This window comes from Lepidothrix coronata, unplaced genomic scaffold (genome assembly GCF_001604755.1).
Source record: "Lepidothrix coronata isolate B3197 unplaced genomic scaffold, Lepidothrix_coronata-1.0 Scaffold24, whole genome shotgun sequence".
Classification (NCBI taxonomy): domain Eukaryota; kingdom Metazoa; phylum Chordata; class Aves; order Passeriformes; family Pipridae; genus Lepidothrix; species Lepidothrix coronata.
Window position 1 is genome coordinate 433,329 of NW_016690204.1, and position 69,163 is coordinate 502,491.

At 52.9% G+C, this 69,163-nt stretch overlaps 4 protein-coding genes across 10 annotated transcripts in view; 1 reads left to right on the plus strand and 3 right to left on the minus strand.

Annotated features, from left to right (window-relative positions):
- The window catches only part of LOC108494391, an 11,671-nt gene extending 11,267 nt beyond the window's left edge, over positions 1-404 (plus strand). For all 3 annotated transcript variants that reach the window (XM_017808835.1, XM_017808832.1, XM_017808836.1), the window contains one exon: positions 1-404. This exon is cut by the window's left edge and continues 368 nt beyond it. In XM_017808835.1, the coding sequence (XP_017664324.1) occupies positions 1-10 (10 nt within the window). In that variant the 3' untranslated portion in view covers positions 11-404.
- Positions 405-26,282: 25,878 nt separating this feature from the next.
- CUNH8orf33 (chromosome unknown C8orf33 homolog) lies at positions 26,283-34,033 on the minus strand. Of its 4 annotated transcripts, none has more exons than XM_017809095.1 (7): positions 33,376-34,033; positions 32,685-32,802; positions 30,114-30,251; positions 29,283-29,935; positions 27,761-27,848; positions 27,504-27,650; positions 26,283-27,362 (listed from the first exon to the last, which is right to left on the minus strand). In XM_017809095.1, exons 1-7 carry the CDS (start codon positions 33,382-33,384, stop codon positions 27,166-27,168), a joined length of 1,350 nt encoding a protein of 449 aa, XP_017664584.1. In that variant the 5' UTR covers positions 33,385-34,033; the 3' UTR covers positions 26,283-27,165. The 4 variants fall into 4 exon arrangements, with proteins under 4 accessions (XP_017664584.1, XP_017664585.1, XP_017664586.1 ...); XM_017809096.1 differs by having other exon boundaries at positions 32,685-32,772; positions 33,376-34,032; XM_017809097.1 differs by having other exon boundaries at positions 32,685-32,772; positions 33,908-34,029.
- A 470-nt stretch (positions 34,034-34,503) lies between these two features.
- On the minus strand, positions 34,504-43,188 carry AMDHD2 (amidohydrolase domain containing 2). 2 transcript variants are annotated; one of them, XM_017809093.1, is made up of 11 exons: positions 43,059-43,188; positions 42,320-42,456; positions 41,507-41,646; positions 41,145-41,199; positions 40,538-40,707; positions 39,388-39,528; positions 38,214-38,358; positions 37,869-37,976; positions 37,095-37,163; positions 36,570-36,671; positions 34,504-36,118 (listed from the first exon to the last, which is right to left on the minus strand). In XM_017809093.1, the coding sequence occupies exons 1-11, from the start codon at positions 43,139-43,141 to the stop codon at positions 36,030-36,032; spliced, it is 1,239 nt and encodes a 412-aa protein (XP_017664582.1). In that variant the 5' UTR covers positions 43,142-43,188; the 3' UTR covers positions 34,504-36,029. The 2 variants fall into 2 exon arrangements, with proteins under 2 accessions (XP_017664582.1, XP_017664583.1); XM_017809094.1 differs by having other exon boundaries at positions 39,388-39,476; positions 40,495-40,707.
- A 6,081-nt stretch (positions 43,189-49,269) lies between these two features.
- Positions 49,270-60,393, minus strand: ATP6V0C (ATPase H+ transporting V0 subunit c). Its single transcript, XM_017809025.1, has 3 exons — positions 60,011-60,393; positions 51,196-51,379; positions 49,270-50,122 (listed from the first exon to the last, which is right to left on the minus strand). The coding sequence occupies exons 1-3, from the start codon at positions 60,084-60,086 to the stop codon at positions 49,918-49,920; spliced, it is 465 nt and encodes a 154-aa protein (XP_017664514.1). The 5' UTR covers positions 60,087-60,393; the 3' UTR covers positions 49,270-49,917.
- Positions 60,394-69,163: the final 8,770 nt, after the last annotated feature.

A 69,163-nucleotide genomic window follows, 5' to 3' on the forward strand; every position in this document is an offset into this window, starting at 1 on the left:
GCTGATGTGAGCTCCCGCAGTGCCGGTGCGCTCCAGTGCTGTGCTGATGGAGCCGGGAGGAAGAACCACCTCTCAGAGGCTGCCCGAGGATTACGTGCAGCACCCAGCAGAGAAGGTCCCTGGTGCCTCGTGTTCTCAGCCCTACTGACTGGAAGGGGCTGCCTGGCACAAGGGGCTGGGCAGTGGAAGGCTGAGGCTTCACTCCTGTGCTGCTCATCCTGGCTGGTGCTGGAGCTGGCTGGCGGCCCCCTAAGAGGGACACAGCAGGGAGGTGGGACTCAAAGGAAACATGAGGCTTCCTGCTCATGAGGGTCAATCACAAGTGCTGTGATGGTCAATCACAGGAACACCTCCTGTCCTCCCTCTGCAGAACGTTGTTCAGTAAAAACCTATTTACACCATGATTCAGATCCAGTGGTGGGATCTCTGCATTTTCCCTCGCTCCAGCAGTGAGTAGGCTGGGTCTGTCTGGGTCACTAGCACCATGGGTGGAACTGCACAGGGTGCTCAAACCCACGAGGTGAGACCAGCACTCCACACATGAAGGGTGTTACTGGAACCTGGCATCAGCTGCTGCACCATTAGGGATGTGGAGGAAGCAATCTTTTACTGAGCAGGTTCCACCCTCCTCACCCCACATTCTCAGCAGATCCAGAGTCTGGCACTGCTGCTGCCTATTGTCTGGCAGGACTACACCTGGGCAGGAGCTGATGAACTGGGTGTTCATCTCTCCTCCAACCCCTTTTTCTGGGCAGGACTGTGATCCACAGCAGCAAGGGCTGTCCCTGGAGCAGGCTGCTGGTGCTGCAGAGCTGCTCAAGCAGAGCAGAGCACGATGCTGAGAACTCCTTGCCTGGACCAGAAAGGCTCAGGGAGGCTGATGTACCCTAGCTGCAGCAGTTAAGTCCAGAGAGACCAGATCTGTGGAAAGGTCTGATGGGGGTGGCCTTGGCTCATCACCCGGCAGCGAATCCTGAGAGGAGACAGGGCATGTCCTTCCTCCACATCAGCCAAGCAGCCTTCCGTGTCCAGGCACCACACTTAGCACAACCTGTGCCTAGAAGTCCCCAGCCTGTTTCTTTGGTCTCCTGGAGTCTGAGGTTAAAATTAAGAAGGGTAAGAAACAATTCGGGTATTTCTATGCACACACAGACCAATGTAGGTGTATGTGTACACCTGGGCATTTTGCAGGTCTGTGCAGCAGCCCCACTGGGTGGGGGAGCTGAACAGCCCCTCTGCCCCCCTGAGACACATCCCTGGCCCCAGGGCTGTCAGAGCCAGCTGTGCCCAGGAGCATTAGAAGTCTGCTGCGATCTCCCCGCACTCATTCATTTCGATGTTGGTGTAATTTTGGGGACGTCTGAAAAACAACAGATGGAGAAAAACACAAGGTCAGTTGCTCTGCTCTTTTGCACAAGGCAGCTAATCTGCACCTCAGCTTTGCACTGGAAAAGGAGAGGCTGGATGGGCAGCCCTCAGCAGCCCTCAGCGTTTACTAAGATCTCTGTCAATGTTTCGGAGAAAAACAGGAGCAGAACAGCTGTTTCCCCAAACCTGCTGAGTTTGGATGACCTCCCTGCAGCCCTTGGCCAGTTGAGGTCAGACATGGGAAGGTTTCCAGCCCATGCAACAGTACCAGCATAGACACCAGGAACCTGCTGCCTTCCTGTGCTGTGGGGCCACATCCATGTGAGGTGGACAGATCAAGAATGCACCCAACCCTCCAGCTGCTTAAAATCAGGGCTGCTGATCACAGCAGCCCCAAGGGGGGGGACATCTGTGATCTTTTCTAGTTGAGTGCCAGCTGCAGCACATCATATCCTTCAGCTATGGCTGCAAACACCCAGGCTGGTGAGTGAGCCTGTGGTCCCGTTGTCATGGCCACCTGGGCTGATACCAGGGCACAAGTGCCTCCTCACAAACATTAGGAGGCAGCTGTAACTCCAGAGAATGACGCTAACAGTGATTCCATGAAAGAACAGGCCCTGATGGAGAGGTGCCCCTGAGTCACCCTGCCTTGAAACGCCACCCCATCTGCCCTGCCCCACAGCCCTTCCTGTGCTGTTCTTGGGTCACAGAGGACAGACAAGCCCCCCATGCCTCCTGCCTCCCCACCCGGACCTGGCCCAGTGCTGCTCTCCCTTCTCATCGATGGTCACTATCAAAAAGGTCCCCATTCCCTTTCGGGCACAGTTCATGCCCAAAATTGCTCTCAACATAGAGCTAGCAGGCTCTCACTCCTGCCCAGCCTGCAAAGGACAAGGAACGCTTCTCTCCCCAGAGCCACCCCCACGAGGTGCCCAATTTCCACCATCTCTCCCTATTTCAGTTAAAGGCGGGAGGAAAGAGAAGGAACACTCAGGTTGTGCCTCTGTCCAGGGGCGGGCGTGAGACGGAAGGAAACCCACCAGGAATGGAAGAAACAGCGGGAAAAAGAATTGACAAATCCCCCCAAAGCCGGGCAGGAGCCCGGCAGGCTGGGAGGGCAGGGGCGGGACTCCCGAGGGGAAGGGGCAGCGGCCGGAGGGGGGTGAGAGGGGATGGGGATGGGGATGGGGATGGGGACGGGAGAAGCCCCGTCCCTCGGGGGCTCCGCTCGCCCCTCACACTCACCGCTCGCCGCCCGGGGCTGGTCAGGGGAAGGCGGGGCGGGGGGAGGAGAGGGAGAAGGAGCAGGAGGAGGAGCAGGAGAAGGAGGAGGAGGGGGAACCGTTCACGGGCTCCATCCCCACGGTGAATTCACTCGTTCGCCTGTCCCAGAAGATCCCGCAGCGGCTTCTCCCAGCTCTTCTCCCGAGCTGGGGTAGATGGATGGATGGATGGACGGATGGACGGATGCACTCGCATCCCAGAAAGCCCACTGTAACCTGGCTACGTCCCCATGGCTGGCAGGGCAAGGGAGAGGATTCTGCCCCTCTGCTCCACTCTGATGAATCCTCACCTGCAGAGCTGCCTCCAGCTCGGGGGTCCCTGCACAGGAAGGACATGGAACTGCTGGAGCGAGTCCAGAGGAGGCCACGGAGATGCTCCAAGGGCTGGAGCCCCTCTGCTCTGGAGCCAGGCTGGGACAGCTGGGGGTGTTCACCTGGAGAAGAGAAGGCTCCCGGGAGACTTGAGAGCTCCTTCCAGGGCCTAAAGGGGTTCCAAAAGAGCTGGAGAGGGACTTGGGACAAGGGCCTGGAGTGACAGGACAAGGGGGAATGGCTTTAAACTGAAAAGGGGGAGATTTGCATTAGGTATTGGGAAGAAATTGTTGGCTGTGAGGGTGGTGAGGCCCTGGCACAGTTGCCCAGAGAAGCGGTGGCTGCCCCATCCCTGAAAGTGTCCAAGGCCAGGTTGGACGGGGCTTGGAGCAGCCTGGGATAGTGGAAGGTGTTCCTGCCCATGGCAAGAGAGTGGAATGAGTGTTAAGGTCTCTTCCAACCCAAACTATCCTGTGATTCTACGGATGGGTGGACAAAGGGATGTTCAATGGTTTCATATCCATTCCCTCACCCTCCTGGACTCCCCAGCCAGGACTAACACAGCTGTGCTGTAGGACACTGTGTCTGTCCTTGCACCAGCCTCAGAGACTGAACCAGGAGCTGGAGGGTGGTCCCTGCATGGTGATGCCATGGCTGTGCCCAGCCTGCCCAGAGCTTTCCCATGGACAGATCCCTGCAGTCTCCATGAGCTACTGTTCTGTTTCTGCTGTGCAGGATCCATGCCCAGCCCGTCCGGGTGCAGAGGGAGGAGCAAACACCTCTGCACATCTCCCAGCATGGGAGTCTGGGAGAGGGGGTCTTTAAGCCCCCTCAGGTTGCGCTGGGATCTCATTCCCTGGAAGATGGGGAGGAGGCAGCCCTGGCCTTTCTCTTCTTCCCCCTCCCCATCAACTCCCAGGTCCTGCTTCCCCAGATCTGCTCATGGGGCTGCCCAGCCCCTTTCCCTGGATCTCCACATGGGAAGATGTGTGTGGCTCCTGCCTCGCTCCGCTGGACATAAGGACTGTGGCAGGAGGAGGTCCCGCAGATCTCACTCGGGGCTGGACTTGGTGCCAAACACCCATTTGACTCTGCAGCTACTCCTGCAGCTATCCTAGATCTGACTCCTGCTCGTGACTCAGCAGCCTACTGTCTTTCTCTTCCTTCTCACTGGAAACCAGAGCAAGGGGGGAGCTCTGCCAGAGGGGTCACGTTTTCCCCAGGTTTTGCCAGCTGGGCTGAGGGGACCTGTGCCCCCACAGCCTCAGTGTCTTCATGGGATCCACAGCTATTCCTGGAGGAGAGGCTGTGTCACAAGACACAGCCCCTACAGTGCTCCTTGGAGTGTAAAACAGTACAAGGGCATCTGCCCCCAGGGAGGGAGGAGCAGGATGAGCTTTCCCAGTGCCCCCAGTGCAGCCCCAGGCAGTGTGAGTGACTGCAGAGTGGTGCTGGGGCAGTTCCCACCCAGACTTGAGCAAAATGAACTCCTGGAGCACACGGAGCTGAGTGCCGGCTCTGAGTGCTCTGTGGGACTTCTCCATGACAGAGCAGTCAAGCCAATAATCCTTCTGAGATTGTTTATTCAGTTGAACGATCACATTTTGGGGTCGTGATTTTGCAATCATGAGGCTCTGGAATTACAAAGGGTGAAGGAAAGAAAACACCCTTACTCCTTACTCATCCCTTGCTGGATCCATGTGGTGCAGTCAGGACTCAGTAACTCCCTGTCATGCTTGTAATGGGTCCCAGACCTGCTCAGGTCCCTGGGGGCTCCCACTCACTTCACCCTCTGCTCACAGACTCATATCCTGGTGTGAGCTTCTGGAGCCCCAGGAAGCTCCTTCCTCCCATTTGTGCCTTTTCCATGCACATCATGGCTCAGCAGCCTGTGGGGAAGCATAGCCAGGTGGGATTTGGAGACGGACCAAACATCCTGCCACGAGGTGAAAGGAGCCTCTTTGGAGCCTGAGGGGCTGCTGCTCATGGAACGAGCAGGGACTGGTGGGGGAGATCTGGGCCCCCAGAGGGAAGAAGTTCAGGGGTGATGGGCACGACCTCCTGTCCATGGCCACTGTGCTCAGGCATGTGGCTGATGCCGTGATTCCCTTTGTGTCCTGTGTGGCTGGGAGGTGTGCCTGTGGTGCCAGGCAGCTCTGGGCCATGGAGGCACCAGGAGGAAAGCTGCAGGTCTCACTGCTTTGGGGGTCCATGTCTGCTGGGTGGGCTGGGCACAATCATGGCTGTGCTCTCCAACCTCCAGTGAGCTCAGAGTCAAGCTTGTACAGCTTGTACAGCCCTGCCAAACCTTCACTAGGGCAACACATCTCACTGCTGGAATGTGCATCCTACCTGAACCAGCTCTGCTGGTCAGGCTATTAAAGGCAGGAAACCCCAGGAAAATGCTGTATAGGGGTGGAGTTTTCTCATGGCAGAAATACCCCCTTAGCAGAAAAGCTGCTTTGTTCAGGTGCTGGACTGTGGCCAGCCCATACCTGGGTCAGAAGGTCTTATTGTGGGGAGGTCAGAGATGGACGATCCGACTGCACGGGGGACAAGCAGGAGCACCTGATGGAGCTCCGAGGCTGGGGGTCATTGGGGGCACTGAGGGGACCCATGCAGGACCAGCTGGGGCAGAACCACCTCAGCTGTGACCATGGGTGACCTGTCCTGCCGGTGTGTCCAGAGGAGGGCAATGCAGATAAGGAAGGGCCCTGAGGGGAAGCCGTGTGAGGAGCAGCTGAGGGCACTTGGTGTGTTCATCTGGAGGAGAATGAGGGGAGACTTCACTGTAGTTCCAGCTTCCTGAGGAGGGACAGAGGAGGGGCAGGCCCTGAGCTCTGCTCTGTGGGGACCAGGGACAGGAGCCAGGGAATCGCCTGGACCTGTGTCAGGGCAGGGTTAGGTTGGATCTCAGGAAAAGGTTCTTCCCCCAGAGGGTGGTTGGGCACTGACCAGGCTCCCCAGGGCAGTGGGCACAGCCCCAAGGCTGCCAGAGCTCCAGGAGGGTTTGGATGATCCTCTGGGGCACATGGTGTGACTGTTGGGGATGGTCCTGTGCAGGCTGAGGGTTGGACTCGATTATCCTTGTGGGTCCCATCCAATGGCAGGTTCTGTGATCCTGTGATCCTGTGAGCTGCTGGGCACATGGTCCAGGACAGGGTGTGGGGACACTCAGCTCAGTGACAAACGCAGGCACAGAGCTCAGTGTTTATTGGTTTTGATCCAGATAGTTTGTACAAGCAATAAGTCCACTCGGCTGCACAGGCAGTGCACATACGATACATCCCCGTGGCTGCCTCGGCTGCCGTTGCCGGACCCAGCCTTGCAGAGTGGGGCTGCACCAAACCGCGCAGCCACGGCGGTGTCCGTGCGCTCCCGGGAGCCCGGGCTGTGCCCCCACACCCGCAGCCCCTTCCAGCCCGTGTCTGTGCGGGCACCGCGTCCCTCGGCCGGCCGGAGCCTGCGAGGGGAGCAGCGCTCCCCAGGCTGACCCCGCTGTCACGACAGAGCCGTCCCTGAGCTCCCTACAGTTCCAGGACAATTCCGTTCTGTGCTACTCTACACTGCACAACGTCTCTTAGCCAGCGAGCGCTGCCACTGCGGCTGCTCTGCAAAGCGAGTCCAACGCGTGCTGCCCTCCCGCACCCCGAGACCCCCTCCCTGCCAACAACGAAGCGTTTTGGGGGCTGCTGACCTGTCCCTTGCGGGCTGAAAAAGCCCGGGCACTTACAGCTGGGGCAGAGGGGTGCAGTCATGAGGGGGCTGAGATGTGAGGTCCCAGGTGGGGTTTTACAGCACCCACCAGGAGATGTTCCCACCCCTAGGATCAGCTGTCAGGGCCCTGGCAGCCCGAAGGGATAGAGTCAGATGAGCCTCCCCTGTCCCCTTCCCCTTCTGTGAGGGGCTGGCAGATGAGCCCCACGGCATCCTGCCCATAGGGACAGCTCCCAGCATGGGCTGGCTCTGCCTGGCACTGGCACTGGGATGAGAGAATGCAACCAAAGAAAACATGGGACTGATCCTGTCTCATGGAACACAGGTGGTGCTCCCAAACTGATCAGCCAGGTACTGGGGGATACTGTCCCTCCAGCAGGATCTGCTGCCTCAGATCTGCTGCGTGGCCCTTACCTGTCCTTCCTGCTGAACCCACACCTCCTGCTCCAAGAGCTCTGTCCTGGCACCTCTTCAGGCTGAGCTGTTTATTGTCCGCCTGGAGATGCTATTTTCAGCATCTTTGTGCTGCTCACCTGTATCCACTCTAGATGAAATCCTGAGGAAATCCTTACTATTTATCCACTTCAACCTTCTTCCTTCCCTGGCCATGAACTGAACTCTGATGGGAGTTGTTTTCTTTCCTAAGCACTGCACTCATTGGTGCTGTGCTTCCCATGGGCTCTCTCTGGCACCCGTTTCACTGAAAGGATGCTCCTTGGTGCACCTTTCTGCCAGCCCAGCAGCAGGGATGTTTAACTGGCCCAGCATCCCAGCCCAGACGAGGGGTTCTCACCTCCCACCCACCTGTGCCAAGGGTAAGACTCTCACAGGACTCAGCCCAGAAAAGCCGAGGAGATTTGGGGGCCAAAGCAGAGACTCAGTGTTCATCCTGGGGGAGCATCACCGTGGCACCTTGCAGAAGGGCTCTGCTCCCTCCTCTGTGAGCTCATGGCAGAAAGGCTGAGGACATCAAATAGATGGATCCCTCATGACATGAAAGACCTCAAGGGGCTGAAGGTTTTCTGGGTGCCAGAGAAGGGCAGCAGAGTTGGGGAAGGGTCTGGAGCACAATTCTGATGAGGAGCTGCTGAGGGAGCTGGGGGGGCTCTGTGATGGGAACAGTTCCAGGCATGGAGAAAAACATACAGCAATTGACAGGATTTTATTATATGGACCTTACAGTTATTATATGGACTTTACTGTTATTATGTGGTTTCATTGTATTCATACTACACAGTGCACAGTCTGGACAAGCCCAGGCTTGCCATGAGTTTGCCTGCTCCCTGCTTCCCGCGCTCCTCCCCCTTTTGCCCGTGTCCCTATCCTGGTTTGTCCCCCCGCCTGTCTGTCTCATGCTCCGCCCTATGTTCTGGCCCTTTCCCCTCCCGAGCTGATAAAACACTGCGTGCACACGTGAATAAAGGATTCTGCTTGCACCCTATCTTGTGTCCTGGAGCCGTGCTGTGCCACAGTCCGATCCCCCCTTCGGACTGCGGCAGGGCTCAGCCTGGAGAAAAGGAGGCTCAGGGGGACGTCTCAGGGACCTGCAACTCCCTGACAGGAGGGGGGAGCCGGGGGGAGGTCGGGCTCTGCTTCCAGGGAACGAGGGACAGGTCGAGAGGAAACGGCCTCAAGTTGCACTGGGCAAGGTTTAGATTGGATATTGGGGGAAATTTCTGCACTGAAAAGGTTGTAAAGCATTGGCACGGGCTGCCCAAGGCAGTGGTGGAGTCTCCATCCCTGGAAGTGTTCAAAAACCATGTAGATGTGGCACTTGGGGTTCAGCAGGTGTGAACAGCAGCCCAGAACACTTCTACCATCTGCATTGGCTCTTCTCCCCCACTCAGCCTCTGCCCCTGCCTCCCAGTCTACAGCCAGCTCCCCTGACTTCCAAGTGCTGCCATGTGGGAGGAGGCTTTGGAAAGCCACTGAACCAGAAAAAAAGCTCTAAAGAAGAACATGCACCAGTGCTCAGCCCCAGCACACTCTGGCCGCACTCTCTCATGTTCATAGACATGAACCAAAGTGCAGCTGACAGCTTTGGGTTTCCATAGGTGCCATTTCTCCCTTTCCTGTCACTTAGGTCACTTTGGAGCTGGCTGAGCCTGCTGTGACACGGCTGTTCAGCTCTGGTCCATCAGCATGGCTCGTTCTGAGTCTCTGAGCCTGCTGTGAAGTGGGTCAGCAACAGAAATAAAACCTTTCCCCCTCACCCCAGGTGTAGCCCCCCGCATCCCCGCACAGTGAGTGAGGACAGCTCAGACAGCTGCTGTACTGCCCCCAGGTCCTGCCTGGCATGGCCACCGCAGCCCATCAGGATGCTGGACAAATCCTGGGCTCCACTGCCACCCAGGGACCACACACTGGCAATGGGCTCTCCATCTCCATGGAGGTTCCCAAGACAAGCCACTGTGCCATCCCTCAGGCACACAGGCACCACGTGAGTGAGGGAAGCTGCTTTGCCTACGCATCAGCCAATTCAGATCACTCATGAGACACCTCCTTCACACAGGGAGGAAATGCTGTCACCTCTTCCTCAGCTCTTCTCCACATGGACAGAGCTGCTGCCCCACACTAACACAGAAAATATCCCAGAACCACCTTGTGTTCCTTCACATCCCTGTCTCCATAGCTCCCTCCATCCCCAGCCCACTCCTGCCCCCCAGCACACCTCCCACGGGGAGCCACAGCACCACGAGGAGCTACCAGCAGTTGTCCTCTCACCCCAGCCCATAAAGAACATGGCTGAGCTTAGCAGAAAGAGTCCAGAGGTGCAAGGAAAGACAGGGAAAAGAAGGCAAGGAGAGCGACAGCCAAGACAAGATGCCCATGGAAAGTGGTGTTTACGTGGAACCCTCGCGGTTCCTCTGGGATACAGACTGGCGCTGTTGTCTTCTCTCATGCAGGTCTGTATCTGCTGTCTCCTGAACTGCTTGCTCTGGAAGCAGGACAGAGAGAGCTGTACCTCAGGGACAAGCTCCTTGCAGATGTCAGCAAGCCCTGAGGAGACTGCTGGGCAATAGCTGCTGGTGAGGCTGAGCACTGTGGGCTCTCAGGAGCGGCATTCCCGAGCGCTGGAGCTGGTGCAATGCTCCAGAACACCAATGCTGCAGCCCATGTCCCTTCCTCAGCTGAAAATGCTTGATAAAACTGCTTAAGTTTGGTGCCTTTTTTAGGGTGGAGTGTATGGAAATCCAGCACAGCAACCTCCTGAAGATCACAACTGCTGCACAGCGCCAGAGACCATCACTCCTGTGCTCTCCCAGAGTTCAGGAGAGACCTCTCAGCCCGGGCTCACACCCAGCCCCCCACAACCAGTACAAGGCAGTCACTGGTTTCCAGCACAAACCTTGAAACAATGGTTCCCAGTGATTTCAGGGACATCCTTCTGGCCTCCCTCTCCTCCAGACTGGCCAGCAGGGCTGCCCTTACACCACACGAAGCCAGTGCATCCTCTTTCAAGACCTTTCACAGAAAGCACATCACCTGCTGCCTTTCCCATGCAGGTTCAGACAGCTCAGAAGAGCATAGAACCAAATGGCCAACCCCCAAATCCTTCCCCATTTGGAGAATTGGCTTCATCCCGTCACTGTTCAGTCCCTTCCGTGCAGCTGGTGCAGCTGGAAGCCTGGCCCTGTGCTCTCTGTGTCACAGGGCCCATTGTGAACACACTGATTATGCTAAATATGTGTGCATTTAGCAGCATAAGGAGATATACAAATAAGGTGTGGTATATAAATAAGCTGTGGTTTCCAAACTTAAATCTGCAGGATGAGGAAGTTGGTAAAGCAGCTTTACCTGGGTGTGATATTAACAGAGGAAACTAAAATTAGGAAGGCTTCCTTCCCTTCAGCACACAATACTACGTGCTTGTAGAGCTGGTCAAACCAATTTTTGGCAATATATTTGTGGTAAAACAAAGCATGGATTTAATTATTTGGGTTTCTTTTCTTTTGTCAAAAATGCCTGTTATGATTGTGGATAGAAGCAATAAAAACTTCCAAAAGCCTCCACCGGGAGTAATTGCCAGTAACGTTTTGTGGACGGCAGTTTTGTAACTGAAATTCTGGGCCCACTGGCTTCCCATGAAGGAAGGGCAGTTTGTAACAGGAGACTGTTAAATTTGATTTGGAAGTCCTTGACATATTTGCAAACCTAGCTGAGCAGCAAAAGCTTAGGGAAGGGATCCAGTGCCTGTAGAGTGGACTGGCCTGGGGGAGACTGACAGGAGGAAAGGGAAGGCAAGACCAAGAGTATCCGTATCCTTGCTCCAGTCTGCTGCCTCAGGAGCCCCTGGTGGTGGTGGGTAAGCATGTGCACCACCACCTCTTTTCCTTTTGTCTGTGACTCCAGACACAGCCAGAGAGCACCCCACAGAGCACACCTGGTGCCACGTGCGGAGCGTGCCAGCCACACATCCCCAGGATTATCTGCCAGGCCAGTGGGACCATCTTCTGCTTATTGACCCTGTTTCAGGGCTGTGCAGTCACAGTGTTCAGGAGAACGATCCCTGGGCACTGACCCTCATGAAACCAATGCCCAAAGACAGGTCTTGGCTTGATTTCCCTGTAGGCTTGCTTCCTACAAAAAACAGCTTCAGGGAAATGCCCACTTGACTGACAGATCATCCTGAGAACTCAGAGCTGGACTCTGGGTGCTAAGAAGGACCCTGAATATTTGGTTGGGATATTCATGCATGAGATGGCAAAGCCAGGAACACTGTTCCTGTCACTCTTGGTTGAAATGGCAAAAGAAAATGCCTGCATGGGAGAAGGAGATTTCTGCAGCCATAATCTCCCAGTTTGACTCAACTCACCAATCTCTTCCGCAATATTCTCAGTGCTTCCAGAAGGAGTGGTTTTTTCCTATTCAGAAACAAAGTAAGAAAAGAATAAACACCTCAGGTAGGTGACCTGCCCTGGGGCTCTGAGAGAGGAAGAAGAAAAGAGAGACATTGAGGGGCTGGAGCATGTACAGGGAAGGGAATGGAGCTGGGGAAGGGGCTGGAGCACCAGGAGCAGCTGAGGGAGCTGGGGGGGCTCAGCCTGGAGAAAAGGAGGCTCAGGGGGGACCTTCTCACTCTCTGCAACTCCCTGACAGGAGGGGGGAGCCAGGGGAGGTCCAAGAGCTCTGTCTTGGCTCTGCTTCCAGGGAACAAGTGACAGGATGAGAAGAAAGAGCCTCAAGTTGTGCCAGGGAAGGTTTAGATTGGATATTGTGAAAACTTCACTGAAAGGGTGGTCAGCTGGCACAGCTGCCCAGGGCAGTGGTGATGTCACCCTCCCCGAAGGGACTTAAAAGACCTGTGGATGTGGCATGTGGGGACATGGTTTAATGGTGGCCTTGGCAGTGCTGGGTTAATGGTTGGACTTGGTGATCTTAATGGTCTTTTCCAACCTTAATGATTCTATGTTCTATGAATCTGTGATTCTGGGGCTTTCCTGGTCATGACTGGGGTTAACACCAGCACCACAGGGACAGAACTGCCACCCCCCTGCTCTCAGCACCATCACAGCTGTCCTCAGCCACTCCACCCAGCACTGTGGTGTCCATCCCACCCAGCCCAAGTCCTTCAGTTATGCTGCTGTGAAACCACCTCTAGAGCTAAGTCCTTCTCCTCAGGGTGTTTTTCCCCCTTAGTTAAAACAGCTAACTTTCCTTAAAAGATAAGTGTGCAAATTGGCACTGTTTGCTCCAGAGTTTGGGAAGAAGAGCAAGAACAGCACTGTCCATCCTTCTGATAAACACCACTGATGTGCACACAGAGAAACGACAAAGAACAATGCTGCCCCCAAACTGTAAACATAATGTTACAAGTGATATGTTTAGAATAAGCAAATATTAGAGATTCGCGTAGAAAAATGGAGTAAACTCTTAACAACATACAACCATTGGCACTCAAACCCAATTAAACACACACCATCCCCCTGCACCTCCATCAGAGCTGCCTGAAGACACATCCAGGTCTTCAGGAGCTGGATCTCACCCTCCTGCACTGAAAGAACAGATCCAGAAACCTGCTCACTTGGACTGGTGATGCCTGATGAGGCATTTTCTAACTATTTTCTAGGCATTTCCTAACTCCAGCTGAATGATGAATGCAAATACCTCAAAATGCAGATGGCATTTTCTAATCTGTTCAACTCAGCAGTCACAATGTATCCAGAAAAGAGTGAATTCAAAAGGAGATGGGGTGAAATGATGTCCTTAAGGATTCAGAGTTTATCAATGGAAACACTGACTACATTGATCCAAGGGTGCTGGAGTATTTGGTGCTTTGTTATTTGGGATAACAAAGGAAATCACACCACAGAGTCCATGAAGTGGCATTGGATTTTAAATATTAAGAAAACTATTAAAGTTAGAGAAAAAAAAGCTTTAAAAATCATAATTAAGAACTCTTTTTATGGTCATAAGGGGAAATTAAAAAACCTCTGACTTGATTTAATATAGATAAAAGATATCACTTGTATAGTGATATACACCTGTGTCAAGCCCCTGCTGCCGCTGTCTTTTGTGCCCTCTGCTGTCAGCAGCTCCTTGCTGGGCCTCTTCTCCCACCAGGTTGGAATTCCCCACCCTTTTCCTGCTCACCACAGGATCCAGCTCAGAAAGACTCATGCCTTGGGTAGGAAGAAGCTTAATGCAGTGCACAAATCCTATTTTCATCAATCATAAGATCCCTACTGGGCTTTCCCCCATGTCTCCCATCTCCTTGCTCACCCTCCTCGTACCATAAGCTGGCAAGTGAGGATGAGTCAGGGAGGAGAACCATGCTGGAGTGAGGGGCAAGCAGTGGGAGTCAGTTTGCAGGTCTGATGGCTGAAGTTTGCTTTGCTCCCTCTCAGTGACTGCAGGAAACAATGGTGTCCTGCAGCCTGTCACCAGAGCCACACACCTGAACTACACACTAGGGACTGGGGACACGAGTGACTCCTGAGCTCCCACACTGGTATTGAATGTTATCGTTGGTTTAGACTGTTTTCCAAACCTATGGATTATGCTGTATGGGCTGAGTCCAGATGGCAGGATGAAGGTAAGGGGATTCTCCCCCTCTACTCTGCCCTAGTGAGACCCCACCTGCAGAGCTGCCTCCAGCTCTGGAGTCCTCAGCACAAGAAGGATGTGGACCTATTAGAGCAGGTCCAGAGGAGGCCATGGAGATGCTCCGTGGGCTGGAGCACCTCTGGTATGGAGACAGGCTGGGAGAGCTGGCTGTGTTCAGTCTGGAGAGGAGAAGGTTCTGGGGAGACCTGAGAGTCCCTTCCAGGGCGTAAAGGGGGCTTATAAAAGAGAGACAACTTTTTTACATGGACATACAGTGCTTTTAAACTAAAAGAGGAGAGATTTAGATTGGGTATTAGGATGAAATTCTTGGCTGTGAGGGTGGTGAGGCCCTGGCACAGGTTGCCCAGAGAAGCTGTGGCTGCCCCATCCCTGGGAATGTCCAAGGCCAGGTTGGACGGGGCTTGGAGCAACGTGGGCTGGTGGAAGGTGTCCCTGCCCATGGGACAAGACACAATTGGGTTGCAGAAGGAGACGAGCTTTCAGGTCCCTTCCAACCCAAAGTTTTGAGTGATTCTCTGATTCTGTGCCTGGGCACTGGTGCTGCCAACAGCTGGTTTACATTTCGGGTCACCTCACAGGCAAGGCTTTCCTGTGAGCAGGTACCCTTGGGTATGTGAAATGATCCCCTCTGAACTCAGAGGAGCTCCTGTGGCTTATGTGAGCTGGTGCAAGGATTTGTGTTTCTTACTGGAGTGGCCATTCTGAGCAGTTGAACAGGACCTGACCTTTCAGCTGGGAAAACTCCTGAGACCTCTCTGAAGGCAAGACTTGCTGGAGACCTGCTATGTGGGCTCTTTGCTGAGCGCTGCCTGCCCTCCAGAGGTGTTTTTGAACTTTGTCACCCATCCAAGGGCTTTAAATCACCCAAAGATATCATCTGAGCCACCCTTGCCTCATCTAGGCTTCACCATCATCCTCTGGCATCCAAACCATGATGTCCTTCCAGCAGGTTAGGCCTGATCAGTGAGAGGAAACAAACAAAGGAATGGAAAAATACAGAACAGATGGGGAAATCACATCCAGTTAGCTCCCAGAATGCACTTTCACAAGCCTTCCTTCTGGCAGAGGTGTGCTGTGACATTAATTTGACCTCTCTGCTTGAAAGACTGCCAGGGGCTCCTGCTCTCAGCTGGGATATTTGAACTGGTCATACTGGCACGGTCCTGCATTTTTGTGGGGGGCTGGCTGTAACTCAACATTGCCCCGGTCAGGCAGTCCATATCCTGCAGCAATCCACCTTCAGGAGCAGGATCCAAGCCCCGTGGCTCCTGCTGGGAGCTGGGTGCCCCATGAACAGCCCTTGCAAGAGGGCAGGTGGCAGCAGCGTGGGGGCAATGCTTGGACAGAGACAGGTTTCAAACAACAGACAGCTTTTCCAAGACTTTTCCAGATAAGAGCTGTGGGTTTCCTGTGAACACCATTCAGCAGGGATGCCCACAGCTTGAGGCCAGAAGCTGAACAAGAGCAGCCAGGAAGGAGGCCACAGAGATGGTCCCAGGAGTGGAGCCCCTCTGCTCTGGAGGGTGTCCAGCCTGGAGAAGAGAAGGCTCCAGGGAGACCTGAGAGCCCCTTCCAGCACCTAAAGGGGCTCCAAAAGAGCTGGAGAGAGACTGAGGACAAGGGCCTGGAGTGACAGGACAAGGGGGAATGGCTTTAAGCTGAAAAAGGGTAGGTAGAGATTAGGTATTACGAAGAAATTCTTGGCTGTGACATTGCTCAGGCCCTGGCACAGGTTGCCAAGAGAAGCTGTGGCTGCTCTATCCCTGGAAGCGTCCAAGGCCAGGTTGGACGGGGCCCTGAGCAATCAAGGGTAAGTGGTGATTCGCTCCATCCTTCCTCAGACTTAGTCCAAGAGATGAACTCACTGCACCTAAACGCTCCACCAGCCATGTGAGCCATGGCAAAAGTGTCCTGGAGGACTTCGGGCCCAGCATTGATGCCTGGGAAAACGTGGGGATTGTCCTGCTCTGCTCTGCCCTGGGGCGGCCTCACCTCGAGTCCTGGGGGCAGTCTGGGGCACTGCAATATAAAAAAGACATTAAGGTATTAGAGTGTCCAAAAGAGGACCACGAGGATGGTGGAGGGAAAGCTGTATAAGGAGTGGCTGAGGGCACTTGGTTTGTTCAGCTGGAGGAGAGTGAGGTCAGACCTCACTGGAGTCTTCAACATCCTCCCAAGGGGCAGCAGAGGGGCAGGTACCAATTTCTTCACTCTCGTGACCAGTGACAGGACCCAGGGAACAGCTGGAGCTGAGTCAGGGGAGGTTTAGTTTGGATCTCAGGAAAAGTTTCTTCCCGGAGAGGGTGGTTGGGCACCGAACAGGCTCCCCAGAGCAGTGGGCACAGCACCAAACCTGGCAGAGCTCAAGGAGTGTTTGGACAACACTCTCAGGCACAGGGTGGGATTGTTGGGGTGTCCTGGGAAGGGCCAGGAGTTGGACTGAGGTTGGTCCCTTCCAACTCTGCATATTCTGTGATTCTATGAAGTGACTCAGAACACCCTGAGAGTGATTTAAGCCAACATCAGCTCTCCACACTTGCAGTGGGTTAAAAGCATCCCCATGACAGCTCCTGCAACTCTGTCGGGGAGCTTTATCAAAACCTACTTTTTTTGTGATTCTCTTCACTGAGTTTCTTCCTAGTCACTTCTCACTGTTCCCCGGTCACCACTCCAGGCTTGCCCTGCTCTCTCCACCTGGCAAATTCTCTGGAATTAACAACCCTGTCCAGGTTGTCCTTTACAGAGATGGCCTTTGACCCTCTTTGTTCAGCCTGGGGAAGTTCAGTTAGCTACTCCTGACTTCCTCCTTCCACCCCCAAAATAACATCAACTCTTCCTACTGGATTCCCCAAAGAACCAACCATCTCCTTGAGTCGATGTGCCCTCTTTCTCTTCCTTCATCTTGACTTACCCAGTTTTATGAGCAAGTGCCACATGATTAAAAATGCCTCATCACAAAGCCCCACAGTGATACCAAATGGGCAACACGTGTAGTACAGTCAGCTTATGAATAACCTGGAGGTTGAAACTTGTTTGCACAATGTCCTTGAACAAATAAAATCCAGGGGCAGTGCTCTTGGAACCTTTTGAGAGCAAAGATCCATGGAAGGCCATAAATATCCATCCCTTGTCATTCTAATATTCCTACTAACATTCCTACTAACTTGTGACCTTACACCCTTCCTTTTATCTCTTTTAACCTGAATCTGACATCCACCACTGAAATGGGAAATCAATTCAACAAACCTAAAAATGGAAATGTGTATAGGATGACAATGTTGACTCACTTTTTCTCTGAATATTCTTTTGTCAGCTCCTGGAAGCAAGTCCACAAAAGCCTCCCACATGCTGCCTAACAAAGCAGAAATGATTAAATGCATGTTCTTCTTTGGTCCTCTTCAGTCTGTATGGATCCTTCTCTCTGAATGCACAGGGTGGATCCACACACACATCTCCACTGCTGAGTGCTGGCTCACATTACAGACTGCTGGGACAAGCTGGATTCTTACAGAGCTTGTAGGTCACATGCAGACCGTGACACAATTAACTGTCCAGCCAACTGGAAGTTAAATCCCGCAAGAAAAAAACCCCATCCTAATCTTCTAGACTACAAATATAGCTGTCACTTAACTGTCACCAGCTGCTGAGGTAAGAAAGAGATTCAAGGAGAAAGAAAATCTCTACCTGTAAACAAATACTTGTTACTGATGATGGACTCCAAACCTATTGAACCTCTATCATCTTGCTGGAACACCCTGAGCTTTCTCACCAGCAAGGCAAAGAGGGCAGAACCGTCTCCTCATGTTAAAAGAGTAAATTAGAAGTTCACCCTGCTTGGAATATACCTGATTAAAAGTCAGGGCTGAGGCACAAACATGAAATGTCATGTTTCGGATTTATGTCCTGATATCTGCCTAAATTACTTCTCGGGGGCTACTGTGTGCTAGAGGGCTAAGAGATTGGGAACACCTAGAGGCAATACAGAAATAGAGGACCTGGAGAGAAGCAGAGACTTCAAAAGAAAGTGTTTTGATTTTCCTGCACAAATGCTCAGACTTTCACATGTTAGAGGACATCCAGGTTTCTAGATAGAAATATTAAAAACCTGACTGGGTGTGTCCCTGGGCAAAAATGCTGCAGCTGACTGTGCACTGAGCATTGACCTCATCCTTCCCACCTCATCCCTTCCGTGGTTTTACAAGAGCCTACGTGGCATGAAGCTGTGTCAGGGCAGGGTTAGGTTGGATTTTAAGGAAAGGTTCTTCCCCCAGAGGGTGGTTGGGCACTGAACAGGCTCTCCAGGGCAGTGGTCACAGCCCCAGGGCTGCCAGAGCTCAAGAAGCATTTGGACAATGCTCTCAGGGACAGGGTGGGATTTCTGGGCTGTCCTGGGCAGGGCCAGGAGTTGGACTGAATGATCCTTGTAAGTCCCTTCCAAATCAGGATATTCTATAATTCTATCTGTAGATCAGGGGCACCCTGAAACACTAATGTGGCAGACAGATAATCTTTCCTGAGAGCAAATGATACCTTTGAGGCAGAGAAGCTGCATAGGTGTAATGACAGAGATCCTCTCTGCCTACAAGCCTCTCTGCCTGCAAAACGACAGCTGCAACACAGGCCTGCAAAGCAGCACGAGGGCAGGGCCTGAGGGGATTACAGAAACACCCTGACAGTAACCTCAGGTAGTGTCATTTAAGGTGTCTATCACTGCAGCATGAGATCCACAGAGGTTTAACCATATGATTGTCTTAGCCATCTATGTAGTTTTCAGGGCCTTTGATGGGCTGAAGAAGCGGACTGAACCAGGTGATGGACTGAAGGTGTAGAGGCTCTTGTAGCACAAATAAAATCAGCCAAAATCCACCAGGAATGCACTACAGAAAGCCTGCTACTCTTGTCAGACCTGGAGAAGTGAGGAGGCCCAGGGCTGCAAGAAGTTAACCTTGTGTGGGTGAATAATCACTATTTTCTCTTGCAGCTCTGCCTATTCTGCTTCAGTCACATGAATCATGGCTGTACTACCATTGACATGTCACCACAAGGATTTTCATGGATATGACTCAAAGAAGCTGTGGCTGCCCCATCCCTGGAAGTGTCCAAGGCCAGGTTGGACGGGGCTTGGAGCAACCTGGTCCGGTGAAAGGTGTCCCTGCCCATGGCAGGGGGTTGGAAAAAGATAAGCTTCAAGGTCCCCTTCAACCCAAACTGTCCTGTGACTCTGTGCCTCTATAGTCAGGTTAAGGACAGCACTGGAGGTTGTTGACTATAGAAAGCACTTCCAGCAGAGGCACTCCTGACCCGTGTCAAACTCTGCATATCCAATTACAGGGCCATCAGAGCCAGGCAAGCCACCATCAATCTCCCCAGCAGGTATTTCCCAGCCCCTGATGACAGACACCCCTGGCACGCTCCCTCTGAACTCCAGTCCTTGCTGGACACACACCCCTTGGAAACGACTCCCGACTCACCCTTGGCTGGGGCATTGCACTGACTTTCCCCCCGTGTGGCTCCAAGCTGGCACTGTGGGTTTTCTAAAACCATGGCTACACTGAGGACTTCCACCCTGTGCTTGTCCCAACAGGCACACGTGCTCTGCCACTCATGGCATGTCCCACAGACTGGCTGGCAATCTATTTTTCCAATGTGTGGGAGGCCCACGCCTCCCTGCCATCTGCCACCATTCACTTTTTGTTGCTTCTGGAAAAAACTTGAAAAATAACCCTGCTCTCATTAAATTTAATGAAGCAGGAAGCCCTCTGAGTGCATTTTTCCCAAATAATCTGCTCACTGCTCCGTCACAACATCTTCACCCATCTTACTCCTCCCACACTTCTGAATCCATTCATTTGCTCCCGTTTTGGCTGTAATGAGTGGACTGCCCAGTTTCCATGAGAACAGGGAATAAGTGGGAAATGGGGGAAATCTAGAAATCATTTTTAGATCATAATGTGTAGCAACAAATAGGAATTCTTAAGAAAATATGGATTCTACCCTTCTAGGCAAGAGCTTAGATGAGTGACAAAAAAAATTCTGACCTCCTTCTAAATATCTGTTTTCATGACAGAACAGCTTCTTCCAGTGGAAAATGGAATAATTGAAGGAATCTAAATTGACAGCTGACCAACTGTGGCCAAAGTCCACTGAGAAAATCCAATGTCCCCTGAGAAGTCTGCAGCTAGTACTGCCTCTTACTAATACTAGTTACAGTACTCTGCCTTTCCAGAGATATTGCTCCAGAATGTCCTTGCTCCAGTGTGGTTGTGGTTTCTCTTTCTCCATCCCTCACAGAGCTCTCTTCCCTACACAGCAGTGCCAGCAGGCTGCTAGAGAACTGGACAGGAAAAGGAAATAGAGATCCTGATGGGGCTGAATGAGAAGACTGGCACACTTACAGAAGAAGCTTTTGCTGCAACCCTTCCTACCTCTGCTAGACAATGATTTCACTTTCCAGAGTTCCTAACTTGGCCCATCCCAACAACTTACATCACTCCAAATAAGAGACAAAGCTCTCAGAAGAAGGAAGAGAATGCTCTCCCCTCCCTGAACAAAAACATCAATGTCCTTGACCTGGGACAGATCCGACGGCCCTTGGACATACCCACACATTCTGCTCCCAGACAGCACGTTCTGACTTGGCTGCATCTCCCTCACGCCATGCACCCAGGGAACCACCCAAACACAGCTCCTGAAACTGTCCCAACTCCTGGCCTTTGCCTGGGCAATAAACACCTGCCCCCCACCCAGCAGTTTTGGCACTAACACTATTCCGAGCAAAGCTCAAGTTCCCCATTTCAGTGTCCTGACCTGATTTTTCAGGTTGTTTATGGGGCGACTTCTTTCTCACTGCTCCCAAAACACAAAATGAAGGACAACAAAAGATTAGTTCTGCTGCTTTACTTCTGCATGGTTACTGTTCATTCCAGATAGCAAAGGAGCTCATATTAAAGTTTTCAGCTTTCACATGAGGATCATCTGCTGCATCAAGTCTCTGAACATAATGGCAAATGCAGGGTCCTGCACCTGGGGAGGAATAACCCCATGCCCCAGCCCGGGCTGGGGGCTGCCCTGCTGGGCAGCAGCTCAGTGGAGAAGGCCTGGGGGTTCCAGTGGACACCAGCTGTCCCTGACCAGCCCTGGGACCGGGGTGGGGGATCCTGGGGTGTGTGAGGAAGGGCATTTCCAGCAGGTCAGGGAGGGGATCCTGCCCCTCTGCTCAGCCCTGGTGAGGCCTCACCTGGAGTGCTGTGTCCAGTTCTGGGCTGAGGGAGTTGGGGCTGTTCAGCCTCCAGAGGAGACACTGAGAGGGGACCTCATCCCTGTCTGTCACTGTCTGCAGGGAGAGGGCAGAGGATGGACCAGGCTCTGCTGGGGGAGCCCAGCAGTGGGACAAGAGGAATGGGCAGAAACTGGAACACAGGAAGTTTCATCTGAACATGAGGAAGAACTTTCCTCTGCACTGGAAGAGATTGCCCAGAGAGGGTGTGGAGTTTCCCCCACTGTGGATATTCCAGAACCCTCTGGATGCAATCTTGTGCCATGTGCTCTGGGATGACCCTGCTGGAACAGGGAGGTGGGACTAGATGATCCACTTTGGTGCCTTCCAACCTGAACCATTCTGTGATTCTGTGTGTGAAAACAGTGTACCCCCTTTTTCTAATCAAGTGAACATTCCCTGAAGGTGCCTAGCATTAGACTGAACTGTGTGAAAACAGTGGATCACAGCACCTTTTCTCCCCAGTGTGTATTTTGTCAACACAATCATCTTTAACCACAACAGAAAAATAAGCTAACACTGTTATTTTGCAACATGATTCATTTCCATAATGAAAAATCATTACTATTCTTTGATCTGTAGCAGATCTAATAAAATAGCACCTTCTTCAGTAAATGAAATTGGCCACTAAATAAATCTGAATTACTAAGTAAACTTGAACTACTCTTCCTGCCCATGTGCTCTGAACAACACTGTGTATCTGCCCCTCTGCCTTGAACAGACTGTACTGATTCCCCCAGATAGCTCAGGCAGCTCCAGAAGACTTTTGAAATTATAATGTCCTGGCTCACTGCAAAGGTTGTTCACAGCAGTGCCTTCCTCACCAAGAAATCTCTCTTGATTCCTGGGCAGGGCACCACTATTGACATCAGGGTCTCCTCTGCACCGAAGGCTTCGTGCTGGAGCTCTCACCTGGACCCAGGACATGCTCTGGGGGTGGGGATTGGCACTGTGAGATCCATGTCTCAGGAATGAAGAATACTAACAGCTGCTGGCATAAAGTGACACAGCCTTGCAGAGCTGCCATGAAAACTGTCATCTCAAGGGCAAAATCTGATGTGGTTCATGATAAAAATATAAAGCCTTGCATCATTTCAGCCCCTAAAAAAGGACCTTGGCCAAGGCAAAGGAATTTTTGCAGGTTGCCAATAGTGCCTTTTATGTTTACATAGTACACTCTGCATGATCATCATGCACAGAAGAGATATTCCAGAAGTATTTCCCATGGCTCAATACCATGCAATGATCTCTAGACAGGTGTCTGCAAAGCTCCTGTACCCTCCTGGGCCAGACCCTTAGCTGGGCAAACTGGCAAAATGTGGCTGTATGTGGGCAAAGAGGGAGACTTAAGACAGCTGAAGAGCTGCACAGTAATTTCTTGAAGTAAGAAATGATGCCTGTTTCTATTTCTATGGGAAGGAGTAAATTACATCATGGATATACACACATGCATGGGTGCTAATGCCAATGTTTACATCCTTCACGTGTAACATACATACCACACTTGTCACACAGAGCTGTCTCTGGATGAGTGCCTAATGTCGAAATAAACAGTGCAAAAATAGGAACATATTATCTCCAAAACAGCAAGACTTCCCCCAACCTCTTCCCTGTCCAACTTCATGGACTATGCAGTTCCTCAGGGTTCACTACCTCAGCCAGGAGCTCGAAGTCTAGCTGAGTCTGACAGTCTTTCTAAGGCTCATACCTGGACTTCTGTGGAGCCTGACAGGTGCTGAGAGTGCTCCTTAGTTTCTGACACAAAATCAGCACTTCTGTGATGGTGGGACTTCTGCTCATGGTGGCCATCCCTTCTCCTGGCTTCTGTGTCAAACAAGACATTGTTTAGCCTCTCCAGATACTTATCCAGCTCTTCCTGGGTGTGCTCCAGTTGTTTGCTGACATTACTGGGGGAAAAGGAAGAGGATGGTGAGGAGGGTTTGCTTTCCCTGTCCTTCCTGGCCTCTTCCACATGCAGGTTTTGCTTCATTAGAACAAGCACGATGATCATCAAGATCAGGCAGAGATACACAACCCAAAGTTCTTCCATCTTAGTGGGAAGGTATCAGGAGCTGGTCGTGCCTGTTGATGCACTCACAGGGAAGAAGCCAAAAATGGACCAAACCCAGCCAGTGGTCAGCACTCCCCAGCTGACAGTGCCCACAGGAAGACTGGTGCCAGTAATCAAACCACTGTGGGAAGGGATGTCAAAGCTGGATTTTCCGAAGAAGCATCTTACAGACCTTCCGCGGTTCTAAACACGAAAGCAGCACAAACAGTGAGCAACAAAGAAATCTTAGGCAGCAGAAAGATACAAGATCATCTGTCACAGCTTCATATGACCTTAAAATAGCAGTATCTCCTCTTTTTCCTGCTATGGAGCTGCAGGTTCAATGCTCCTCACTCTTCAGCCTTCCGTTACAGTGTTCCAGTTGTTGTCTTGCTTGAAGTACTAAGTTTTTCTTCTTTCTAATTCAAAGAAAAGATAAATTAGGATTGGGGTTTCCCTCCCCAAATGAAGATAATATTTTATCCTTTAGGGGTGATTAGTTGCTGAGTCAGCACTCAGCACTCTCAGCACTCTTAAAAATTTAAGTGAGACATGGTAATACTAGTCACCTCAGTTACAGGATCAGTAGGACCAACTTGTTGGCTTTCTGTCTTTGCTGGTCTTGGGAGAGGGAGTCCCCCCAGAAGTGGCTGCTGAGACTCTGAAGATGATTCCAGCTGGACTTTGTGGGGATCCCTTGGAGATCCTTTGTGGGCTGCTCCTTGGTAACTCTGCCCCCCAGATTACTCAAAGAGGGGCGGCTCAAGGGCCAATAAATGCATTTCCACTGACCCAGCCTAGGAGAAGGGGTGGGACAAATGTACTGATTAGTGTCCAGCATCCAGGATAACAGCCAAAATGCCGGTAGGGATGGGAGCGGGGAGGCTGGCCATTCCAATTGGAGGCAGGGTCTGTCTGGAATGGGATTGCTTTTCCTAACCTTTGCTCAGAGGATCTATTTACAGAGGAGGGTGCCAAGCCCAAAAGGACCAGAGATCACATCCAGGTTTCTGCTGCCTCCATGTGGAAACATTCTTGGCCTCACCCTGCCACAGAAATAACCCTAAAATTCTTCACTTTGCTCCCCAAAGCGAGACATTTCTCCCGCTTAACTGCAGTGAATGGTCTGAGACAGGTCACAGTGCTCCTTTACCCTGTTACTCATTTTAGAAGCTGCTCCTCAGCTTTTAGTTTTTCAAGATTGATGCTATGAAGCAAATTTGGCTCTAGAGGCACTGTGGTACTTCACATTCCCTTTTGCCTTGTCTTTAACTCGCTCCTGAGGTCACAGCCGTGCTGGAAGCTCCCGTAAGCAGTTTGCAGCCTACAAGCCTGGGCCTGGCACTGCTGCCCTACATTTAGGTGGGCAGTCACCAAAGAGATACAGAATACCAAATCCAGTCACCCTTTTGGCACCAAACTCAAATGCCAGGCACACAGCTGAGGAGAGGATGCAGAGACAGACAACTGAGCTCGATTTTCTACCAAAACTGAGCTATATTTCCTTAAAGCAAGAACAGTGGAACAGAGATGTCCAGACAGATGACAATATCTCCCTTCTCTCTCACTGCTGTACATCATTAATGCCTTGGGGCATTAATGTACCTGTACCTCCAGCTACAGGTATTACACTGACTAGCAGAGCAAAGCCCTGACCCAAACCCGACACTGCTGCAACAAGAGACATTGTTGAAATCCTAAAGAAATACTAAAAGGGGAAAACACCACTTTAAAAAAAAAAAGTCATTAAGACTGCACTGTGGCCCCTCTAAAGGGGAAAGGATGGGTGGAGCAGCCCACAGCACTTCCTAACTCCTATTAACATTGCTTGTTTCCTTTCAAACAAATGTAACACAGCAGAGATGCTTCAAGCATTGCAAAGCTTAAAAATGAAGTACAGACTGCTGTAGTTTCAGATGCAAAATACCATAGTGTTGCCTCTTCAACACAAAATCACTAGTGAAGTAACTTGGGCGCATCTGTCAAAAACTCAGGAGGCATCACCTTGGCTATGAAAACAGGGAGTGGACAGAGAGAGGCAAAATGCTTTGTCCAAGATCCCCATGCTGACTTGTGGAACTGACCTGGAATGACACTCAGGGATGTGAGGGATCACACTGATGAACGTTTGCCTTCCCATATACACGTATGTAAGTCCTCCAATAACAGAGCACAGGAGAAGGAACATAGGCTGGCTTTGTAGGTCAGCATTATCCAGATCTCTGGAAAACCACAGAAGTTGTTCTCATATCAGAATGCATTTTTCTCTGACCTCTTTTTATCTGAAGATAAACTGCTGGATCAGGTTACACCAAACACACACCTCACTGGTATCTTTATTCTAATTGTGAACGCCTAAGGAACAGCATAAGCACGAGGCAGTTATATAAGAATGCTTCCCAGAATACTCCTGCAGCCTTCCACAGCAAAGATTTTGTAACATTTTAGCAGCTTTAGCTTTACCTGAGACAGGAGAAGGGAAAAAATAACCGTTTCCCAGACATCTGCTGCACAACCAGCCAGGAAAGCAAACAGCTGTAGTTCCAAGGTCATGTACAAGATGCTCTTTTATCTCACTAAATGGCATGAAAACACTAAAAGTTTGACAAGGACACAGCTTTTGTATGTTTAATAAAAAATCCTGGAAATCAAAACTAAAAAAAAACTGTCTAAGGTTGTTCCACACAGTCAAAGTTGTGCTCCTTGGCAAATAAAATAATATGCCAACCTTGATTTCCAGTTTTTACCCATTGACTTCAAGAAGACATAAAGTCAGCTCTGTATATTTTTCCCTGTCGTACATGTTATCCAGGTTCAGTTTCTCAGACAGGAATTCTTTAAAATATTCTTTTAAAATAATAAAAAAATATTCTTGCAGATGCCACTGCCTGCGTCAGGGCTTAGTAATAAAATTAATTTTTTGGAGCCAACATCAGGTTTTTTAAAGTCTTTGCCAGCCAGTATTTTCCACCATCTCTCAGCTGCTCTCCCTGGAATCTGCCCACACTCCCATTTCTCACTTCTCACACAGGTTGACTGGACCATAAAAGGGAGGAAAGCACTGCTCCCCAGGGACACCTGATACCACATAGCCTTTTGCAGCACTTCTCTTCCTTCAGCTTTTTTAGGCTTGGTGGGAAGATTTTCTGTAGGAACACAGGAGATGGCTTCAGTGACTGAAGTAGTATGGAAACACTGGAGACACACATTCAAAAAGCCAAAATTTAATGCAAATCAAGTGGAAGAGAGTCTTTAGGCTCTGACAGTTCATTTCACCACCACCCAAGGTTGGCACGCAGTTGATTTTACCTCTGAGTCACTGGTGGCTGTAACTGGACTACTTACAAAGTAAACTTTATTTAAGAGCTCATTGTACTCCCTTCCTAGCTGGCCAGAACCTGGCTCCAGCAACAAAAACCTTTCCCTGTCTGGAAACAACTGTCCTTACATCCCTAGGCTGGATTAAACCAGCATTTGCAGTTTTATTCTAAGTCTGTTTCTGCCATTGAAAGAGATGAATCAGCAAAAATAGTTCTCACGCACTCTCTCCCCAGACCCTGAGTTCCACTCCCTCGATGTCATTGATGGCATTGCTGGTGTTTGCTGGATGCCAGAAGCCGCATTCACACAGACTCATGGAGTGGAAGCATCCAAATATCCACTGCTGGATCTTCACAGAAGCTGCATCTTCTTTCCAAACCATTCCCCTCTGTGTGCATGGCTGCCTCAGCTGCTAGGAAAGCTCTGCTCTATTTAAAAACCACGGGAGAATGGGAAAATCTCATGGTATAAAAGAGAGATTTTACAGTTAATGTAAATTCTACAGGAAGAAAACCAGATCCTTTCACTGCTGACCCTTTCAAAGGTGCCTCTCTACAGTGTGAGCACAGAGGAGCACTACGCTGGCTGAGTCTTGGGGTCATACGGTACTAGGCAGATTTGGTTTAGATTTCTAGATAAGGCACTCTGGAACAGAATCAAGAGACTTACTGATGACATTTCCTACTGCACAGCATCTCTCCACCGTTCTGCAGTTTACAGGGGATCTGGCACAGGGATTTTTTACCACAGTTTTAGTCTAAGACACTTTCCTAGAAGAAATTAAAGCGAAATTCTTCTTTGGAAGCTGTGTCATTGAATAAACCTGTGTAAAGCGTCCTGGGTGACTCTGAAGGGAATCCTGCTGAACCCTGGCTTTTCCTGCAAGCTCCCGAGCACTTCCGGATGAATTTGCCATTCTTCTTGCGGATGCTTCCCTTCACCTCTACGATCCTGGCAGTCTTTGCAGCTTAAAGAGGGGAGAAAAGAGCCGTTAGAGATGTTTAGTGATCTCACATAGCGAGGCTCCACTCTGCAAAACAATCTGCAGGGCAGGAGTGAGTCCCTTTCTTCTTCTTCTTCTTCTCCTCACTATGAGAAGTTCTCCTACCTGTTTCCATGAGCTTCAGCTCCCTGCACAGCTCCTCCTGCACCTTCTTCCTGTAGTCTCCAAACATGGCTCTCATGAGCTGCCGCTTCTTTACCAGTGGAGCCTTGTCACTGCGCAGTGTCCTGATGGCCCGGAGAGCCTCTTCAGCTGCAGCAAAGGAGGAACAGCACACAGCTTAAGGCTTCCTGCTGGCTCTGCCCCTGCATTCCTGCCATCCCTTCCCACAAGAGAGAGCTCGCCTTTATTTGAATGCCTACCCTGCTTTGGAGTGGGTTTCTGTGTCTTCAAGCCAAGTTCCAGCTGTTGCACACACCAGTCCAGCTCCTTCTGCAGCTGCTCATCTGACTGCCATCAACGTGGGGCACAGGGAGCAAGAGGAAATAAGTCACCCAAAAATTAAAGCAGCAGTTGCTACACGAGATAAAAGGGAACTGCATAAAGTCAGGACTATTCTCAACATCACGTGCTGGTGATCAGTTTACAGACTCCATGACATTTTCCCTCTAGTGTTTTTCATTGGATAAACTAAAAGCACTGCATAATTGTTTAGTTGCAACTCACTGCCTCTATTTGATGGGTTTAATATGTGGCTGCCATTCAGAGGGTGCTGTTTTCTGGAAAGCTGTTCAGTGCCTTTCCTCTGAAAGAAGCTGTCAGATACACTTACAGATGGGAGAAATAAGCATTAACAACAAAAAAACCCTATCACCAGACCTGCATAAAATCAAAAAAAGTGAACAATGGACAAATAAGTCTTTTTTTCTCAGCTCCTGCATGCTTGCTAAACCAGAAATACATGAGGAGAAGGAAGCTGAAGCCCATGGAGATTGAGGAAACCAAGTCCCATCGAGCAAAGCCAGCTGGCTAACTCAGCAGCGGGACAGGAAAACAGGGCTGCACCCTGGGACCGAAGTAATTTGTAACTGTTATGTATATGTAAACACAAAAGCCCTCACCTACAACAGTCTCCTTCCAAAGGACTGGAAGGGCTTTACCTCACCTTCCAATCTTCCTACCTCTCCTGTACTCAGCAGTGTTTATTGGTAGGATGGAATGTTCCAGAGGCGGGTGAACACTCAGTGCAATTTCCTTGAAGAATATTAAGAAAGGAAGATTTTGTGCAATCTTCCATTTCAATATTGCTCAGCTGGCACTGTTTCTTAATAATACCTACACTGGTGCTGAGAAGTAAAATAAAATGAAGACCCAGACCCTCAGCAGAACAGAAAACCTCAGGGTGTGCCTTAATGGTGTGTTGACACATAACTTGCAACCTCAGTGGATTTCTGGGCCATGCCCTACAGTGGGAGCATTCTGAGAAGCACCTTGAGCTTCACCCCAGACCCCTGGCTACACCAGGTGGCAGCTCTGTGCCTTGGCTTTGCTACTTGCAGTATGTGAGCAATTCATCCTGCCTGGCAACAGGAGCAGGGCCTGGTTCGGCACCCACAGGCACTGACTGAGGGCAGTTACCTCCATTTCTTATTTTCATTTCCTTAAGAAAACATGGCATCCAGCTCCCCAGGATTAGCTGTCACAAGCCTAAACATGAAATGCTCCAGCACAAGTCTGAAGGACCATTAACTCCCTTTCCACTAGTCAGGCTCCTCAGCTGTGTAGCAGAGAAAGCAAACAGCTGCTGGAAGAAGCAAGCAGCAACCCCAGTCTTTCAGCTCTCATCTCAAGGCAGTATGCTAATTGTTCATCTGTGTAAAGCGATAAAGTGCCTCTTTAGGTTAAGGGTTTATAAATTATGGGATCTCATCAATATTTAACTACCTGGGAGGTCTTCTCATCGTGATGGGAAGTATTTGTATTTTGACAGCTCTTAGCTTCTGTCTTTGCTTTCCTGCTGGTCTCAGTTTCTTCTCTCTCCGTTTTACTGACTGGTGGTTTTTGTTTCTTCTTCTTTTTCTTCTTCTGGGCAGCTTCGTCTGTTGATTTCACTGTTGCTGCTTCATCTGCAGGAGCAGTCTCTGGTTGGAGGATCTTTGATGTGACATGGCTTCTGTCCTCTTTGGGTGCACTCCCTGCAGCTTGAGTCACCTCGGGCTCCCACACGGCTGCAGCCCGTGGCAGGGCTGCTGCTTCAGCAGGCAGTGAAGGATCTGTATGTTGGCTTGAGGGAAGTAGCTGGAGCTGAGGACAGTCTTCATCTGGGATGGCAAAGTTGAAAGCAAACTTGGGTTCTTGTCCAGAGGCAGCAAACCTCAAGGCTCCATTCCAGCTCTCCTGCTTGGTGGCTGTGACAGCTCTGCTGTCACCAGGGTCTGCTCCTGGGTTGGTCTCGGAAAGTGTAAAATCAAATTGGAAGCTGCTGCCAGATGATGTGAACAGCTCTGGCTTTGCCTCAGGGCTTGGGTCAGACTGTTTCATACCATCTGCAGCCTGCCCACTGCTTGGCTGTACTTCCAGAGCACCAGGTTTCATGCCTAGAAAAGACAAAGAGTATTGTTTCTATCAATACACCAGTTTCCTACCACAGGGATGCCACTGCAGCTCCCTCTCTAAGGCACTGCCCAGAGAGTTGACTCAATCAAAAGAACAACCTAAGAAATCTACAGAGAAGAATCAAGTCTCACCATCCCCTGAATGACAGCTCAAGCTCACCTGCTTTCTCCATGCTCTCCTGACCCTCAGCCATGCTGAGACAATAATCCCCAAACACATCACTCATCACTTGTTGCTTCTTTGCAAGAGGAGTCTCAGGGGAGCGCAGGACCTTGAGAATGTGCTGGGTCTCCTCTACTGCACTCAGAAAAAATCCAAGAGAGACAAGAAACAGGTTATGCTGGGCCTCAAAATCCCCACTGTGGGATGCTGATGACTGAGTCTTCTCTGAAATGTGCTCTGTGTTCATATCACCTCTGACTAATCCACAACTGGCATTTGGTTGAAAGGGAACTCCAAGCGCTTCTAGAAGATGAAATACTGTGAAATGTTCTTGGGGGGGAGAATCTAACTACTTATTACATACAGTCAGACTCTTACACTGCAGTAAGTGCACTGCTAATGGCATAGAAGTTACATAGGGCTCAGCAACCCTCTCCTCAAGGCAAATACAAATCCCAGGGCCCAGCTCTGTGTGTCTTTTCTGAAAAACTGGAGAAAATCTTAGTAGAGAGCACACCCTGAAAAGTAGGACTCTTGCCTGGCTCTCATAGAAACCAGCCTGACTACAAGAGGGATCCAAATTTTTTGTGTCAGAGCAAATTCTCTAAAAAGCACAGCTGTTCTGTGACAGTAGTCCCCCAAGACCTCAGTTCGGGTGCCCTACGTATAGTCTTGTAGTGTTTGTCTCACTCATTTCCAGCCACAAGACAGCATGATGTACTGCACTAGTACTGTGGAATGGGCACGTCCCACCTCTCCTGGCTGCAATGCCCGACCACCTCTGAGGGAAGAACCTTTTCCTAATATCCAGCCTAACCCTCCCCTGACACAGCTTCAGCTGTCCCCTCGGGTCCTGTCCCTGGTCACAGAGAGCAGAGATCAGAGCTGTCCCTCCTGAGGAAGCTGCAGACCCTGATTAGGTCTCCCCTCAGTCTCCTCTTTTCCAGCTGAACAGACTAAGGGCCCTCAGCAGCTCCTCCTGTGGCATCCCCTCCCGACCCTTCACCATCCTTGTGTCCCTCCTTTGGACACTCTCTAACAGCTTCAGATCTTTTTTATACTGCAGCACCCAAAACTGCCCCAATATTGCAGGTGAGGCTGCCCCAGTGCAGAGCAGAGGGGGACAATCCCCTCCCTCGCCCGGCTGGCAATGCTGGGCCCGATGTCCCCTAGGACACGGTGGGACAGAAGTGGGATGTCTCTTCACAGCACCTGGGTATCAGGGTCCTGAGCACACGTGTACCCCTATTTCAAGGGGTTGGTCTGGTTCCAGTCCAGGATCTCATGCAGACACTGCTGCAGCCAGATAACTCATGGATCCAGACACTGAATTCCTGGCTAGAGCTTGGATCTGCCTCCTCACTGCACACTCCTTCAGTGACTGGGACTCCAGGCAGAGCCTGGGTACCATCAGCAGGACTGCCCTGCTCTCCTGGCTCAGGCTCTGTGCAAAGGGGCTCCTTTCTGGCCAGGCCACTGCTTCTGCTGCCTCATCCCTGGACTCAGCTCCTGCCTCCCCTCCAGGAGCTGCCTTCCCTGCTGCTGAGCACTGGAGATCAGCACAGGACATAGAGGTAACAAAACGGTCTGATCATAGAATAGTTTGGGTTGGTTGGGACAGTAAAGCTCGTCCATCCCCTGACATGGGTAGGGACACCTCCAAGCCCCGTCCAACCTGGCCTTGGACACTCCCAGGGATGGGGCAGCCACAGCTTCTCTGGGCAACCTGTGCCAGGGCCTCACCACCCTCACAGTCAACAATTCCTTCCCAATATCCCATCTAACCCTGCCCTCTTGCAGTGGGAAGACATTCCCCCTTGTCCTGTCCCTCCAGGCCCTTGTCCCAAGTCCTTCTCCAGCTCTCCTGGAGCCCCTTTAGGCCCTGGAAGGAGCTCTCGGGTCTCCCTGGAACCTTCTTTTCTCCAGGCTGAACACTCCCAGCTCTCCCAGCCTTAATTCTTGGAGCTTGATACTCAAGCACCATGTGTGGGCACATATTAGTTACTGCTACATCTCAGGTGAACCAGCAAACACTCACCTGGGCACTTTACAGATGGTTCACACCCCTCCTCTACAGGTTAAGTAGTGGCCAGGAGCAGGACGTGAGTCTGCATTTCTCTACAAGTTGTACTGATAAGATCAATCTGTGACCTTATGAAAAATATTTTATAGGATTTTATCTTCCATGTAATTTCTCCTCGGAACAAGCTTCACAAAAATAAAAACACCTACTGGTGTTTAAGGGCCAGACACACTGGCACAGTTAAGATGGAAAACAAAGGCAGAGCTGTAGCAGAACCAAACAAGCCATTAGATGGGAAAATGAGAACATGAGAAAGGATACAGAACACAGGGAGAATGAACAGTACAGGAATGAAAGGTAAAGCTGCTTCCAGATAGACAGCCCTTAAAATTCAATGCTTTAAGTTGTTTTGTATTTAGAGCAAATCCCAAATGACAAAAGAACAGGGAACAGAAGGGAGAGAAGAAACAGAGAAATGTCCAAATCTGCTAAATCAGACCTGAGGCTGGAATATGGGATGTGTGGGCTGGGAAAGAGGAACATACCTGGTTTTGGGGGTGGGGTGAGGTGGAGATCTGCCTCCAGCTGCGAAATGCACCACTTCAGCTCCTCCTGGAACACACCCTGGGGAGCCTTGGACATGGGATGGGGAAGGAAGAATGTCTAAAAGAAGCACAAATCTCTCGTCTCCAAAACTGATTCCAAACCTGACTTTCTGAAGCCCTCTCCCCTCTCATAGATCAGATCTGGCTTTACACTGGAGGTGCACTGTGCAACTGCTCATTTATACCATCAACCAGCACAGGGACACGTGTCCTGTGCGGAGAGCACCAAATGAGCCCTCTGCATTACAAAAATCACAGCCATAAACTCCTACTAGCAGGAACAACACCCCCCCCCCCGCCCGCTCCTGGCAAGCCAGGACTTCCCACAGATTTTTTTTTCTCCCTCTTTCTCTCCTCCTTCTCCTTTTTAAAGGCCCACCCAAAAAACTTCTCATTTTATCCTGAAGCTTATTACGGCACAATGTCTCCTCGGCAGGAAACTTCCCTTTCACACAGCTCTGCGCCCTGTGCTGTATTTTTACGCCGCCCGCATCCTGCTAAGCAGGTGGAAGTGAAGGCTTTGCAGCCCGCGGGGCGGGTGTGTGTGGAAGGAATGTTCGGGACAAGGAGGTAAGGAGGGGCTGGGGAAGGCATCGGCGCTGCTTTGAGGAGCACCTTTTGGGGTCCTTACCCGCTCCATGCCGCTCCGCGCCGGGGAGGAAGCGGCCCCGCCGCACCGCCCACCTCCGGTCACGGGCAGCGTGTGGGATCCGGGGCCTCCCCGGGGCCTCCCCCGGCTGTCCCCGCCGCCCCTGGGCGGTTCGCTGTGCGAGCCCTCAGCGCTCCGCAGGCCCGTTCCGGCCGTGAGGAACCGGACGGCTCCCGGCACAGCCCAGCGCCCACCTTGGCAGCGCGTTTGTCCCTTCGGGACTGCCCCCGCTCCCCTGAGCCCCACAGGGAGCTGTGGGACACCCGTGTGTGCCCTGCCCGCCCGGGGGTGCCACAGAATCACAGAACGGGCCGAGTTGGAAGGGACCCACAAGGGTCATCGAGCCCAACCGTCAGCCTGCACGGAACCATCCTCAGGATTCACCCCCTGTGCCCCAGAGGATCATCCAAACCCTCCTGGAGCTCTGGCAGCCTTGGGGCTGTGCCCACTGCCCTGGGGAGCCTGGTCAGTGCCCAACCACCCTCTGGAGGAAGAACCTTTTCTAATATCCAACCTAAAGCTCCCATGACACAACTCCAGGCGACTCCCTGGGTCCTGCCCCTGGTCCCCCAGAGCAGAGCTCAGGGCCTGCCCCTCCTCAGGAAGTTGGAACTGCAGTGAAGTCTCCCCTCATTCTCCTCCAGATGAACACACCAAGTGCCCTCAGCTGCTCCTCACACGGCTTCCCCTCAGGACCCTTCCCCATCTTCGTTGCCCTCCTTTGGACACTCTCTAATGGCTCAATATCTTCCCTACATTGTGTCCCCCCAAACTGCCCCAGTATTGCAGGGGAGGCCGCCCCAGGGCAGAGCAGAGCAGGACAATCCCCTCCGTGGCCCGGCCGGCGATACTGGGCCTGATGCCCCCCAGGACATGTCTGGCAGTGCCCCTGTCCCTGGGCCAAATCCTGGCAGGAATGCCCACACCAGCCCCTGGCCCTCACACCCCAGCAGGACATAGGCCATACCACTGCCCACCTCCATGAGCAGGGTAGAGCCTGTTGTCAGCAGGCAAAAAGGGTCAATACACACCCACAGGTGCTGTCTAATCCCGTCTCTATTTTAGATTTCCTTTTGATTATTTAATTTTGTAAATAAAAAGTTAGACACCTTGTTTCATATACATTTTTTTCCCCTCGGATTGTTTTCAACAGCCGCTAGAAGATCCCCACTGAGGCCGGTGCCGCGGCAGCCTGCGCGTGTCACAGCAGAGGGTGTGATGTCTCTCTCAAATGCTTCAAACTGTGGACATTATAATTTCTGCTGACATTGGCAGCTGATGTTAGAAATTCTCCAAGGCTGCCAGTGATTCCAGCAGGGCTCTAAAATGCTGGGAAAGCACTTCCAAATGTTGCTGTTAAAGGTTATAAAACGGTACTGGAAAAATCAGCACACTCCTGCCAATCCTGACCAGACTCCTATCTGCCTTACAACCTCCATCCTTGCAGAGACTTAGCTATTGTCTAAGTCCTCTCCTCACCACAAAAACCATCTCATTGGTTTGAGCCTTGTCAGAGGTTGTCTAAGACTTATCTCAAGGCTTATTCTGTCCGTAGTAGGTTCAAAATCAGCATCAGTCCTCACATGCAAGTGTCCAAGTGTCAGGAAAAGAGCTGACAGTCAAGTATTGGAGAAGATAGTAATGAGCACTGAATAATGAGCTATCACAACTGTCTTGAAAGGCCAGAATCCCACTGCAGTCCTCCTCTCCCTCAGTTCCTGAGCTGGACTGGGGGCTCGTGAGCCCATGACCACCAGTTTGGATGCATCCCCTAAAGCAAAAGCTTCCAGTCCATGGCCTGAGGAATGCACAGACCCATCAGGGGATGCAAAGGCCCTACTTCATATGGGTGGCACAGAGCCTGCAGGACCCATCCAGCCAGAGCCAGGGGTGAAAGGAGCATTGCTTTCTGACGCAGGATACTGTCCATGTCTCCAGCGCTGTGGACTCAATGCCCACACAGGGAAAAGGCACAAAGGACCAGCAATGCCTTGGTTTTCCTGGTTTTGATCTCTGCCCTGAGGATTCAGTCCCACAACAGCACTGAGTCGGTGAGCTGTGACAGCCCTGCTCTGAGGACACACCACAGAAGGGCTGTCGGGAGACCCAAATCCCGACAGCTTCTTCTGACACAACAGGAAGCTTGTCATGGGAAGAGCTGCGAGCTGAGCTGGTGGAAGATGATGTCTAACAAGCCATGGCTGCCCAGGAGCAAGGCAAAGAGCAGGCAGAGGAATGGGAATGGCTTGAGCCTGCCTTGGGCATGGGGCAGGTTAGTGTGTGCTGTATAAACAGTGCAAAGGCTGGAACAGCTCCTCACTGCTGTCAGATGGTGACAGGAGCACCTGTCTAGGGGCAGGACAGCTGTGCAGTCCCTCAGGCCACTCCAGGAGTGGAATTCCCTGCCAGCACAGAGCTGCCTGCTTTCCCCATGCCACCAACTGAGCACCAACAAATTCGTGGCAGGCATGGCTGTAACTGGAAGCTGGAAAACGCAGCTCTTTGGTATGAGGCTCCTTTAAGGGAGTTGCAGGAAGGAATTGGGATTAAAAAAAAAAGAGGGAGGAGTGGGGTGGTTACCAGAGCTGCTAACCACAGTGCCAGGGAGCCTCGGAGGGCACTGGGACAGCCCAGTGTCACATGCCTGACGCGTCCTGTCTCCAGACCTCCTGGCCGGCGATGTACGTGGCTTGCACATACAGGCTGTCGTTCAGCATCAGGAAATCTGCGTTGGACAAGAGGGAAAGGAAGCAGCTGTCAGAGGAATGGAGCTGCTAGAGCTGGCTGGGGAGAGCTGAGCTCAGTAGGGAACAGCCTCTCCCCACCCCAGACACAGCAGTAGGAGGGCAGTGTGGTGCCACCCTGGCTATGGCAGCTCTGCTCCATGCTTGGCTGAGGCATGGGGGGCACTCCAAAGGGTTTCCCAAACCAAGCATACAAGGGGATAACCACTGGAATAAAAGCCCAGAGCAAATCCCAGGAAGAGTGAGTCTCCCTGCAGCTCCCAGCGAAACAGGGGATGAAGATGTGCAGCAGCCTCTGCTTTGCTCCAGCGCTCAGGAGCCCTGACACCATTGTCCCCATACCAACATCTCCTGTCCCCATAACAGTACCTCCTGTCTCCATGCCAATAACTCCTGTCCCCATACCAATACCTCCTATCCCCATACCAGTACCTGCATCGGAGTCATAATTCAGTGTCCCCTTGTTGTGTTCAATCCCCAGGAGCTGGGCAGGATGCAGAGATGCTGCCTCCAACGCCGTCTCTACGGAGCATCCTTGCACAGAGAGTTGGGGAGATGGTTAGGGCAGCCACAGCCCCACTGCCAGAGCAACCCAAATTCCCCTGGCCAAGGCAACTGTCAGCTGGGCACACCCTCACCACAGCCAGATGAAGCTGGGAAGGGAAATATCCCTACAGGAGATAGCAGGAACAGAAGAACTGAACACCAAGGGTATGGGGAGGGGAAAACCATTCCACCTTTGTGAGGAAGGAGCAGGAGAGTTCACCTCTCATTAGTGCTATGGGTTAAAATGAAACCTCCCCTCAAAAAGGCGCTCATCTGAGGGCACTGATCCCAGCCCGTCTCATGTCTCAGGTGAGAGGGAATGTTCCTGGTGGAATGGACACAGCTGGCAAGAGCAAGACCTCCTCCCACATCAACATAGGGAGCAACAGCTTGTGGACAAGGCTGCCTTACCTGTGGCCTCTTGGAAGTGTCGCACACACGTATCCATGGTCGCCACGCTACCGCTCAGGGTCTTTGTGCCTGGGAGAGGAATAGGATGGCTCTGAGCAGCTCCCACAGCTCACAGCAACGAGAAGGGGGGCAGTAGGGAAGCATAACGGGACCAGAAGGGCAGAAATCATGGGTGGCAGGAGGGGCAAGCTGAAGGGCCCACAGCCACTGCTGCCAAGGGACAGACTGAGGCAAGGGAGAGGTGCTGGCAGGGCAGGGAGAGGTACTGGGGTGTCACCCTCCAGCTCCACCACCAGACCAGCTGTACTGGGTGAAACCAGCTCACAACGCAGGTACCTGCTGCCAGAGGTGAATGGATCCTTCTCTGAAATACCAGTCTCTAACTGCTTGGGTACTTGAAACTTAGGGAATTTAGTTAGCAAGAAATGGTAGTGATGTAATAAAGAAAAGGGACAATAAATATCTCTTAAGATTTCTCTGTCCTTTCTGACCCTCTGCATACATGACACTGGGCAGTGAGGCTTTCAAAGGTGTTGCAGACAGCTACAAATGGACAGATTCCTCCCCACTCCACAGAGGTAGGGCACTTCCTCTCCTTACCAGGTACCTTGTTCTCCCCAGGGCCAAGTCACTGCAGATCCACCAGGCACCAAAACCTGAGAGGCTGGCACAAGCACTGCCTCATACTGGCAGGGCCAGCCAGCTGTGCTGAGCTCCCCAGGAATGGGCATCAGTGGCAGTGCTGTCCCCAGCTCTCCAGCAAGAGGCCCTTACCTGCGATGTAGGTGTTCAGCCCATCAATCTCCACCACCTGCTGCCCCAGCGTGTGCCGCCCCGGTGCCAGCCCCATGCCAGCAATCGCATCTGTCACCAGCACCAGGCCTGAGCAACACAAGCAAAGGAGCCCTGTCAGCTTTGCAGCTGATTTTGCTGCAGCTCTAAGCACTGTGCCCCGCTGGCCCTCCCAGAGAGGGGCCATGGTGTCTCCAGCCACATCCCACCAAAGTGCGAGGGTATCAGCACACGTGGCTGTGACCTTCCAGGCAGCGAGGGCAGCACGAGTGTCTTGTGGGAGGTGGCCCAGTGCTTGGAGGGGCTGGTGACACCGGTGTGGCTCACCTTTGGGGTGGGCTCGGTGGGCGATCCGCAGGGCGGCAGGGTTGGTGTGGATGCCATCAGAGATCATCCCGTAGAAGACCCTCCGCCCAGCAGGAATCTTGTCACTGGTCAGCAGCCCCACGATTCCAGGGTCACGGTGGTGGAACTGCCCGAGGGGAGAGACGGGACAAGCTGTGGAGCAACACCAGGACCTACTGGCTGAGACCCTTCCCCTTAGGGGATGCAGCTGCCATCTCTATCACACAGTGCCTGGGAGCTTTACCAGGCAAATCTGGGCATTGCCTTGAGTCACCGATCACAGGGTGGTTTGAGCTGGGAGGGATCCTAAAGCCCATCTTATTCCAATCCCCCTGACATGGGCAGGGACACGTTCCAGTAGACCAAGTTGCTCCAAGCTTCATCCAACCTGGCCTTGGACACTCCCAGGGATGGGGCAGCCACAGCTTCTCTGGGCAACCTGTGCCAGGGCCTCACCACCCTCACAGCCAGGAATTCCTTCCCAATATCCCATCTAACCCTGCCCTCTGGCAGTGGGAAGCCATTCCCCCCTGCCCTGTCCCTCCATCCCTTGTCCCAAGTCCCTCTCCAGCTCTCTTAGAGCCCCTTTAGGCACTGGAAGGGGTTCTCAGGTCTCCCTGGAGCCTTCTCTTCTCCAGGTGAACACCCCCAGCTGTCCCAGCCTGGCTCCAGAGCAGAGGGGCTCCAGCCTTGGAGTATCTCTGTGGCCTCCTCTGGACTCGCTCCAGCAGCTCCACGTCCTTCTGAAGTTGGTGCCCCATATCTGGAGGCAGCTCTGCAGGTGGGGTCTCACCTGAGGGGGCAGAGGGGCAGAATCCCCCCTCCCCTGCTGCCCACGCTGTGGGATCAGTGCAGGACATGGAGGGTTTCTGCATCCCAGCACACACAGACAAGGCATGTCCAGCCTCTCACCCACCAACACCCCCAAGTACTTCTCGGCAGTGACTTTAGGAATCTGCTACAGCCTCTCTTTAAGATCCAGCAGCAGAAATGTGAAGCCAGAGGTTCAGTGCCCAAACCTCAGTGCAAAGCCTGGTATGAAACCAGCTGGGGAGAACACAGATCTCTGGGAGAGAAAACCCAAAAGCAACCCTGGTAGCAGGAGAGAAAATCCAGAAGAAAGCCGGGTGCAGGGCAGGCGCCCTCGGGAGCTCACCGGCAGCATGGCGTTGAAGAGGTGCGTGATGAAGGTCGCGCCGTGCTGCACAGCCTCCTCGGCCTGGGACAGATTGGCCACCGAGTGACCTGGGAACAGACACAGCGTGTGACTCCTCTGCCCATCTCTCCATTCATTCCCCTACAGGAGTGAAGACATTCCATCATTGGACTCTGCTCTGATGCCCATCCTGGGCTGAGGTTCAGCCTCGGCATGGAAGTGTCTGGCCATGACCTGGGAGGACTGTGGGGGTGGGTGTTTCATCTGAACACCTTCACTGCTCACATCACAACTGCCACAAATGCTGCCTTGCTCACAGTGAGTTGCCTTCAGGCTGGGTTCGAGGTCCAAGGACATGCCTTTCTGCTAGCCTCAGATACTTAAAGGTTCAGTAGAGAGGTATCAGGGGAGTAGAGACAGTGGGGATTTTGCCAGGAAAGAATATGGGGATAAAACTATCCAGAAAGAAAATAGTTTCCCCAACGGGACAGCAGCTCCAGTGCTCTGTGGGCAAACCTTGCCTTTCTTTATGTGGCTGTCAGATAAGAGATGCTCTGCTGTATGAATGCCCTTCTCACCTGAGGTTTAATTTCACCCTGAATAACTTCCCCTCCCTTAAAAAAAAAAAAAGGTTTCTTCAATGATCTGGAGCAAAGAGGAGTTTGTGAAGCAAAGGAAAATAAAAATGCAGCCAGAGTTAAGTCAGTGGCCAGCCAGATGTTGGAGGGAGAGGCTACTACAGCACTTCCAGTTGAAAAACAGAGTTATCAAACCAACAGTAACCTTTGGAAAATGATTTCTCCTGTCAAATAAGGTCTTAAGCAGTGGAACTTCAGAGTTTGAACCTTCCACATCATCAACCCTCCAAGGAAGACTTCCTTGTGTTCGAACAGCACCTTATGTTTGCTGTAGGGCTCTGCAATCGATACAAAGTTTGGCCCTTGCCATGAGAGATTCACTGCATCAAGTGAGGTCCCCATTTGTGACAGTTCTGTCACCTCCATACAGGCCAGATCAAAGAAAATCCCACACTGTCCAGGCACCGAGACACTGTTAGAGCCCCCCCAGCCCCGAGAGAGGGGCTGCCAGAGCCCCCCCAGCCCTCACCCAGAGAGACGCAGACGCCTCTCTTGGTGAGCTCCCGGATCACCTCACTGCTCCTCTTCATCTCAGGGGCCAGGGTGACTATCCGGACACAGTCCAGGGAGCCGTAGGTGTTCAGCAGGTCCTGGAAGGCACCTGCCTCGAAGGTGCGCAGGCAGTGCTCCGGGTGGGCCCCTTTCTTCTCCCTGCTGATGAACGGCCCTTCCAGATGGGCCCCTGTCCAAACAGGAGCAAAGAGCTGTAACCCTTCCTCTCCCCGCCAAGGACCAGGAAACCTGCTCTTTCTACTCTGCTCCAGTTGAGCTCCTGCCATTTTTCTGCAGCAAAACACCTGGCTCAGGTAACTCTGAGCTCAGCACAGTGAGAGCTGCAGTGCTGGCCCCTGGCCAAGCCAAGCCACCCCACTGCCATTGCCCCAGAGGGCCCAAAAGGGCTGGAGCAGTGTGTGTTGTGTGTACAGTGACAGGATCACAGCAAAGGCCAGGCACAGGCTGAGGGACAAGGTGGCTCTGTGCCCAGCTGTGCATCCCTCCCATAGAGAGAGCTCCAGCCCCCATTTGTGCTGTCCCTCAGTAACTTCTTTCCCCTCAACAACAAACAAGATAATTGCCTATCTATCTACAGTAGCACCAAAGAGGAACAAATCCACTTACCCAGGATACCTGCTCCGTGGGCTCCACCATTTCTTACGCTGATCTGAGGGAGAACCTAGAGAACAGGGTTTGTCAGACATGGCACCCCAGACACAGCCCCCCAGCCTGCCAAATCAGACCCAAATGTTGGGTCTGGAGGGAGATTTGTAGCTGGACCATGTGGGACCATCACAGCCCACAAAGGAAAAGCCTTCTGCAAGTCCTGCAAGAAATCCAGGGGAGAATCCAGCTCCTCATGCCCATGGCTCTTCCACCACGGCAGCTGTCCCAGACTCGAGAGGCCCAGCCTTGGCCCTCCCACCTCCTGGTACCAACCTCAGCTCCTGATCACCCTGCAGATGGGAGGGGAGAAAGCCCCTTACCTGGTGGTACACAGATGGAGGAGAAGTCACCAGGGTGGGACAGAAGGAGGTCACTCCATGGGAGAGGATTTTCTGACTGACCAGGTCAATCCCTGATTTGAAGTCATCCGTAGCCAGGGAGAAGTCCACCCCGAAGCCTCCTGCACCACCAACAAAATAGAGGTGAAACTGCAGCTTCCCCAGAGGATGTTTCCCGCCCAGAAACATTAAAGAAACATTTTGTGTGACTGGATGGAAACACTCCATTTGTAGGGCACTGATGCAAAGGGCTCCATCAGCATTTGTGTCCTACATTCCAAGGCTCCACAAGTACATATCCCACTATGAAGTGCTCTTCCCCACAGTACCTCAGCATTTTGCAAGCACAACTTTTCTATTTTCATGCAGGGCAAAATGTGAGGATTCCAAGCCCAGAGGGATCTGACTTCCAACTTTAGCTGCCCTAGAATGAGCCCCTCTTTCCCTCGGGAGAGAGCTCTTGCAGGTAACGTTTGTTCCCTTGGGAAGTCCTGCTCTGTTCTCCCACATCCTGGAAAGAGTAGGGTGGGCACACTGTCAGTAAAGGGGTAGGATAAAAAAATTGATTGACATTCAGAGGAAACTTCACTCAACCAAAGCAGATCAGTTACGTGACAGCAGCAACCACGTGCAAAATCGTTCTTTGTCCTTAGTTTGGTGACTCACACATCCCTCGAGCACCTGAAATGCACTAGGCCATGGGCAGGACACCCACAGAAGGGCTTGGAGGTCAGGGATGGAGAGATGGACAGACCCAGGACCCCCCCCCCGTGAGCACACGTGGCTTCCCCATACCATTGATCTGGACGTCGATGAAGCCTGGGGCGATGATGCTGCCCTTGCAGTCCAGCTGCACATCAGCAGAGCCCTTCTCATCAAAGAAGAGTTTCTCCGGGTTGAGGATCTTCCCCTCTCGCACCCACAGGTCCTCCCTGAAGGAACAACCACACACACTGAACTCTGGTGCTGTCCGTGGAGTAGGTGGCCGTGGCCCCAGTGACAGTGGCCCCGGGCAGAGGGAACCCCACTGGCACTTCCCAGTGTCTCCCAGGGCACAGCTGCTCTTCCAGCCGGGACACGGTGGGCAGCCCTCTCTGCCTGGCCTCTGGCTCTACAAAACTCACGGGAATGGGACTTCCATGGGCTGCCCCTCAAAGGTGGTGGCGATGGTGAAAGGGCCACGGGGACGGCAGGGGAGGCAAAAAGAGAGGGGAGTAGAGAGCGGCCGTGCCCCACACACGGCTCATCTCCTTGGAAAGCAGGTGGAGAGGACGTGGGCTGGGGGGAGCGCAGGGGGCGAGGGAGGGCCAACAGCCGATGCGCTGGGGGACTTGGTGACGGGGGACCTGGTGACAGCCCCTCGGGCACTGCAGGTGCCAGGTCAGCCCCGCAGCCCGTCCGGGAGCTCTCGCAGCCCTGGTACCCCTGGACATCCTTGGTACCCCCGGACACCCCGGTACCCCCATACTCTCGGTACCCCCGGACACCCCTGATACCCGCAGCCGCCCCGGCACCGCCGGTACCCCGGGCTCACCTCTGGAGCCAGTGGTCCCTCAGGATGCGGCAGTTGGTGAACTGGACGATGGGCGCATCCGACACTGATTTGTTGGACGGCATCGCGGGGCAGCGGGAGCCGGGAGAAGCCGCGACTCCGGCAGTGTCCGGCGCGCGGGGCGGGCACCGGGCGTGGCGGAGCGGGGCCAGGCCGCGGCCCCGGTGCGAGCGGCTGCCGCGGGACCGGGGAGTCGGTGAGGGGCGAAGGCAGCGGAGCCCCGCCCCGGGGGCAGGCGGCGGGTAAGCCTCCCGCCCCTGCCCGGCGCTCTGGGCCGGCGCTGTGAGGGACGAGCCCGGCGGCTCCCGGCGGGTCCCGGGGCCGGAGCAGCGCCCCCCGCCCGGGGCTGTGGGACACGGGGGGCGGGGCCTGAGCGGGCCGGGCCCCGGTCACGTGATGCGCTCAGCACGAGCCGGGATCCCCCGCCTGCCCCGCCACACGTGACCGGCCCCGCCATCATGGGGAGGGCGCCGCCATCTTGAGGAGGTCGGCGGGGGCGGGGGAGATCCCCTCGTTGTGCCGCGTCGGGGACCCCCGTCCTGAGACATCCGTCCTGAAACACCCATCCTGAGACCCCCGTCCTGAGACATCCATCCTGAAACATCCGTCCTGAGACTCCCGTCTTGAGACCCCTGTCCTGAGACCTCTGTCCTGAGACTCCCACCCTGAGACATCCATCCTGAGACCCCCGTCCTGAGACATCCGTCCTGAAACACTCGTCCTGAGACCCTCATCCTGAAACCCTCACCACAAGACCCCCATCCTGCCACCCCCATCTTGAGATCCGTGTCCTGAGACCTCCATCCTGAGACCCCAGTTCTGTGACCCCCCATCCTGGAGCCCACATCCTGAGACCTCCATCCTGCCACCCCTATCCTGAGACTCCAATTCTGGGAGACCCCCATCCTGAGACTCCTATTCTGGGACCCTCATCCTGGGACTCTCACCCTGCACACCCCAGGCCTCTGGCTTCCTTGTATCTGAGGGCAGCTGGGGAGAGGGGGTTCCACCCAGCTGATGTGGCTCCACGGGTGAATACTCCCAGGAAAGATAAATGATGGGGAATATAATTGTGCAGGAACATAACATCGCCGTCTGGCCAGGAATTGGATTTTAATTAGGTTTTGTGCTGTGCTTAGTGTTCCATGATGTCAGTGCTTGTCCACACTACAAACTGCTCTTACTGTGTCACAGGATGCCAGGAAAGGGCCCTGAAAGGGAGAGATGGGAATGATGCTGGATGAGGACAAGAAAACTATGCGCAGCATTGTTTCGGGGATCTGAGGCTAAAAATGGCATCTCTCAGGCCACGGAGATGCTGGGGGTGTTCAGCCTGGAGAAGAGAAAGCTCTGGGGAGACCTGAGAACCCCTTCCAGTGCCTAAAGGGGCTCCAGGAGAGCTGGAGAGGGACTTGGGACAAGGGATGGAGGGACAGGGCAGGGGGGAATGGCTTCCCACTGCCAGAGGGCAGGATTAGATGGGATATTGGGAAGGAATTTCTGGCTGTGAGGGTGGTGAGGCTCTGGCACAGGTTGCCCAGAGAAGCTGTAGCTGCCCCATCCCTGGAAGTGTCCAAGGCCAGGTTGGACAGGGCTTGGAGCAACTATGGTTGAAGGTGTCCCTACCCATGGCAGGGGGTGGAACGAGATGAGCTTTTAATGTTTTCCTCATGAAATTATGCACATCTGGGACACCCAGCACCATATTGCTGGGAATGATTTGTAGCTTCATACATGTGGAGCTGAGGAGACTCCAAAACTCCAAAGTTTGGAAAATAAATGCTGGAAGCAGCTCTCAGGCTCATTTGTCTGTGAGGAAGGAAGGACCTGTCCAAGCTGCTAAATTGAATTTGGACGTCAAAAGGCACATATGGCACCCAAACTGCCTGTGGCCAAAACAAGGCCCTTCCACAGGAACACACAGAGCTGTGACAGTAACTTTATTTGGCAGTGGAGGAGACACAGAGGTAAAGGCAAATACTGAATGCACAGACAGGGACACCCGCCCTGGGCCCACCCCAGGGACACAGCTCCTGCAGCCACAGATCCAACACTCCTCCAGGCTGCCAGCACCAAGCCAACCCCTGAATCAGAGCGCTGGAAACTGGCCCAGCCCTCCCTCTGCACTGCTGGGAGAACAGAACAGCCTGTGCCAGAAGGGAAGGGATGGAAATCTGCTCATCGAGGCTGCAGGTACGTCACCCAGCCCAGCCTATGTCATGTACCTGTCCTGCTTAACGCTTACCCCTTTGGATGCTCTCCTTTTATTTCTCAGTGTTAAATTAACCCTGTCTTGCATCGCCAATACTGCACATTCCTCTAATAATAATTCCATGCTCTTTGTCTCCACTGCCCCAGTAACAGGCTGAGGGAATCACAGGCTGTAGTTTCACTTGCATTTTCTTTGGCAGATGTGTGGGGTGTTTTTTTTCAGGTTGAGTTATTTTTAACCTGGCTCAATTCCCAAATTAGGTTCACTGCCTGGCAGCAGGAGCAGTTGTACCTGTGCTCTTGGGAGGAGCAGGGGAGCATGTGGAGCAGCTGTGAGAGCAGGACTGGGTGTCCAGAGGGAGCACTGAGGGCTGGTGAAATGCAGCCTTGGCTTCTGATTTTCACAGGCATTGACAAGGAGGTCTAAGAAATTGTCCCAAGGCACATGAGAGCTGGGGAGAGGCTGCTTAGAACACACTGTCAGTCTTGGGAATATATACCATTTCCCAAGATTTGTCCTCAGCTTACCTCATGCAGGCAAAGCCATGAGGTGTAGGTGGCTGAATTCACTCTCTGCCACTTAAGCCACCCCTTTCCCCTCTCCTAAAGGAAAAGGAGGAAAGCACAAGTGCAACAGCATGGACAACACAGTTCAAAGTGCCAAAAAAAGCTCTGGGACTGCAACAGCCCCCAGTATCCCCTTGGTGAATTCAGAAGGGCCAGACTTGACCTTTGGTGAGGGCAGCTCATCCCCTCAGCAAAAGAAAAACAGCAAACATGAGCCACGGGTTCTCCAGGAGCTCCGTCCTGCTCTCTCAGGTCAGTGGGAACTGTCAGGGGGCCGTAGGTGCCTTGTGGGTGCAGTGTGGCCCCTTGGAAAGCCTCGGCCCTTCCACACTGTAAGGTCAGGGCAGGATTTTTCCATGTGCTTTTGTGTTGTGACACAGGAACCAGCTCAGCAGAAACCCAGTGATCTGAGCTGCAAAGCTGAGGCTCTCAAGAGCTCAGTGAAGCGTGGCTTGTAGAGAAAGGAACAGCATTCATTAGCTGTAACAGGAACAAAAATGGAGAAGCTTCTTGGGACACAGTGACACAATCCTCTGACCCTGAAACAGAAAATTCCCACTCCGGGATATGTGTCTTCGGGAAAACTTACTCTGGGTTTGACTTAATTATGCCAGGAGAAAAAGGTGGTCAATAGCTGTAGAACTAAGGGCAGAGGTGGTAAGTCCTGCATGTCAGAGACAAATATGTCTCACCTGAGGACAGCAATGGTTTGGATAGTAAGGCTGGATGGAAACAGTAAAATGCACTAAAATCAGTATCCCCATGGTCAGCCTGGGAAGAAAACAAGGGTTACTGAGAGTTGTAGTCATGAGCTCTGCTGTTACCCTGAAAGAGCAATTTGGTTTCTGGGATCAGTTTCTCATAATGAGGTTTTTATTTCCCCAAAGCTTATTTACTTTTCCAGATTACTGTAGTTCTCTGTAAGCCAGATCTTAGGAAAGCCAGTCCCTGAGGAATCAGAGATAAAATCCTGTTACTTAAAAATGCTTCTCCAACACAGTGGAGAAAAAATAAATAGAAAAAAATCTGCCGCCTTTGAAAAAAAAAAAAAGAAAAAGCATGAAAGAAAACCAACTCCAGAGTGAAAGAGTTAACAAAGAGCAAGGTCAGCAGGCTCTATGGAGGCATTGTCTGTGCTGCCAGTGCTGCTGGCCCTGTCCCTGTGCTGCTGCTGCTGCAGAGCCCTGCTCTCCGCAGGGCTGACTCACTCACTCTGCAGTGCTCCCAGCACAGAGCACCACGGATGTGCCAGCACACACACCCTCCTCAGCAGGGACTCATTCTAGGCTCCGAGGCTGCCCGTTCCCCCTCCCAAACCAAACACTGAGTCCCTCCCTGCTACCCAGGACTGCACTTTGAGCTGCCCTGCTCCTGGCAGTAAAGGAATTCCAGAAACTCAAAAGGTCCCTCATTTTCTTAATGCCTTGAATCACTTGGGAAATTTGCTGATGCAATAGAACCAGTGGAGGACTTGAAATGCGAGTTTTCAGCTTGGAGTCATCACAAAGGATCCAGAGCATCACTATCAGAAAACGCCTGGCCGTGTGCAGACTGTTAATGTGACTCCGGGTGTATCTGCAGGTACTTGGCACAAAGTGATCGTCACCCACCTGTGCTCCCCCCAGCTCAGCTCTCCTTGCACGTGTTTGTATATCAATGACAAAGGCTTCAAGTTCCAAGGCATGAGACAAAATGCCACTGAAGGGATTTTCTCTGCATGTGGCTCCCTAAGTGCCCATCGCCGTGCCGAGCCTATTAACTGCCTCTGCATGGTGTCACCCGCCTAAAACTGGGCCTTTCAATTGCTTATTGCCCTTGGAGACGAGAGCTGTCACCAGCATTTGGCTGCTCTCTTAAATGCAATTTGCTTGTGTCCTTGTCAGTTGGCAAAAAGGCTGGCACAGGGTCCCCAAAGCACGTAAAGCCACAAGATAAGCACATTTGCAGCCCCAGCTGGGACCTCTCCCCAGCTGGGACCCTGCCACACAAGCCAAATGCAATTCCTCTCACCAGGACTGCAAGCTGTACCTGGCACGCTCTCCAGAGCACCTGGATTCAGGATTCACCCCCCAACTGCCCCCACTGCAGTCAGTGTGAGACACAATTATGCTACAGATTCCATAAATGTTTATGACTCCTGGGGAAAGTCTAATTCAGAAGTTCAGAGTCTGTTACTTCTGCTGAAGAACAACCAACATCATGCTGATCACAAACTTCCCCTTACCCCAGGCACTCCTTCAGCAGAGATCCAGAATATTCCTTTGGTCAGCTTGTGCCTCTGTACAGCCTCAGGTGCACCTCTGCTCGCACTGCCATGAGGCAAAGCCCTTCCCTAGCACCACCAGCCCAGCCCACCCCAGAGCCACCCACAGCTGAAAGATCATTTTAGCAAACAGAATAAGCCAATACATTTGTCAGTAATTATTGATAATCAACAACTGTCAAAACTACACCTTCACCAACATGTGAAAATACACCCTAGCAGAATGATTGGCTCATAGCCACAGTCTCCTGAACAGTTCCATTTGGGGAACACCCTTGGCAGGTTAGCAGTTCCAAAGTTTCAGTGAATTCCTTATGCTTGGCCACAGCTCTTCATGGTACTTGCACCAGACTCACTGGACAGGTACATGGATGAAACACATGTACAGCACACCTCCACTCCCAACCAGGGTGACAGATCCCTCCACGTTCAGCAGCTTAGTTTGACCACAAAGGCCCTGCTGGCACTAGGTACCTGTGTAATAACAACATTTTGGCTTGAACAAGGTAGAGCTTGGCCTGTTCTCCAAGCTATACATGTAGGATTTAAGGTGATATATTCGCCCCTGGAAGGGCCCAACATGTTATTTCCCACAGCAGCTTTGCAGTACTCAAATCCTCAGGCCAGAGAACGCTGCTCCAGCACTCCAGTAGCTGCAGCAGCAGAACCTCCCAACTCAAATGCTTCTGATTTACAAGTTAAAAATACAAGTTCTTGACTGAAGCCATTTTGTTGATGAGACTACTGTTGAGATACTTCAGAGGCAATTACTGTGCAGACCACAGCTTCCAACGAGCTCAGCTTCTGCAGGGCCAGCATGAGGACAGGACAAGGCAGCTCCTTTCCTTGTCACAGGTTGGAGCCGGCACCCTCATTCCCTGACCCTCAGCACAGGCTCTTACAGAGCATTACCACGAGCCAGATGTGCTGATCAGGCCAAACACAGCCCTGCATCCCTCCTCACCCTGAGTCCAGCCCACAGCAACAGCTGGTAAAGCAGCTGCCACTGCCCAGGAGAAAGGGAAAGGCGTGGCAGTGCTGGCAGCACCACTCCTGCAGGTGCTCAGTCACTCCAGGAACCTGCCTCCCCCCGGGAACCCCTTCTCTTCCCAAAGGAGCAGCAACCACCTGAAATCAGAGCCAGAGGACCCATTACAGCAATGTAGTGAGGAAGTTTTATTTGGAAACATGGTAGAAGTTTGTAACCCAACACTGGGTGCACGACTCTGATGCCGGAGCATACGCGGTTACTACTGAAACACGGGAGTGTTTCGGACAATTGCTGTAATAAAACACAAAATTCTCATACTCCAATACCAGGACACTACAGCAATCTTTAGAATCAAAGTTACATCCAAGGAATTCTCTGCACTTACAATTGACCCCACAGTGTAATCTACCTATATATAAGATTAATATATATAGCATGGGAAATTGAAAATCCTTGCTCCATAGATGTATGAACATGTCAAGTCTTTTATAAATAAACATCCAGTGAAGAGAAAAAATTACATTTCTAGTTCATATTTATACATAAAATACTAACAGCAATGGGTGGAAAATTGCACACGGGCCACCCCAAGCCATGCAGCAGGCTTGGAGCAGCCCATCCAAGTTAATATTGAAGTACACACAGGACAGACAAGTCACTAACATACATTGCGCATTTACAAGAGATCAACTACCAAATTGGGACAACTGTACACATTGGAGAGACCATTTTCATTCTGGAGCTTTTTTTTGTTTGTTTGTTTTGTTAAACGTGGATTTGTTACATCTCTTTACATCATACCGCAACATTTACTTCGTGGAGAGGATAAGGGCAACGATGAGGCCATAGAGACCCAAGACTTCAGCGAAGATCAAAATGAGGATCATGCCCACAAATAACCTGGGCTGCTGTGCTGTTCCCCGGACACCTGCATCGCCCACGATGCCGATGGCAAAGCCAGCAGCCAGGCCACTGAGGCCCACGCTCAAGCCAGCACCCAGCTGAAGGAAGCTCCTGCGGGACAGAGATGGGTACAGTTTCAGTGGCAAGGAACAGGACACCCAGCCTTTAAGCTCCTGACTCTTTAGACAAGCCCAGTGTACCTCAAAGCAGATGCTTCCTGGCACTCCCAGCTCCGATACATAAGAAATGGGCAGCAGTGAAGGATCTTCACCTGCTCTTCAGGTAGGACTCATAGTTCAAACTAAGCTACTGCACCTGGAGCTCACGTGGCCACCCAGTCTGTCTGTGGCCACTCCAGCCACTGTCAGAGCAGCACTAACAGCAGTGCCTGTCCCACAGTGCAGTGTAGCCTGTTAGTAGCTGCTCATCTGCAACCTTATATACAGCCACAGCACATCAAGTGTCTTGCTCTGCAGGAGCTGGGCAGGACTGGTTTTCCAGGCAGGATACCTGAGGAGCAGTCCCTCTCACTATCTGCCCACCTGCTAATTGCATAGGAGCACTTGCACCTGCTGTTTTAGACCACAGCTTGTTAGGCCAAGCACACTGCTCATCGTGTACAGCTTGAACAGTGACACAGATACCTGTCACACCTCAGCAGCACTGTTTTATTCTGAGAGGTCTCAACCAAGCCAGTTCCAGCTATTCTCTAAAGCCAAGAACAGATTGAGTTTCAGACTGTACCTGCTGTAGAGGCCCAATGTATAGCTTAGGGATTGATTTACCATCACATAAAGCAGAAGCAATATTAATTATTCACTTGCATCTCCCAGGCAACAGCAGAACTTGGACAGCCTCGAAAGACCTGTGCATTCCAGGTCTAGAGTCTAGCACAATGACACAAGCTTTGCCTCCTATCCCTGTACACAGCTTCTCTCAAGCCGCAGCCCACAGCACGAGCTGCAACAGTGGGAGCCCGATTGATCTGTGCCAGCCAACGGAGCCGGGAGCACCGCTGGGGCTGAGGCAGCACAGCTGGAATCCAGCCTGTGCTCCCAAGCCCAGCTCAGGAGCACTTAGCACCGACAGCCCTTCCAGGGCCTTTAGCCAACCCCACCCACACTAAGGGCATCAGAAAAGGGACAGGACAATCTGAAACAGAAGTGCCACATGGAGCAACTTACTTGAATAGCGTGATGGTGGGTGAGAGGGCATTGGCAATGAGCACTGCCACTACGAGGCCATAGATCGCTATAATCCCCGCCATGACCACAGGGATGATGGACTTCATGATCAGCTCAGGCCTCATGACAGACATGGCTGCAATACCCGTGCCACTCTTTGCTGTTCCATATGCAGCTCCCAAGGCTGGAAGAGAACAAAAAAAAAAAATGCATTAGGCACATCCGCAAATACCACTTCCTTCACTAGGCTGCAGTGTGAGAACAGCTGAGCCAGCACAAGGAAGCATTGTGCAAAATCACCAGGGTCACTTGACAGCCAGGAATACTTGCCTAATGGATGAGGAAGTGACCTATCCAGAGTTCTAGATCAAAGCCAGATCACTAAGAAGGTGCTGTTCAAACACCAGTGATAACAGAACACCCTGTCCAAGGCCAGCTTCACAGCAGGGCACACCCCCAGCAGCCATCCATTCTTGCTTAGGGACCAAAACACAAGGTCCAAAGTGGAACTCGTTACTCACTGTGTCCTCTCAGGGTCCACACTGCAAGGCATAACAAAGCCCAGCTGTCTACCCCAGCAGAACACAGCTGAGAGCTGGGCTTTACAGTCACTGATCTCTGAGCCACCTGAGCTGAGCTCAGAGCACAGGTCACCTTTGCGGGGCCTCTTCTCCCAGGAAACCCATTTGCCTACACTTTGGCCCTAGGGTTAAATGTGCCATTGCAGCTTCATCAGACACACTGAGACACCAACAAACTCAACCATTACTGCTGCATGCCATTCCCTGGAGAAAGGCACCCTCTGCCATAATCTCACCTGTAAAGGATTCAGGTCCTAACATTTGTTAATCCAACCACTGGAACCACAAAGTACAGTCTGGCTTGTAGGTTACAGAGGACCACAACCACCTTACCCCTAAGGTTGGCTCATCACTTGTGTCAACACCTGAGCGTGCAGAGACCCACAAAGGATCCAAAGCAGAGCATGGGCTTATCACCTGCACCTGAGACCTGCTGGAAGAGTCCAAAGCACTTCCCCAAAAAACTAACTTCTGCCTCGAAAGCTTTGTATTAGTCTCACAAAAGCTTCCATGAATACCTCATTCTTTAATTCTGCAGCACTTGAAAAGACCCCTTTCCTCCCAGCCCTACTGTGGAGTACTCTGGGAACTCCAGAACTTCAGGCTGCACTCACCATCACCCTGAGATGACAATGCAGCTGCTAGCCAGGAGTAAGTCCCTGGAGCAGCAGTGTAAGGCACATTGGAAGGGAAGGCAGGCTCCTTTTCCAGCACAGGCTGATATTCAGAGGTAACAGTCCTACCTAGCAAAATAATGCTCTTGCCTGCTCTAAAAGGCTACTGGAGAGTATTTAAACGATGGGGATTTAAAGTCTTGGTAATGTTGAGACTTAGTAGTTGGGTTTGTTCCAGCCATGTAAAAACTAAGGTTTCTCCAAGGGAAGACCTGCTTGTTCCACAAAGATCTGTAGCTGCCTTACACTAGCATCCAAGTGTGAGATGGTGCACCTTGTCCCAGAGAGCTGCTGGGAGGTATTTGGAAGGGTTTGGATATATGGGCTTTCCTGCTGCTTGCTTGGCCTTCCCGTAAAGCTTGTCTTTGAGAAGTCATCCTCCTGGCTTGGCACTAAAACTCCAGACCATCCATACAGGTAACACAAGGTTCATTCTCAGAGGGAAGTTCAATTTTAGTTACAGAAACCTGAAGGAAAAGCCTCATTATCAACTACCAATTTGTTCTGTACTAGGAAAGCTCTTGAACCTTGACTGGCACTGAGTGATGTAAAGGGCTGTTCAGGGCAATTCAGAACTAGAACCCACCTTAGGAAGCTTGAGCCAGGAGCAGGTTTTACCTGGAAATGTAAGTTGAGCCTGGAAACTAGCACATGGACTTAACCAGTGATGGCCCTGTTTAAGGGTCTAGTCCTTAATAAAGTCTAGAAAGAAATCACTGTCTTGAGTTAAGAACCCTTTTTGTTGGATAAAGCATTTTTAAGGGCTAGAAGTAAGCCTGAATCCTGGTTCCACTATCTACCACTATCTATAGCATTTAGCAGAAGCTGTCTCCAATGTTTTAAAAACCTCTCCAGCAATGCAGAGGCTCATGAGGGAAGTTCACTATTTAAAGTCAGATAAGTCATTACTTCCTCTAAGCCTGAAGCTACTCGAAGGTTTTGCAATTAATGCAGTGATGGATTACAGGTGATTTTGTAACCCCATTTACAGAAAGTCAGCCTGCTCAAGCCTCTGTGGAAGGGCAGAGCAGCACAAGTTTGTCAGTTCCCAGTTAAAACCCCCAAACAGGCAAGACCTTATGCCTTGAACTTGGTCTAGACACAATTACAGAGAAAGCCTACGTGTACCAGTTTTTACATGACAATTTTAAATGTCACTGAAGCTCTACTGATACTCCCACTGGTGGAGTCACAGGTGCCACACACAAGAGCTTCAGAGGTTGACACATCTGCTCCCAAGGAAGCCTTTATCAGAACCCTGACCAACAGGCACCTCCAGCACCTTATAAGGCAGCTTTAACCGCCCTTCACCAGCCTGACAAGTTCTCCTTGCACCTTTGACAGCATCCCAGTATCACAGTCAATACCTGCTTCCCACCATGACCCAGTCTCTAGTGGCACAGCCCCTCAGTTCTGGGCTGTGGGCACTCAGAACATTCCTGCACAACTTCACTTGTACCTTGTGGCAGCTCTGAATATCTGAAGCACATATGCTTCACATGCCAAATTTAAATATCCCTGATGCATTAGAAGGATGTGTTTTCCAAAATCTGTGAACAGGGTTTGAGATCTCTGTGGCAGACAGTGGAAATGGGACAAGAGCTGTACCATTGAAGACTCCATATTTGTGTCAGATTATCCAGCTCCTAACCTCTAACAACCCCCCCCAATCAAGCTCCAACACTACCTTTAAAGAGGTAGAGCAGTCATAGAGCTGTCAAAACATTTCCCTGGCAGGTGGAGAAACACTCTGCCTATCTTAGTTCACCAGAGAAGGAATCTATGCTGGTCTCTAACCAGAAACCGTGCCATTCAGAAGTTCAGTGGTGTTACAATACGGAGAAGTTGCTTTACACACCATTCAGGACTTACTCCCAGTAAGCATGTTTCAGAGGTTAACTCCGTTTTGAAATACTTCTGAGTTATTCCTTGAACTCATAAGCCAGAGCTGATTTAGAACTGTTCTCGGGGGCAAAGCACCCTCCCTCAGGGCTGGGGAGATGCCACCTGGCATCTCCACCATAGCTGTTGCTTTATGAGTCCAAAGTGGTACCAGAGGTAGTGAGGCTGTGCAGCTCCAGGATCAGGTATGAACTAGAAAGTCACTTGCCATGTAGACTGTACTGTCAAAGGCTGAAGACCAGTTGTAGCCTTGCCACTGCCAGGACTTTCAGTAGAGGCTCTGCCTCTGACACTCAGTCAGCACTTGAGCAGCCTGCTCTTCACATCAAGTGCCAGTCCCAGTGTCAGGACCAGCCTTTTGCAGCTGCAGGGACAGCTCAGTCAGGTCATACAGCGAGAACAGTGACCTTGCAGGTGAGTCAGTGACACCCTCTCGGTACAGGGAGAGGCTACAGAGAGCCTTCCAGTCAGGGAGATCCAATAGCACAGATCCAGTTTCACCAGTTGATACATTCAGAGAGGCTCAGAACCAGCCACACACACTCCAGCAGCATTTGGTCCATTCAGAGCCAGGAATTCCTCCTGTGTCCCACCATGGAGAAGCAGGTTTCCACACTGCACATGTGACAGATTTCCAGAGCACTAACATACAGAATTCCCCTGCATTAGGAAGTGAGCTAGTGACAAAAGTCAGATTTCCAATTAGGATACCACAGGTTACTACCACAGCAAGCCCGAAAGACCACTTGGGATGAGCACTTACATCTGGAGCCTTTTACAACTCATCACTATCAAATGGGCTGCCCTCTGCAGCTTCTCTGGGAGCAGACAGGCACCAATTCCCTGAGCAGGTTGTTCTCAAATGGCTGGAGAACTGTTAGATGTGACATCCAGGTCCAGTACAGTCCTCGCTTTGCCATGCCAGAAACCTGGGCACATCCAAAGAAACAGGGGCTGCTTCCCACTGGTTTTCCCTGGCCCCTCCCCATCCCCCCCATTTGACACAGCTCCACCTCAGGTTACAGTAACAGATAGTCCATAGCTGCCTTGGAAAAACCCTGTTGCTCTTCCCAGGTGCATCTCCACAGGACAGCCAGGGGAAGTGTACCCGGAGCCTATGCAAATTCCCATCCCACTGGCTGAAGCCAGTTTCCCAATGAAAACCTGAGGGGTAAACAGAGAAGCTGCCCTACGAGAAGCTGTAGACTCTGAAGACCTTCAGTGAATCACCTGTTACGGGATTAGCAATGGTTTTTTGCTCTTCCCTAATGTAATGAAAGGGTGTGTGGATATCCACCAAGCCTGCCACTGTCAGCCTACATTATCAAAAACCCTGCAAGGCTGGCAGGCCTTTTACTCTTGTGTCAGTAAATCTGAGAACTTAGAAGTCCACCAGCTCCTTGAGAAGTTGTTGCAATAGCAGCAATCCAAGGCAAAGAGGACTTGCTAGTCAACTGTCCACGAGCTGGGACAGCTGCAATTGGCACTCTGGATTGTCTGACAGCACACAGAATCCTTTGATTTATAAGTATGGGAAGGCCCAGCACTTACACCGCAGAGCAAAGGCTTGCTCTTCTGCCAGCAGCAGAGTCCATCCACCCACTTGTTATTTTATCTTTATCATCATACAAGCTCCCCCCTGCAACCTTAAAGACAACCCATTTCACAGCCTGGGTGACCAGTGTCCTCTAGGTACTGACTGGCAGAGTAGTTTGTTACACCAGTTAGCAGGACCCCTTTCCACCAAGCAGGTCCAAGGGCAGCTCACAGCACTCAGCAGCACCCACAGCCCCATCCCTGCAGTGTGGAAAAGCCTGCATACAGCAGACACTGCTGTGGCCAGACCAGCCTGACCTGAAGCCTCGTGCTCACAGGATTCAGTCTGGAGGAAGCGAGTTCAGCCAGTTATGCCTCCCTGGTGAAAAGCCCACACTGCTGTAAACTACTGCTTGAAGCAGCAACCAACAGCCTGGGACACTGTTCAGCTTGCAACCTCTGCATGTGACTCGTCAGGCTCTGGAGACAAAGAAGAGGCCAGTTTTAGGAAGGAAAAAAAGGAAGCTGACCAAGAGGTCCTGAGGCAGCTGGCATCCATGTCTGCTGTTGCTCCCAATGTTCCCACCAGAGGGAAAGCACCTGCAGGCTCTGCACTGACTCCAGGGTAAAACAGGGATCCATTAGGAAGGCACAGTACAACCTGCAGCATAACTGCTTTGGCCACATTCTGCAGAGCCAGTGGCTTATACTGATGCTCCATCTCATTTTCAGATGTTCCCAAGACTGGCATTTACTGAGAAGAAGTGATGCCCTTGTCGAGATGCCTTCCCTCAATCTCGAGCTGTAGAAACATTGCCTACCTCACTTCTGTTACAGCACGTAGGTCTTAGCAGTCCACTGCTTTACCCGCTGTAAGGACGAAGGCTTAAGCTAATCTCTGGTGCAGACAGTCTGGGAGCTCCCACACCTGCCCACACCACCAGGCCTCTAGGGCAGAGACTACCTAGAGCCGCACAACGCTCTGTCACTTCATTTTACCTGCAAGCTCCTCTTGGGATTAGGTCCACAGCTCCTCCCTGAGAAGCAAGCAGCTCTCCTGTTCCTCCTCCCCACCTCTCGGACAGTATTTCAGGAAGCACAGGTGCCATTTGCCTTCGAGACTGCAAGTTGTTTATAGTCACGATGCCTTCTAGAATCAGACTGTGCTGGGCTGTCAGTTGCATCAAGCGACATGTTCTGAGCCAGCAACTCCACTATGGAGGTCCCTTAAGAGCCAACCAACTGCTATAATATCCGCAGCCCTAGTTTAAAAGAAAAATACTATTTCATTAGCTCCACAGCAACAATGAGGAGACACAGGACTAATCTAACACTGCTGGCTGGAGTTCTCTTTGTGAGGAATCTTTCAGCTGCTTGGCAGTGCAGTGGGTATTGAAGGCACTGAAAGCCCAACTGGAGTGCAAGGACAATTCCCCACACCATGAGGGGCACAGTGGGCACATCTGGGACAGCAGGCTTTACATCACCAGCACACTCAGAACCAGCCAGCTTGGCCCAACACCACACTCGTCTGTTCTGGCAGCTCAAGTCACATGGAAAAGCCACAATAATTTAATCACTCAACAGCACCTGACCCTGAGCCACCACATTTTACACATGGGAAATAAGGAACTGCAGCAATGAAACCAAGCTGTAATCTGCAAATAACCAAACAGGCTTGAAGATGGCCAAGGTCACAGCAGCCTGCTCTTGTCTCTGGCTGACTAGAACAAGTTCTGCTATCTATTTACCATCAGCAGGTACTGATCACAGGTCACACAGGACTGCACAAAGTCACTTGTTTTCACATCAAACCAGCCTGGACAGTACAGAACCTGAATGTGTTTACTACAAACAGGTCTCAGAACTACAAGCTCCCAAGAATGTGATCTTCAGATACAGCATGAGTCAGACATGATCACTGCACTAATTAACACTGATCCGGGACAATTTTAGAGAGTTTTACACTGCTTGTCCAGACATAGCTCCTTTCTTCTAAATCAAGGTGGGTTTTTTAACAATATAAAATTAGCATCAGAACATGGCACAACTCCCTTACAAAAGCTACATGACACTGCAAATTTTAGTTTATCCTATATTGACATCTCTGCCATATTGCCTTAAAAATCCAAACTGCTTCACTACAACTCCACATCTAAGAAACAATTTCTCTTTGCAGTATCTATAACCTGTTGAACCCATCAGAGGCCCTAGCAAGAGCACCTGCATGGCTCAGACCTGCTGGTATTACAGCATCACTGAGGTTAGGAAAGACCTCTAAGCTCATTGAGTCCAGGGCCACCTGACACAGATTCTGCACCAAGGCCCAGTCACATACCAGCAGTGACAGGACAGATACCAAGCCTTCATCAACACAGCTTAAGAACTGACTGTGCATTACCCCACTCAAAGCTCCCCCCTGCAATCTCGCAGCACCATACTGTCACTGCACAGCTTCTAGGAAAGGCTGCACTGCTGGTTCAGACACGCCAGCACCACTCTGAATTCCTGTTAATGCAGTGACTCAAGCCTACATCCCTCCCCAACGTTCTGATGAAGCACACTCCCATGTGTGGCTTTAGCTTGGTGTCTAAAGCCACACAGACATGTTCTTTTGCTTCTGAGGTCGACTCTGCAAGAGGAGTCCAGTGACTCCTTCCCTGGAAAGAAAGCTCAGTATTTAGGACTATTTTACAAAAGGCAGTGTACTGCTGACTGCTCTTTCCCAACAAGTAACTAGGTCTTAGTTTCTTCCTCCATTATGTTCATTAGGTAAGAGGCAGGTAGGTTGGCAGTCCCAACACTGGTTCCTGTGGCATTCCAACCACTGAGTTTTCAGGAAATCCTTACCTGTCAAGTGCGAGTACAATGTCTGAATTCCAAGGTGGCAGGCCACCAACTGACCTCAGCACGGACATCTGCATCCCACCACCAGGCACAGACTGAGCAAGACCAAACACAGCCAGCCAGGCTTTTGTTTTACCAAAAACTAAAACCCTAAATGGGGCTGGTGTGAAACCAGTCCATGGTGCCCACACCAGCATGGCTAGACAGCTTCCTCTCAAACACCCGTTTTAATCCACCACTTGGCTGTCTGCACAATTTAATCTACCACACTAATCAATCAAGAGCAGCTTCCCCAAATCTGTCCTGCACACCCAGCCACCATCTCAGAGGCTGTATTGACACAGTGAGACCCCAAGCACACCAGCTACAGCCAATTCAATACTGAAGGGTTTTGACTGCCCAATTGGGAACCAAGTGAGGTGGCAGATGAAGGCCAGTCCATATCCTCCTGCCCGAGGAGGCACCGCCTAAGACTTCAGAAGAGAAAACCAAACTGGTTCCTAGTTCTTTTATTCCCAATTACTGTAACACTTGCATTTGGGAAAAGAACAGCTGAAGCCTTCCCCACCCTATAACCCAAACGGACCAGCAGGTCTGCACCCCCCAGGAATCAGCAGCCACCTTGTGCAGGGGTTTAGCCAGGCTCTGAGAAAGGGAAAGCACGGCAGGATAGTGCGTCTGCTGTAACCCAGCGCGGATGGTCCCCACACCAGCGCTACCGCAGGATGACCCAGTTTACACCGCACTGAGCTCACCGAGCTCGCCGCCCGGAGCCGCACAGGGACAGGCAGGGAGCGGGACAGGCCTCGCCGCTCGGGCATCGCCCCATGGGCGGCTCGGGAGCCCCCTGGGACGGCGTCACCGGCCGCGAGCGCTCGCACGTTCAGGTTTCACCCCGCTGAAAAACCGGCTTTGCGTTGTACGGGGAATGGTTTAAACGCCCGTCGTGCCCGACGCACAGGGGGCCGGGCCGTGGACGGGGGAACGTGCCCGGTGGGACCCCCGGCCCCGGTGCCCGGGGAGGCGCGGGCGGCGCCGCCGCAGTCACGTGGCCCCGGGGGCTCCGCCGGCGGTGACGTCACCGGCGGACCCTCCGCCGCCCCCGGGAGCCCGGATGGAGCGGGGGGAGGGGAGGGGCGGGGGAGCCACCGCCGGGCCCGCAGGACCCCCCCACCCTGCGGGCCGCGCCCCGCCGGGCGGGGGGAGACAGGGCAGGGGAGACACCCTTCCCCTCCCCCCTTCTCACGACAGCCCCCGGTACCGGCCGGTGCTCACCGCTGAAGACCATGGCGGCCGAGGCGCCCATCACGGCGAAGAAGGAGGCGTACTCGGGGCTGGCGCCGGAGGACATGGCTGCACGGGTCGGGCCGGGCCGAGGCGCCGCTGGAGCGGGAGCGCGAGAGGGCGGAGGGAAGGCGGGGGGCTCCGCCGCGGCGCCGGTCCTCGGCAGGCAGCGCTCGGCCACAAAATGGCGGAGGCGCGGCGGGAGCGGGCGGGCGGGGAGGGAAGGAGGGAGCCGGGGCGGAGGCGGGCGGGGCGGCGACGGGGGCCGGGGCGCGGAGCTCCGTCCCGGCAACAGTGGCAGCGGCGCGGGCGCTGCGCCCTAAATACGGCCTCCGCAGGACAAAATGGCGGTGGCCCGCCCGTCACGTGACCGCCCCACCGCCCCCGCCCGCCCCGCCCTCGGCGCGCACCACGCGCGCGCGCGGGGGGGGAGCCTGCCAGCCCTCTCCGCTCTCCCCGCGCCCCTCAGCACCGTGCCGCAGCGGGGCCGCCGCAGAGCACCGACGGAACCCGGGCCTCCCTGCGCGTCCCCGGCGTGCGGGGCAGACATCTGACCGCGCCGGCCGCCCCGCTCTGCTCCCCTGCTCTCGTCCCCCCTCTCTCCCGGGTGTGCCCGTCCTGCCCGGTGGCCGCGGCCCGCTGAGCGTGATTCAGCGCTCATTAGCATAAGAGGGCGTGGTCTCACCAAACCACGCCCATGAAGCGGTGGCTCCGCCCCGGGCCGGGGGCTTCGCTGCCACGTCTCGGTGTTGTGTCCCGATGTCAGATCCCGGTGTCAGATCTCGGTGCCGTGTCCCGGTGTCCTGCCCCTGCGGCACCGCGCGGGCCGCGTCCCTGTCCCCTGACCCCGGGATACGGCCTCTGCCATGTGTTGCTGTGGCCATCTGCCACCTTGGGGGTGTCCAGCCCCTGCACTCACCTCCTCACCGGGTCCAGTACCAGTAGCATCCTGCTGGGGTTCTCCTGCTCCCCTCCTCCATCGATCCTACTCCCCTGGAGATGACAGCCAGCGCCTCTGGCCCATCCCTCAGGGCAGGAGAGGAGCTGGCTCTGAACCACGCTATCGCCCCCCTCCATGGGCACTGCCACCCACCGCGAATGCAGGCACTCCTCTGAGCCAACCTCATCCCGAAACATCCCAGAGGGATACTCCTACAGCCCGTCCTGGAAGGGTGACTGATGCCATTTTGTTCCCAGGATTTGGGGGGCTCTTTAACAGTCCCCTGTGTTGAGGTTTCCATGCCCCAAAAGTTACTTGAGGGCCACCTGCCTTTTCCCAGTGTTGCCACTTTCCTGGACACCTCAGCCTTGTCAGAGCTCACAGGAAAGATGAGGACAGGATTTATTTGGGCAAATTCCCTGCTGCTGTTTGAGCACGAAGGGCCCTGGTGCTGCAGTGGGTAGAGGTGGGTGACACGTGCTGGGGACTGGCACCAGGATACGCCGGCTCCGAGGGGGATGCAGGCTTGTGGCAGACAAGGTCTTCATGGGGACATCCAGCACGTGGCCCATGGCAGGGACTGGCAGAAGGCACAGGGAGGAGGAGAGGGCTGGGGCACTGCTGGGGGTCAGAGGGGGACCCCATCCTGAGCCCTTGTAGAGGTGGGTGCAGGGGCTGTGGGTCCCATGTGTGGAGCACACCACCACTGCCACTACCACTGTCACCATTGCCCCTGTCACCACCACTACTGCCACTGCCACCTCCACCATCACCATCAGTGGCACCACTGCCATCATGGCCACCACCACCATCACAACCACCCTCTGGTTGCTTTTCCTACAATTGCACCCTGGGACCGGTTGTTTGTCACCGCTCTGTGGCAGGGGCTGTCACTGCTAATGACTTTTCCAGCAGCCCCCCAGAACCTTTCACTAAGGTGGGGACAGTCCCTGCCCCCAGGGGTCCCGAGCAATTGGTCATTGGGTGGATATCTCACCCCTCGGGCACCGGCAGCATTGGCGGTTAGTTCACCAAATTTGGGCTGATGAGGCGAGCAGGGGCTGATGATGCCTCATCCCACCCTCTCACTGCAGTCTGAGCCCTCCTGGTGCTCGCCTGGGCTGTGTCCAGCCACATTGCCACCAGCCCTCACCTGGAATGGGCACCTCTCCCAGCACTGTGGCTGTAGTGAGGGGTCACTGCGGGGCGCAGAGTCCAGGCAGAGGGTGGCACGAGCATCCTGGCTGTCAGAGATGAGCCCAGATATCTGCCCCATGGGATTTATCTGGGTGTGATGGGAGCTGTCATGCTGCTGGGCCCCCAGAGGATGCTCTTCCTCCTGTGCCTGCACCCACTGCCCCTGAAGTCTCCCTGTGCCACTCCTGGGTCCCAGTGGGCAGTGCTGGCTGCCTGAAGGAGCAGCTCCATGACCCCTCACACCACAACTGTGCTGTCTCCTCGATGGAGCGGCTCCATGACCCCCCAAACCACAGCGCCACTGTCTCCTCCTCCTGGCCCCATGCCAGCTGGAGCCCTGGTCCTGCTGCCCCTCGCTGCCTGGTGGCTTCCCACAAATCATCCAGGCCCGTCTCCATCGCTCCGTCCGCCTGCAAGGGCCCATCCCAGGGAACAAAGAGCCTCCCTGTAGCCGTGAGCTCACGAGTTGTACTGGCGGTGACGCTCTGGGGATGCCGCGTCTGCGGGGGGCTGAATAGTGGGACCCCAAGGACCCTTTGGAGCTGGGGGATGCTGGGAGACTCCTTGCCCCTGTGTTCTGGTTGAGCAGCTTGAACCAAACCCTCTTGTCCTTCCTTCTCCTTCTCCTCCTCCCCCGCTCCTTGCTGGGACTCACTCGGTGTCTCTGGGTCTCAGTTCTCCAGCACTGAAGATCTAACGGATTGTTTGGGTTTCACCGGAAATTGCTGATTCACAGAAGGAAGACTTTTTATGCTTTTGACAAAGCTTCCTTTCAAAATATTACATCTTGCGTCTTCCCTGTGCTCTGTATTTATTCAGTCCCCCTATCCAGGCAGAGCCACAGAGGCCATGGTGGGGTCAGCACTGTTCCTGCTGCACATCCTGGTGCCAACACAGGGAAGGTCTGGATGCCAGAAACAGGAGAATCCATCTTCTTCCATCCACCTGGGGCTGCCCAGTTCTCCTTCACTTGCCTCACATCACCCTGAACTGACTGGGTACACAGAGGGACCGTATGCTGAGCATCCTCCCAGGATGCCCATGGAGTCACCCCGGTGGTCCAGGTGTGGCTGTGATGGGTGGAGTGAGTGGATGTAAGGATGCATAAATCCCATGTGGGCCAGAGGAGAGGAAGGACCATTTGGATGCTGGTGACAGCACATGTGACCTTGCCCGGCTCCCTGTCGTGCCTGGGAGCTGCAGCAGGTAGCCAAGAACAATTTAATGCTATTAAGGCCTTTCCACACTATTGCAGTTTAAAAGCACCACGGCATTCCCACCACAGCATTCCCACTGTGGTATTCCCACCGCCACCAGCCCTGCTGCAGCTGCATCCCCTGGCCCGTGCAGGTCCTGCAGTGATGGTCCTGCTCGGCCGGGGTCTCACTCAAATCGGGGTCTGTTCTGCCCCCATGGGAGCTGCACCCACCCAGTCCTCCTTGGGTGCCACCATCCCCCTGCCACCCCCGAGCAGGGGCACCGAGACTCTCCCACCACTGCTGGTTCTGCCTCGTGGAGGTGCAGGGATGTTTCTTTCTCAGGGAAAGGGCAACTGAAGGAGGGAACAAAAAGCAAACCGGGAGGCGAATGAAACGTCAAAAGCAAAGAGGCAGGGCCCAGATACAGAACAACCCGAATTCCTGTTCCCACAGCAACCAGCACTCACCCCTCACCCCAGCGCCAGGCATTCCCCAGGCTGGCACTGACACCGTGGGGGGGGGGAGGGGGGGGATGTGGGGTAGGGGGGTGGAGGGGGGTGGGAGCTTGTCACCTCCAGCTTTGCCTTTTCATTTTGAGTTGGATTAACCCTCCTCTGTGTGCACAGCCCCACACCAAACCCAGCCTAAGGGGGATTTTAGATTGTCTGTTCCCATCCCAAGGAGGGAGCAGATGGATGAGGTGCCACTCTGGCTGCCACCACCTTTTGAGGGGGCACTTTCTGAGTGGCCTTGTGGCAGATGCCTTTCCCACCGCCCTGGGCCATGCACATCTCTCTGTATGGACCAAACCTGCAGGAGAGCTATTCCAGAGGGCTCCAGCTTCTGTTGGCTGCTTTCAGCAGGCAGGAGCCAGCTGCTGGCTGCTCCACACTGCAGTCCAGGACCCCAGGGCTGCTGCCCTGCCCTGCCTCAGCTGTTTTTTGGCAAACAGGAGCAGCTGTTTGCCAGGAGATCTGTTTCTGAATGCCACAGCAATGCTGGTGGCTTTGCCCATGTCATGAAGCAATGTGGAAGGGGTCTGGGGAGCTAGCTGTGAGCACCTTGCTCCTCCAGCAGGTCTGGGCACGGAGGTGCCAGAAGGGAGGGGTGTTCCTGCAGGACAGGGATGCTGTGGCAGAGGATGCTCCAGCCCCCTGGGCCTCATGAGGGGATTTGGTATTAATGTGTCAAAAATGCAGCTCTGGACAAGGCCAGGTGGCTCCCAGCCGGGGAGTCTGATGGGGTCAGCGGAGCTGAGCCAGTTCCAGGATTGGGAATGGGAAAAGCAGGTCTGGCCTCAGCAGCAAATGCTGGGCAGCCATCGAGCAAACTCTGCAGAGCATTTCCTCATTCAGTGTCTCCTGTGGTGTCTCACCGAAATCACACGGCCAAGTCACGGGGCTGGGGGGCCCATCCCCCATCCCCCAGCTCCTCCCCACTCCCCGAGTCCCTGGGGTGACACCTTCCCCCAGGAGATCGGGACCTTGGGCCATTTATAAATGAGGTTCCTCTTGCTCTACTTGGGTCTTAATTAACTGATGCCCACCCTGAGTTGTTCCCTCCTTACCTGGGACATTCCTGGTGTTGGACTTCCTGATGAGACAATCGGGGGCCTCTGATCCCATTCTATTCTATTCTATTCTATTCTATTCTATTCTATTCTATTCTATTCTATTCTATTCTATTCTATTCTCACTAAGTCTCATCTAATCCTTTTCTCATCTCTCTGTCCAGGACTTTCCTGTCCTGTATAAACCCTCTGATCTTCCCCTTTCCCACACCACACTCGTGGGTGTATGCAGCTGGGAAATTATCCTTTTACCAACAGTTTCCTCAGCTCCTGGGGACAGTGTGGAGAAAAGCTGGTTTTTTTCCACCACCCTTTTCCTGATATGCCCTGTCAGGTGCCTCTCCAGGACCACAAGCTGTGCATGGATGGTTTTCATGCTTCCCTCCACAGGGCATCCATATTGGACCCCAGCACTCAACTGGCAGCAGGGATCAGCCAGGCCTTCCCACGAGGTGGTTCTGCCCGGGGTTTGAAAATAGCATTTATTTGCTCTGAGTTACCATAGTTACTGGTGGAAGTCATGCCATGCTGCTCCTGCTGCCTGGTTGGGAGATTCTCTCCAACGTGGCACCACCAGTGTGCCACCCATGGAAATGGCAGGAATTTCTTGGGTCGCTCTCTGTGGGATGTCCCTGCTGCCCCTGGCACCCTTCAGCAAATCTCTTTATAAAGCACTGGCTGTACCTGCAGTGCTGCCACTGATTTCCAGTCCCCAGTCACAGGGTTTGCATTGCTGGGAGGAGCTGACATGGTTTTCCTAGCACGGAGACTGGACCTGTGCTGCGTCTTGGAGCTCTTGGAAGACAGACGCTCCAAGACCCCCCACCCCACCCCACATCTGGATTTTGGGAAGTTGGTCTAAAAATGGGGGCCTGGAGCAGCTGAGGTGTCCTGGAGAGGCAGTTTTGGAGAGGTGATTCTTTAGCGAGAGGGGGTTGCAGCACGGGAAGGACACTCGGCTGCTGGGAGCCACGTGTGGGCTGTGCCCCCAATGCTCCCATGCAGAGACACCCAGAGAGGTGCGAACTCAAAGTGCAGGTTAGTCCAGCACTGGAGTCTCGCAAGGATGGGCTTCCTGAAAGAGGCTTGCAGGAACAGGGTGGTGTGTGTTACCTTCCTGTAGCCACAGCAGATACCATCCCACAGGGAGAGCCAGGAGCCAGCCTGGGATGCCACTGGGACTCACCTGCCTGTGGATATTCTCCTGCTGCCCTGGGGACACAGGCATGGGAGGAAAAGAGCGTGTTGGGGACAGGATGTGGCAGGGCAACGCAAGGCCCAGGGTGCCACACTCCTCTGGCTGTGGGGTCACCTCTTCTTGGGAATGGAGCTGCTGGCAGATGCTAAGAATGGGCAGCCACAGGGTGACAAGGAACAGAAGGATGATTTTGGGTTATCACACTCGGTTTTGGGAGGAAAACCCATATTGGCTTGTCCCAGGAGATGTGAGGGCAGAAGCTTTCTGCTGCCTGGGCGGGAGCTGCTTCGGAACCCTGTGCTGGGCTACCCGAATCTGCCCTTGGCCACTGGGCTGGGGCAGTGTCCTGGCTCTGCACCCACATCCCGCTCCTCCCCCGCGCTGCCAGCGCTCCCTCGGCCCGGCAGGCGGGGAGGGAGAGGAAGCCTTGGCAGAACACGGCGCTTCCTGCAGAGGTGCCGCGCGCAAGACGCTGAGGAATTGCTGCCCTTCTGCTCCGAGCTGTGCCAGGGCAGGAGCCTCCACTGCCCTCCCTTCTGCCTGCCCTGCCTGGCTCAGCTCGAATCAGAGTGCCCCACTACTAATTAGCAAATTAAATCCAACCCCTCTGGCACTTTCCAGGTGTTCCTGCACAGCTGCTGTGCTTTTGGCTCCTCCAGCCTTGGCTCCCGTGCTCTGGTGGAGCAACACCTCTGGCACGCTGCCCTGCCGTGCCTCCAGGCTTCCCATGCCTATGGACCCCTCAGAGACTAGAGATGAGACTGAGCTGGTGTTGATGCTGGTGGCAGCTCGGTGGCAGCTGTTTGGGAGCCCCCAGACCACCTCTCCCCCCTCTCCCACATCCCTCCCGCACACATTCTCTGCTGGGCTTGACTAACACGTTTAGAGAAGGGTATTTTTGACTGGGTGAAGAAATTTGCCAAAACAGGGTTACATTTTCCCCAACAACTGTTCTGTGCATGCGTTGCGGTGACCGGTTTTTCTACAGATGGTTTCTGGGTGTGGGTGCTGGCAGTGCCTCAAGCCTGCTCTGCCTGGCTGAGGGGACCACGGACACCATGCTCTGGCCCCCAGCAGCCCCTGTTAGCTCAGAGTGGGGCAGGACATCCCATGGCCTCACCTCTCTGGCCTGCTATTGGGCAAAGGATGCGGCAGCTGGCACTGCCTCTTCCTGGCTGTGCTCCTGCTGCCCAGCAGCACCCAACCCAAAATGCTGTGGGTGAGCAAAGTTAACTAGCACTCTGTTATCACTCTGAGCAAAGACAAACTGAAAGGGAGAAGGAACATGTTTCCTTTGCTTTGGTTACTTCCCTCTCATGCTGTTATTTCCTTGCTCAGTTTGCTGAGCAATGGGAGCTGCCTGCCAAGCCCTGGCTGGCCCTGGAGCTGTTGCTGGGCAAGGCACGAGGCCTTTTTATTTTAAGAGTGATTTTTCTTTTTGCTGGGTTTGGCCTCTCCCTGGCAGGCAGTTCCTCTCCTCCAACACCCACAGTGAAACATCGTACCAGTGGTGAGAGGACAGTTGGCTAATCATGGGGACAGGGTGACATCTGCTTATCTGAGCCTCCCAGAGCCCTGTGCTGGGGTGGGTGTCCACATGGTACCCACTGGTGGCTACAGAAACCAGCTCCTGCTTCCCAAAAGCATGGGCACCTCCTCTGGAATGAGCATCTCCTTGGGAATGAGCAAGACCACAACGACGTAGGAAAGGCTGTGGCAGTCGGAGGGAGTTTCTGTTCCTCTTGGTCTGGAGGAAACACTCACGCAACATCACGGTGCAAAATTTCCATCCCGAGATGGGGTGTGCCAGGCTGAGCTCTCAGGGCCTGCCCTGCCCCTGCTTCATGTGCTTCCTTCTCCTCTAAATCCGAGAGAAAGCGCTGGTGCCTGCAGCCAGGGATGTACCCAGCCCCGGGATATGGTGTTTTAGAGCTGCCTTGGCAGGAGAGAGAAGACAAAGCACCAGATTTCCCCATCAGTCCAAGCCCCAAGGCTGGGAATTGCCAGACAGGGTGCACGTTGGGAAGGGGGCTGAGCACTGAATGTCTATGGCTGCTGCAGCCAGGGAAACAGGAGGCAGGTCCGGGTGGGACCACAGTCTGGGGCATCCTGGGGCTGTTATACCCTTCTCCAGGGTGCCAGAGGTGGGCTGGGATTTCCTCTGCCCACGCTCATCCTCGACTGTCCCGGGCATGGCATCCAACACCTCTTCTAGAGGAAGCTCCCTTGTGTCTACTCAAAGATGGCCTTAGTCAGACTTGTCCTAGCAAAGAGAACAGACCAGAAGGAAATTCTGAGACCTCCAAAGGCTCCACTGCAAGTTTGCAGTAGAGTAGGAAGCAGCTGGTTACCTGTGGGTTCCTACTTGTGCTTTTATATTTGCATTACAGATGCCCACCCAGCCTGTGCCCACCTCTGCTGGCAGGAGATGTGCTGCCCTTGGGGCTGAAACACTCAAGAAAGATGAGATTTGAGAGGAAAAATTCCTGCATGCCTTTGACCTGCTCACCTCAATGCCACAGAAGCAGCAGATCTGCGCCATGACCCCAGGGTTTCCAAAGCCCAGTCCTCTGGTTTTTGGTGCTTTTTAGGCTGCCCATTCATCATGGAATTATTTAGGCTGGAAAAGACTGCTAAGGTCACTGAATCCAACCATTAGCCCACCACTGCCAAGGCCACCACTAAACCATATCCCCAGGTGCCCCAAGTCTACTTGTTTTTTTGAACACTTCCAGGGATGGGGACTCCACCACTGCCCTGGGCAGCTTCTTCCAGTGCCTGACCATTCTTTCTGTGAAGAAATTTTCCCAGTATCCATCTAAACCTCCTCTGGTACAACTTGAGGCCGTTTCCTCTCGTCCTGTCCCTTGTTCCCTGGGAGCAGAGCTCGACCCCCCCCCGGCTCCCCCCTCCTGTCAGGGAGTTGCAGAGCCAGAAGGTCCCCCCTGAGCCTCCTTTTCTCCAGGCTGAGCCTCCCCAGCTCCCTCAGCTGCTCCTGCTGCTCCAGCCCCTTCCCCAGCTCCGTTCCCTTCCCTGGACA

Coding starts and splice junctions, on each gene's coding strand:
- CUNH8orf33 (XM_017809095.1), bottom strand. Junction 29,936..30,113: donor GGAGAGCATGGAGAAAGCAG/GTGAGCTTGAGC, acceptor TGTCTTTTCTAG/GCATGAAACCTGGTGCTCTG. Junction 27,363..27,503: donor GCTGAAGCTCATGGAAACAG/GTAGGAGAACTT, acceptor CCCCTCTTTAAG/CTGCAAAGACTGCCAGGATC.
- AMDHD2 (XM_017809093.1), bottom strand. CDS start 43,141: ATGCCGTCCAACAAATCAGTGTCGGATGCGCCCATCGTCCAGTTCACC. Junction 39,529..40,537: donor AGATGAAGAGGAGCAGTGAG/GTGATCCGGGAG, acceptor TCACTCCTGTAG/GGGAATGAATGGAGAGATGG. Junction 37,977..38,213: donor CCACCGAGCCCACCCCAAAG/GTGAGCCACACC, acceptor TGTGTTGCTCAG/GCCTGGTGCTGGTGACAGAT.
- ATP6V0C (XM_017809025.1), bottom strand. CDS start 60,086: ATGTCCTCCGGCGCCAGCCCCGAGTACGCCTCCTTCTTCGCCGTGATG. Junction 51,380..60,010: donor GGCCGCCATGGTCTTCAGCG/GTGAGCACCGGC, acceptor GTTCTCTTCCAG/CCTTGGGAGCTGCATATGGA. Junction 50,123..51,195: donor CCCACCATCACGCTATTCAA/GTAAGTTGCTCC, acceptor TCTGTCCCGCAG/GAGCTTCCTTCAGCTGGGTG.